The 71,529-nt window shown below is 44.2% G+C and overlaps 2 protein-coding genes, 1 long non-coding RNA gene and 1 other non-coding gene across 4 annotated transcripts; 3 read left to right on the forward strand and 1 right to left on the reverse strand.

Annotated features, from left to right (window-relative positions):
• The first annotated feature begins 3,456 nt into the window (after positions 1-3,456).
• On the forward strand, positions 3,457-34,247 carry LOC100630443 (stimulated by retinoic acid gene 6 protein-like). Its single transcript, XM_023629545.2, has 11 exons — positions 3,457-3,528; positions 4,931-5,043; positions 13,748-13,901; positions 24,855-24,930; positions 27,485-27,566; positions 27,899-27,947; positions 28,416-28,533; positions 29,625-29,744; positions 30,995-31,158; positions 31,878-32,024; positions 32,715-34,247. The coding sequence occupies exons 2-11, from the start codon at positions 5,002-5,004 to the stop codon at positions 32,861-32,863; spliced, it is 1,101 nt and encodes a 366-aa protein (XP_023485313.2). The 5' UTR covers positions 3,457-3,528; positions 4,931-5,001; the 3' UTR covers positions 32,864-34,247.
• LOC138920756 (uncharacterized) lies at positions 26,887-30,995 on the reverse strand. The gene is made up of 2 exons (XR_011432509.1): positions 29,631-30,995; positions 26,887-28,067 (listed from the first exon to the last, which is right to left on the reverse strand). It is a non-coding gene; the product is annotated as an uncharacterized lncRNA (long non-coding RNA).
• Positions 34,248-41,693: 7,446 nt separating the features above from the next.
• Positions 41,694-41,838, forward strand: MIR9031 (microRNA mir-9031). The gene has a single exon (NR_128045.1). It is a non-coding gene; the product is annotated as a microRNA mir-9031 (primary transcript).
• Positions 41,839-43,486: 1,648 nt separating this feature from the next.
• On the forward strand, positions 43,487-55,037 carry LOC111770646 (calicin-like). Its single transcript, XM_023629544.2, has one exon. It carries the CDS (start codon positions 53,245-53,247, stop codon positions 55,015-55,017), a length of 1,773 nt encoding a protein of 590 aa, XP_023485312.1. The 5' UTR covers positions 43,487-53,244; the 3' UTR covers positions 55,018-55,037.
• Positions 55,038-71,529: the final 16,492 nt, after the last annotated feature.

Raw genomic sequence — 71,529 nt, forward strand, 5'->3', positions numbered from 1 at the left:
TTTTTGTTTAGAGAAGATTGTTGCTGAGCTAACATCCGTGGCCATCTTCCTCTATTTTGTATGTGGGATGCCCACCACAGCATGGCATAATGAGTGGTGCAGAGGTCCACGCTCGGGATCCGAACCTACAAACAAAGTGAAGCGCACAAACTTAACCACTAGGATACTGGGCCGGCCCTTGATTTGCTGCTTTAAGTGTGATTCTTTTTTCTTTTCTTTTTCTTTTTTTGTAAGGATGATTAGCCCTGAACTAACATCCATTGCCAGTCCTCCTCTTTTTTGGCTTGAGGAAGATTGTTGCTGAGCTAACATCTGTGCCAATCTTCCTCTATTTAATGTGGGACACCACCTCACAGTGGCTTGACAAGTGGTGCTAGGTCCGTGCTGGGATTCAAACCTGCGAACCCTGGGCCACCAAAGTGTGCAGGAACTTAACAACTATGCCATGGGGCCGGCCCCTAAGTGTGATTCTTAATGAGTTGAAATCATTTTTTCCATAAGAACATATCTCCGGAGGCTGGCCCTGTGGCCGAGTGTTTAAGTTCGCATACTCTGCTTCAGTGGCCCAGGGTTTCGCCAGTTCAAATCCCAGGCACAGACATGGCGCCGCTCATCAAGCCATGCTGAGGTGGTGTCCCACATGCCACAACTAGAAGGACCTACAACTGAAAATACACAACTATGTACCAGGGGCTTTGGGAGAAAAATGAAAAATAAAATCTTTAAAAAGAACATATCTTTGGTATTTCTTATGGAACTAATTGAACAGTGTGATTTTTGTTTATATCAATTACTTTTACCTATGCAGTTTCGGAAACATGACTTCTCGGTAAAGTTGTGTGCCCTTTAGGGGTCATAGATCCTTTTAAATTAGAATAAGCTTTTCCGCACAACCAAGAGGACTTGTTTCAGGAGGGTTGCCATTCCCCTGGCAGCTGAGATGCACACACTTACGCACCACCTCTCCTACACAACCTCTCCTAACTGCTGGCAGCCTAGATGACTTCCTTTATTTGTTTAACAAAAGGTACAGAAGCTTAGGTGACTCCAGTGGCCCCACAGAGCAGGTACACTTGCCAGGACTATGCAAGGTCAACAGCTGACACTCTCTCTTTAAGGGAAGGTCTGGCCAGTTCTGAGAAACTCGTCTTTTCCTTCTTCCTACCCTTGTATATCATTATTTGGGAAGAACTTAAATAAATTAGCCATGCCTTTAATAGGAAACATATATGAACATCCTGGACCCTTCTGTTCTCTGAGCCAAACTAAGCCTTGGCAAGGCCAGGTCTCATTCCCCGTGGCAGGTGAAGCAGAGTCAGCATCCAGCCATCCTCAAGGAAGCTCACCCTTTGGCTTCCTGGCATCCTGAGGGGCCAGCATCCCCACATCAGCCTGTGTGTCTCTACCAGCCAGCTTAAAATCAAAGAAAAATCGTTGAATCCCAGTGAAAATACTATTTGATTAAAATATACACATATGTTTTAATATACTCTGATCTGTATCCCATTGAGATTTAGAAAAAGTTTGGAATGAATTTCATAGTTTTTAAAATACCAGAACTGTCAGTTATAGTAGACGCTCAAATTTCTTTATTGTCTTAGGGTGTTAACTCAGGCATTCTGAGATTTAAATACAAAATAGAAGTGAGTAAGAGAGCTATCCAAAACTTTATAAATATTCACTTATGAAAGATAAATGATTTGGGGGCTGGCCCCGTGGCCGAGTGGTTAAGTTCGCATGCTCCACTTTGGCAGCCCAGTGTTCACCAGTTTGGATCCTGGGCAGGGACCTACACACTGCTCATCAAGCCATGCTGTGGCAGCATCTCACATAGAAGAGCTGGAAGGACTTACAACTAGGATATACAACTATGTACAAGGGCTTTGGGGAGGAAAAAATAAGAAGATTGGCAACAGATGTTAGCTCAGGGCCAGTCTTCTTCACCAAAAAAAAGAAAAAGAAATAAAGAAAGAAAGATAAATGATTTGGATTGGGGAAATAAAAACAAATCATTAATCTGTGGGCACCAAACATTTTATTTATGTTTATAAACTGAGGCTAGGATGATTATTGTAGGTGGATCAGTTTTTGAACTTCCGTGTATTGCTAAACTATTTTTTCTCATTAATAAAGGGGAAAATTGATTATATCTTAAAACCTGGAAAAATTTTAATTTTCCACAAAATGTTCTTCAATCTTGCTGTTAAGGCATTATCCTCATGCTCTGTGGAATGTAGCTTCAAATTCAGCGTTACATATATACCGTTATTGTCTAAAATTTAACCTTTCTTTGTTGCAGTTAGAAAATGATTGATTAAACAATGTTTCTTTGTTATTTATGAAGCAAGATCATCGTGATGTTTAAATTAAACTAGAGATCTTTTGGATCTCCCCAACCACAAAATGTGGACTGAGAGTTAGGAAAGCTAAAGAGAATATAAAGTCATATTAATGACGATGAACTGTTCATAGTGTTCCTAGGCAACTTGTGAGGGAAATGGAAATTGTACAGAAGCTGTTTGGAAAGGCAAAGAGCCCGTGATGGTAAGCCTGTAGACCAAGGATACTGGAATCTAAGAATGCCCATTGGGCCCAGTATTTATAAAATGCTTCCCTGAGCCAGCCACTCACCTGGGTGCTAGGGGCAACAGTAAACAAGACAGACTCACAGCCCTGTGAGGTAGGCACTATTATTACGTCTTCCATTCTGCATTGGAAACTTTGGACCCAGAGAGGTGGGTTGCGTTGCCCAAGGTCACGCAGCTCATCTGTAGCAGAGCCAGAATGGGAACCCAGACAGCTTGGTTGTTGACACTCTCGCTGAACTCACTGTTCTTTTTCTAATTCTTTGAGGTATAAAGTAAGGTTGTTTATTTGAGATCTTCTCTTTTTCCTTAATGTAGGCATTTACTGCAGTAAACTTCCTTCTTACATATCTGCAATATATAAGATTTCATCTCATACAATTTACATATTCAATATATGTAGCAAAATAGATGACGGTTGTGGAAAGCTTATCACCCTTGGATAAAACGTTTCAAAACATACCAATGACGTTTATTTCTTTAATTACAGCAAAATAAGAAATGAGCAAAAGAAACTCCTATTCATAGGAAGTAAAAACAGTGGGATTTGGGGTGTTTAATTCCTGAAAGAATGTTTTGAACTATGATGGGAAATCACCAAATCTCAAAGGGAAAAAGACTTCACAGAACAATGGCTGGTGCGGTCAGTAAGCAGAAGAGTCATGGAAGGCCAGACCCCTGGCGTTTCATGAAAGCAAGTGCTTGCTAAACAGGAGGCTGGGCCCTGCCCCTCTCTTGAAGAAATGACAGATGTCTGGGAATGGCTCAGTGTTACCCAATTTCCCGCCCTCTGTGGTAAAAGCCCCTCAAAGAGACCAAAACCCTAACAAGAATTTGTGAGCCAAAGCATAAACCTCTCTCATTTCTTCGAGGAAGAAAAGCCTTTCCTGGAAGTTCACCAGGCAAAGCATGTCAAGAAGCTCCTGAGAAAGTCCCCCAGGCAGTAAGCCACGGATGGTCCATTCGCCCCTCAGTGTGTGCGGCAATACTGATGGGCCCTGACGGCGGGAGAGACCCTGGATGACGGGAAGGGCACTTGTTTGCTCATAAGAGAAACTCAGCTCAAACTGGATGAAAGAGGAAAAGGAAATTTAGGGCCTTACAGAACCTGAAAGTGTAGACGTAGTCAGTTTCGGACACAGGTGGATCCAGGGGCTTAATTGCCATCATCAGAACTAGATCTCTTGGCCTCACCTCTTCCCGGCTCTGCTTTTATCTGTGCTAGCCTCATAGTTAGAGGGGGCTTCCTTCCCGTGGTGGACCCCAGAATCTCAACTTATACCCTCCTGGTTTAAGCTGACAAGAAAGAGAAATTTTCCTTTCTAAGAATTCAAACAAAAGTCCCATGAGTGTGTTTCACTGGATCAAATTGGACCACATGCCATCCCAGAACCAATTCCTGTGGCTGGGTGATTGGAGAAAACTGATTGTTAAGCGTGGGTCACATGTTCACCACTGGAACCAGGAAGTGGTTCAGCCTCACTGAACCACAGGACTGCTGGTGGGGAGAAGTAGATTCCCAGAGAAAAACCCATATGTCATTACCAGTAAAAGAGGACATAGCTCATGGCCAGGCAAAGGCACCTGGTCTCCAGTGATCATACAGGTCACCCCACCCCTGCCACTGGCACTATGTGCAAGGGGATGTGCCCCAGAGAAGGGACGTGTCTAATCCAAGGTCACACAGTGCCAAAGCTACTGCTTTGGTTAGAACTACATTTGGCTGCGTATAGAAGAAAATGCAAAATAATAGTGGCACAAACAAAAGAGAGATTTATTTCTTTCTCATGTAAAAGAACTCCGGAGGTGGGCAGTGTGTACTGACCCTGGACTGCTCCCCATGGCAGTTTACCAATCATCTGTCTTTCTGCTCCAGTATCTTATTGGTCTCCATTTATGGAGGCAGTCCATGGTCACAGATGGATAGTTGCTGGGGCTCCAGCCTGGACCAGCCACCATGTCTGCATTTCAGAGGACAGGCAGGAGAAAAGGACCGGCAATGGTGTCCCTTGCAGCTGTGTCACTTCCATCTAAGCACCCTCCCCGAAGTCTCACACCACACCTCTGGTCACAGCTAATTGGCCTGTACTTCTTAGTCTTGGTCACTCTTAGCTGTAAGAGAGGTCAGGAACTACAGCCTTTTAGTTTGGTGAATTGCTGTACTGAATAAAACTGAGTCTCTGTCCTGAAGAATAAGGGGAGAAGGAAAACTGTGGAATCTCCCAGTGTTCTTTCTCTTCACTAAACTGTAAGATGAAGAGGAGGAGAAGAGGTTATTTTCAGAAAAATCAGGTGTTTGTTTACCATCCACAACCTGTTTTTTCTTGGCGTTTATTAATTCACAGAGAGAAAAAAAAAGTCTTGGTTCCAAACCAGGATATATGAGTGGGACCCCTGCTTTCATTTCCCAATCCAAATGATTGGAACCACTGTGTTGGCTTTTATCTGCCTGTACCTTGTAAGTAGATCTGAGTAAATCCTTTTCTGTTTTACAAATGGGGTGGGGCTAGGGCAGGCATTGTCCTTAAAAAGCTGGGTCAAAATTGCATCCGTGTAAATCAAGGAAGTACAATTCTTTGACCCCACTATTTTGACTTCAAGGACACTTTAACCCATGTGGCAAATGTAACTAATACATATAATTGAATTATTTATGGAGACTTCCAGTTGCCAATTACACACATAAAGAGCTTTCAAGACACCACTCCATCCTAACAACAGGTAAAACTCTGAGCTGATGGACAAATTCCTAGACGCCTACAATCTCCCCAAACTGAATCAGGAAGAAATGGAGAATCTGAATAGGCCAATCACAAGTAAGGAAATAGAAACGGTAATCAAAAACCTCCCCAAAAATAAGAGTCCAGGATCAGACGGCTTCTCTGGAGAATTCTACCAAACATTCAAATAAGACTTAATACCTATTCTTCTCAAACTGTTCCAGAAAATTGAGAAAGATGGAGAACTCCCTAACACATTCTATGAAGCCAACATCACTCTGATCCCCAAACCTGACAAGGACAACACAAAGAAGGAGAACTACAGGCCGATATCACTGATGAACATAGATGCAAAAATCCTCAACAAAATTTTGGCAAACCGAATACAGCAATACATCAAAAAGATTATACACCATGATCTAGTGGGATTTATACCAGGGACACAGGGATGGTTCAACATCCGCAAGTCAATCAACGTGATACACTACATCAACAAAATGAAAAACAAAAACCACATGATCATCTCAATAGATGCAGAGAAAGCATTCGACAAGATCCAACACCCATTTATGATAAAAACCCTCAATAAAATGGGTATAGAAGGAAAGTACCTCAACATAATAAAGGCCATATACGACAAACCCACAGCCAACATCATACTCAATGGACAAAAACTGAAAGCCATCCCTCTGAGGACAGGAGCAAGACAAGGGTGCACACTTTCACCACTCCTATTCAACATAGTACTGGAGGTGTTGGCCAGAGCAATTCGGCAGGAAAAAGAAATAAAAGGAATCCAAATAGGTAACGAAGAAGTAAAACTCTCGCTGTTTGCAGACGACATGATCTTATATATAGAAAACCCCAAAGAATCCATAGAAAAACTATTAGAAATAATCAACAACTACAGCAAAGTAGCAGGGTATAAAATTAGCGTGCATAAATCAGTAGCATTTCTATACACTAACAATGAACTAACAGAAAAAGAACTCAAGAACTCAATCCCTTTCACAATCGCAACGAAAAGAATAAAATACCTTGGGATAAACTTAACCAAGGAAGTGAAGGATCTATACAATGAAAACTACAAGACTTTCTTGAAAGAAATTGACGCTGACATAAAGAGATGGAAAGAAATTCCATGCACATGGATTGGAAGAATAAACATAGTTAAAATGTCCATACTACCTAAAGCAATCTACAGATTCAATGCTATCCCAATCAGAATCCCAAGAACATTCTTCACAGAAATTGAACAAACAATCCTAAAATTCATATGGGGCAACAAAGACCGCAAATTGCTAAAGCAATCCTGAGCAAGAAAAACAAAGCCGGTGGAATCACAATCCCCGATTTCAAAACATACTACAAAGCTACAGTGATCAAAACAGCATGGTACTGGTACAAAAACAGGTCCACAGATCAATGGAACAGAATTGAAAGCCCAGAGATAAAACCACACATCTATGGACAGCTAATCTTCGACAAAGGAGCAGAGGGCCTACAATGGAGAAAAGAAAGTCTCTTCAAACAAATGGTGCTGGGAAAACTGGACAGCCACATGCAAAAGATTGAAAATTGACCATTCTTTTTCACCACACACCAAAATAAACTCAAAATGGATCAAAGACCTAAAGATTAGGCCTGAGACAATAAGTCTTTTGGAAGAGAATATAGGCAGTACACTCTTTGACATCAGTTCCAAAAGAATCTTTTCGGACACTATAACTCCTCAGTTGAGGGAAACAACAGAAAGAATAAACAAATGGGACTTCATCAGACTAAAGAGCTTCTTCAAGGCAAGGGAAAACAGGATTGAAACAAAAAAACAGCTCACTAATTGGGAAAAAATATTTACAAGCCACTTATCTGACAAAGGGTTAATCTCCATAATATACAAAGAACTCACACTGCTTAACAACAAAAAAACAAACAACCCGATCAAAAAATGGGCAGAGGACATGAACAGACATTTCTCAAAAGAAGATATGAATATGGCCAATAGACACATGAAAAGATGTTCATCATCACTAATCATCAGGGAAATGCAAATCAAAACTACACTAAGATATCACCTTACCCCCGTTAGATTGGCAAAAACATCCAAAACCAAGAGCAACAAATGTTGGAGAGGTTGTGGAGAAAAAGGAACCCTCATACACTGTTGGTGGGAATGCAAACTGGTACAGCCACTATGGAAAACAGTATGGAGATTTCTCAAAAAGTTAAAAATAGAAATACCCTATGACCCAGCCATCCCATTACTGGGTATCTATCCTAAGAACCTGAAATCAGAAATCTCAAGAGTCCATTGCACCCCTATGTTCATCGCAGCATTATTTACAATAGCCAAGATGTGGAACCAACCTACATGCCCAGAAACTCATGATTGGATAAAGAAGATGTGGTATATATACACAATGGAATACTACTCAGCCATAAAAAAAGACAAAATTGGCCCATTCACAGCAACGTGGATGGACCTCGAGGGTATTATGTTAAGCGAAATAAGCCAGTCAGAGAAAGACGAACTCTATATGACTCCACTCATAGGTGGAAGTTAGTATATTGAGAAGGAGATCAGATCGGTGGTTACCAGGGAAAAGGGGGGGTGGGGGGAGGGCACAAAGGGGGAAGTGGTGTACCCACAACATGACTAACAAAAATGTACAACTGAAATCTCACAAGGTTGTAATCTATCATAACATTAATAAAAAAAAAAACAAAAAAACTCTGAGCTGAAAAATCAACAACTCTTCTTAGATCTGTAAGAGAAATGAGGTCATGGGACAAACCATTTCACCTAAAACTGGAGACACAGGTGGATATAGAGAGTCACAATAGAATGGAGCAGAAACCCCATGGAAACTAGTGCTGAGGTAGGAAAATCTGAACTGTAATTGATACCATCAATCAATTGGATATTTTGGACATCCATAGACTACTTTATCAACAACAGCAGAATACACATTCTTCTCAAGATTACAAGGAAAATTCACCAAGATAGACCACATCCTAGACCATAAAACACCCCTTAACAAGTTTAAAAGAATAGAAATCATCCATTGTCTCCTCTCAGACCACAATGGAATTAAACCAGAAATCATTAACAGAAAGATAATTGGAAAATCCAAAACTAGTGAAAATTAAACAACATGCTTTAAAGTAACATATGAGTCAAAGGGAAAATATCAAGAGAAATTAAAAATAAGTGAAAATGAAAGCACAACTTATCAAAATTTCTGGGACGCAGCAACATCAGTGGTTAGAGGGAAATTTATACCATTGAATGTGTCTATTAGAAATGAAGAAAGATGTGAAATCAATCATATAAGCTTCCACTGTAGGAAACTCAAAAAGAAGAGCAGTTTAAATACAAAGTAAGCATAAGAATAGATATAATCAAAATTAGAGCAGACACCTATGGAATCGAAAACAGGAAATCAGTAAAGAAAATCATTGAGCTCAAAGGCTGATTCTTTAAAACAGTCAATAAAATCAATAGGCTTCTAACCAGAATAACTGAGAAAAAAGGAGAGAGGACACAAAGTACTCATGTCAGAAAAGAAAGAGGGACCATCACCAGAGATTCCATGAGCATTAAAAGAATAATAAGGGAATAATATTAACAGCTTTATGCCCACAAATATGAGGACCTAGATGAAATGGACCAATTCCTTGAAAGACACAATCTGCCACAACTCACATAAGAAGAACTAGACAATCTGAATAGGCCTATATCTATTAAAGAAATTAGTAAGTAATGACCTTTAAAACAGGAAGCACCAGGCCCAGATGGGTTCACTGGTGAGTTCTATGAAACATTTATGGAAGAAATTGTACTAATTCTCTACAATCTCTTTCAGAAGATAAATGCAGAGAAAATACTTCCTAACTCATTCTATGAGGCCAGCATCATCCTAATACCAAAACCAGACAAAGACATTACAAGAAAAGGAAATTACAGCCCAATATCTCTCATGAGCATAGATGCAAAAACTTAAACAAAATATTAGCAAATTAAATCCAACAATGCATGACAACCAAGTGGGATTTATCCCACATATGCATAGCTGGCCCCATATTTTAAAAATCAGTTAATGTAATCAGTTACATCAACCGTCTAAGGAAGAAAAATCACATGATTATGTCAATCGAAACAGAAAAAAACATTTAACAAAATCCAACACCAATTTATGATAAAAATTTTCAGTAACCCAGGAATAGAGGGGAACTTTCTCAATCTGATAAAAATCTACAGCTAATGTCGTACTTTATAGTAAGAAATTAGAAGCTTTCCCACTGAGATCAGGAAGAAGGCAAGGATGTTTTCTCTAACCACTCTTTTTCAGCATTTACTGGAAAGCCTAACAAATGCAATAGGACAAAAAAAAAAGGAAATAAAAGGTATACTGATTGTGAAGGAAGAAGTAAAAATATCCTTGTTCACAGATGACGTGATTGTGTGTGTAGAAAATCCAAAAGAATCAACAAAAATATAATCTCCTGGAACTAATATAGCAAGTTTTTAGGGTACGAGGTTAGCATACAAAAGTCAATAGGTTTTCTGTATATCAGCAATGAACAAGTGGAATTTGAAATTAAAAACACAATACTATTTACGTTAGTACCCCACCAAAAGAAATACTTAGGTGTAAATCTAACAAAATATGTATGAGATCTATATGAGGAAAACTACAAAACTATGTTGAAAGAAATCAAGGAAGAACTAAATAAATTATGGAGAGATAGTCCATATTCATGGATAGGAAGACTCAATATTGTCAAGATATCAGTTCTTACTAACTTTATATATATATATATATATATATATATATATATATATATATATATAGGGATTGATCTGTATTGGGATTCAATGCAGTTCCAATTGAAATCCCAGGAAGTTATTTTGTGGATATTGACAAACTGGTTCTAAAGGTTGTATAGAGAGGCAAAAGACTCATAATAGCCAACACAATATTAAAGGGGAAGGAGAAAGTTGAAGGACCGACACTACTTGATTTTGAGATTTACTATAAAGCCACACTAATCAAGACAGTGTGGTGTTGACAAAAAAATAGACAAATGAATCAATGGAACAGAATAGAGCCAAGAATTAGACCACTATACATATAGTCAACTTATCTTTGACAAGGGAGCAAAGACAATACAGTGGAGCAAAGATTTTCTTTTTAACAAATGGTGCTGGGACAACTGTACGTCCACATGCAAAAAAAAAAAAATGAATATTGCACCCTTTATAAAAATTAACTGAAAATGGATCATAGACCTAAATGTCAAATGAAAAACTATAAAACTCCTAGAAGATAACATAAGAGAAAATGTAGATGACCTTGAGTTTGGTGATGACTTTTTAGATACGACACCAGAGACACAATCCATGAAAGAAAGAATTGGTAAGCTGGACTTCATTAAAATAAAAAATTTCTGCCTATGAAAGACACTGCCAAGGGAATGAAAAGACAAGCCACACATTGGGAGAAAATGTTTGCAGAAGACACATCTGATAAAGACTGTTACCCAAAATGTACAAAGAACTCTTAAAATTCAACAATGACAAAAACATCCTGATTGAAAAAGGACCAAAGACCTTAATAGACACTTCACAGAGAAGATGTACAGATGGAAAATAAGCATGTGAAAAGATGCTCCACAGCATATGTCATCAGGGAAATGCAAGCTAAAACGAGACTGAAAATTTATGTCCACACAAAAACCTGCACATGGATGTTTATAGCAGCTTTACAAGTAATTGCAAAAATGTGGAAGCATCCAAGAGTCCTTCAGCAGGTGAATGGATAAATCATCTGTGGTACCGTCCCGACAACATGAATACAATTCAGCACTAAAAAGAAATGAACTATCAAGCCATGAAAAGACATGGAGGAAACTTAAACTCGTATTAATAAGTGAAAGATGCCAATCTGAAAAGGCTCCATATGATATGATTCCAACTGTATGACATTTTGAAAAAGGCAAATTAGGGAAGCAGTAAAAGATCAGTGGTTGCCAGGGTTTCGGGGGAGGGAGGGATGAAGAGGCGGAGCACAGAGGATTTTTAGGGCAGTGGAAATACTTTGTATGATACTATTATGGTGAATACACATCCTTAGACATTTGTCCAAATCCATAGAATGTACAAGACCAAGACTGAACTATGATGGTGAACTATGGACGTTGGATGATACTGATGTTTCAATATAGCTGCATTAATTGTAACATATGTACCTCTCTAGTGGGGGATGTTGATAATGCAGGATGCTATACAAGTGTGGGGGCAGTTAGGACTACGGAATGTCTCTGTACCTTCCTCTCAGTTTTACTGTGAATCTAAAACTGCTCTAAAAAAATAAAATCTTTAATAATAATCTTTAATAATCTTAAATTTAAAAAAGTAATCCACACAAAATCAAACTGATAATGGTTAAATCTGCACATGGTAAAATTTATCACTGACTAAAATTCGATGGGAGAGAAATATATTTGAAAACATTTTGATATGCAAAATTCAACCCAAGAATGTTGACTTGGTAGAAATAATGATACCTAATGGAAACTTACAATAGCAGAATCTATAGTCACCAAATTATGCCGTGAACAAAAATCATGTCATTTAAACATAAAGTTATTGATACTAATAATTTCATTGAATTGAAAATAAACGTGGATAAACTAGAATTGGTTTACTGTTCTATATTTCAAAAAATTGATCAAAAATTAAAATGTCTTATTTCATTTTACCCTTATTTGAGTGAGCTTTCTCAAAAAGAAATTTTAAATGTCGGCATAATTCTGACTTCAATATTGTATTAAGCACAGAATCAAAACATTTCATGTGGTCAAAGTTATCTGAGCTAAAATGTCTGAGTCAAAAGGGAGAGATAAAAATAGAAAGGCCGGGGGTTGGCCTGGTGGTGTAGTGGTTGGGTTCCCACGTTCCACTTTGGCAGCCCAGGGTTCGCAGGTTCAGATCTTGAGCCCAGACCTACACACAGCTCATCAAGCCATGCTGTGGCAACATCCCACATGCAAAATAGAGGAAGATTGGCACAGATGATAGCTTAGCACCAAACTTTGTCAAGCAAAAAGAGAAAGACTGGCAACAGATGCTACCTCAGGGCCAATCTTCCTCACCAAAAAAAAAAAAAAAGCAAGGCCAAATTATCTTCTGCTCATTTTAAATGTACTAGGAAGATGATGCCTATATAAATTAATCCTGTGATTAAGTTATAAGTGACTGTATTAGTTAGGTTATGCTGGAGTTCCACATAAATGCCCAAATTTCAATGACTTAACACTATACATATTTGTTCCCACATAGCAATGTTGAGTGGTGTTCAGGTTTGGGAAGCAGCAGTTCTCCGTGTTATTCCATAACCCAGATTCTTCCATCATGGGCCTTCATCATGCCCGAGAACCCTCACCATCTGCAACCAGTCAGCAGAAGGGGAAAGTGCGTGGAGAAATGCATGTGGGAGGTTTTCAAAGGCCATGTGGAAGCAGCACACATTCCTCCCACTCACTCCTCGTCCATTGGCAAGAACCAGTCAGGTGGCCACATCTAACTCAAGGGAGGCTGGGAAATGTGGTCCAGCTTTGTGCCCAAGGAAGGGAGAATGGATTTTAATGGACAACCAGAGTTCTTTGCAACAATAAATAACTCACTTGGAGTTATTGTGTTTCTTGAATTTTTATTGGTTCTCTACTCTGTGGCAAGCACTATGCCAAGACCTGGAAGAGAGTCCTGGCCTGGGAGAAGCCCATGGTCTAAGAGAAGGAGCTACGATATGGTATAAAGTACCTGCCACCTAAAGAGAGAAAAAGGAAAGGTGAAAGTGCTCTGGAAGTTTAGTGATTATTCCAGATTGAGAAGCTGCCTGAAGATGATAGCATTTGAGCTCCACACTCAGAGACAAACAAGATTCAGTTGGTGAAGTAAAATGGCAGCAGGAACTCTAGAAGCAGTGGCATGATGATAGGAGGCATGATGGCATGGTGACAGGATGGTGGGAGTGAGCAAGCATGATATGTGTACAGGAAGCAGTACCTTCTCCAACTTGGTTACCACCAAGATGCAAGAAGGGGAGCCGTGAGAGAGATGGCTGGAACTGTCCCCAAGGTCACCCCTTATTCAAAGTGAGCCATTCATTTCACTCTGATTTCATTAATGTTTGAAAAGTCCTTGGGCCCTTGTGGGGCCTAACCTTGTATGCTAGAGGGTGAAGAACAGAGCGTGGGGTAACTCCTGTCTCCAAAGAAGTCACAATCCCGTTCATCTCGGTATAGCCAATCTGAAGTCTCTTTCAGATGACTTTTGAACTTCAGTGAGCTTTGGCCTTAAAACCAGAGAGACCCATGTTATTCACGTACTGAGCTGGACTCAGGTGAGACCTTGAAACATTCACTCTGTGTCCCCAGTTCACTGCCATTGAGTTCTGCGTGTTCGTGTATGTGAGAGATGAGCTAGACCTGTTTGAGGGAGAGTTGGAGAGTTACATCGCCTCCGTGAACCAGACGGGGACCCTGACCCCAGTCATCCTGCAGGTGAAAGAGCTGATGAACGTCACCAAAGGTAAAACCATCCCGCCACCTTTGTTCCTGCCACCTGTGTGGGAAACAGAGGGACTTGTAACTGCTGGCAGGTGCACACCTGTATGATTATTGCTGCTAGTATTGATATTACCTGCATGAGGTGACTGGTCTGGGAGAAAAATGTGTTACGACTGACAAATGCCTGCCTGCGTTGACCAGAAGGTCAGTGGGGTCAGGACACAGGCCATGTTGTTAAAACCCATTTGGGGCTGAATTGAATAAGCCCTGAGAATTTTCTCACCTAAATAGCTTATTTTGTTTCAATGCCAGTGGGAACAACTAAAATCATCATATATCTTTCACTTTGGAAAAAAATAAAACATCAATTCTTGACTTTTCTTTAAGATTATATGAAAAGTTTATTTATGTCTTTCAAATTTTAAGTTCAGGCTGCTATGCAAATTACCATAGGCTGGGTGGTGTAAAGAATAAACATGTATTTCTCAGAGTTCAGGATCCAGGTGCCGGCAGATCTGGTGTGTGGAGAGGGCCTGCTTCCTGCTTTGACCATCTTCTCTTCGTATCCTCACATGCTGGAGAACAAGGAGAGGAAGCAAGCTCTCTCGTGTCTCTTCCTATAAGGCACTAATCCCCTCATGAGGGCTCCATCCTCATGACCTAATTACCTCCCGAAGGCCCCATCTCCAAGCACCACCACGTTGGGGATTAGGGTTTCAACATATGACAATCAGGGGGACACAAACATCCCATCCATAGCAGCCACTTCACCTTTCTTTGAAAATGACATATTCTAATTATATGTCCCTTGCCCATGGAGGAGGGAGAGTTCTTCACTATTCCCTGATGAAAAAGGACCCCGGACAAGATGTCAGGATAAACTCACTCTGTGTCATTGGACAAGTCAGGTCTCCTCTCTTGGCCTCAGTTTCCTCATATGTAAAACGGGGTTTGGATAGGGGTGCTAGATGGTTTCCAAAAGCCTTTGAGGTCTAATATTTGATGGCTGTGAATTACCAAATGTTCCTTAAGCCATGAAACGAGTGATGCAAATGGTATTTTTACTTAAGATTCATAAGCTAGTAGAACATCAAAACCAGAGGGGAATAGATCTTCTATGAATGATGTGAGGAAAATTCTCTTACATATATGTGACATGGAATACCTTTTACATGAACACAGGCAGGTACTGCTTCTCCTGTGTTACCATACTTTGTTGCCCTTAAGCATTTTTATTCATCTTTAATGTAGATTTATGTTCAGCCTGATGAGTCCTTGAGTGTAATACTCAGCTAGCACATTCTACGATTTCAGTACCACTATTCCAAGTCATACTTTTAAAATTCACATTTCCATCCCTGTTCTGGGCAAGTTTAACACAAACCTCAGTTTCTTGGTCTGGATTTCTCGGTCTTGAATTGTAGCAAATATATCACCATATTCACTCATGTTTTATTCCCTCTTTGATATATTTCTCACATGTTTAAGCCCTTTGAGGATCAAAACATAAAATTTTCACCCTATGTCGATCTCTTCCAGCTTTAAAAAGCTACCCTGTTGCCAAGAAAGACTTTTATGCTGAAGATGCTTCCCCTTGGGGAAGATGAAGGCATTAAATTAAAGGTGTGCAATCATGTTCTTGCTTCTTGCTGGAGCAAGTCCTCACTCACTCTTCTGTGGCCAGACTCCTCCCATCCTTCCCTTCTAAGGGTGTCTCCCCTGCATTCACAGGCAGGAGATCATGGCTATCTACCGGCATCCTTTGTGTTGGTTGAGGTTTTGGATAAAGCAATTATCCTGGTGATGCTGGGACAAAGACACATCTGAAACTCGGAAGGAATGGAAATCAGCTTCTTTTTTTGTGTGTGAAGAATATTTGCCCTGAGCTAAGATCCATTGCCAATCCTCCTCTTTTTTTTGGCTTGAAGAAGATTAGCCCTGAGCCAACATCTGTGCCCATCTTCCTCCATTTTGTATGTGGGATGCCTCCACAGCATGGTTGATGAGTGGAGTAGGTCCACACCCGGGATCTGAACCTGTGAACCCGGGCTGCTGAAGCAGAGTGCGTGGAACTTTAGCCACTTGGCCATGGGGCCAGCCCCCTTTTTCCTTCTTTTTAAAACACTTTTATGAAAACATAATTCACATACCATACGATTCACCCATTTAAAGTGTACAGTTCAATGGGTTTTAGTATTTTCTCAAGGCTGAGCAGCTATCACCACCATAAAATTTAGAACATTTTCATCACCCTAAAAAGAAATCATGACCATTTGCAATTATTCCCCTTTTCTCCTGAACTGTCGCAGCCCAGATAACCATTAATTTCTGGCTCTACGGATTTGCCTATTCTCCACATTTTATATAAATGGAATCATACAATATGTGGTCTTTTCTGCTTGGTTTCTTTCACATAGCAAAATGTTTGCAAGGTTCATCTATGTCATAGCATATGTCCGACGTTCATTCTTTTTTATTGCTGAATTTTATTCTGTTGTATGAATATACCACATTGTATTTATCCACTCATCAGTTGATGGATATTTGGGTTCTTTCAACTTTTTGGCTTTTATGAGCAATACTGCTGTGAAAATTCATCTACAAGTTTTTCATGTTTTCATATATCTTGGGTATATGCCTAGGAGTGGAATTCTGGATCATAAAGTAACTATGTTTAACCTTTCAGGGAATTGCCAGACTGTTTTCAAAAGCAGCTGCATCACTGTGTATTTCCACCAGCAATGTATGAGGGGTCCAATTTCTCCATATTTTCACCAACACTTGTCTGCATCTGCCTTTTTAAACATTATAGCCATCTAGTAAGTGTGACCTGGCATCTCATTGTGGTTTTGATTTGCATTTCCCTGATGGCTAATGATGTTGAGCATCTTCTCATGTACTTATTGGCCATTTGTACATCTTCCTTGAGTAATGTCTATGAAATTCTTTGCCCACTTAAAATTGGGTTATTTGTTGATTTATTATTGAGCTGTAAGAGTTCTTTATATATTCAATCCACAAATTCTTTTGAGAGATATAATTTGCAAATATTTTCTCCCATTCTGTGAGCTGCTTCTTCACTTTTTTGATGGTGTCCATTGAAACACAAATGTTTTTAATTTTGGTGAAGTCCAACATCTCTTTTTTTTCTTTGATCACTTGTGCATATCTAAGAAACTATTGCCTAGCCCAAGGTCACAAAGATTTACTCTCCCATTTTCTTCTGAGACTTTTATAATTTTAACTCTTACATTTAAGCCTACGATCCATTTTGAGTTAATTTTTGTATACGGTGTGAGGTAAGGGTCTAACTTCAGTGTTTTTCATGTGAATATCAGTTGTCTCAGTACCATTTGTTGAAAAGCATATTCTTTCCCCATTGAATTGTCCTGTCATCCTTGTTGAAAATACATCGACATTGAGGTCGTACTTCTGGATTCTCAATTGATTCCATTGACCTATTTGTCTGTCCTTATGGCAGTACCACACTGCCTTCCTTACTATAGCTTTGTGGTACGACCAAAATCAAGAAATGTGAATCCTGCAATTTTGTTCTTCCTTTTCAAGATTGTATTGCCTACTCTAGGACCATTCATTTCTATATGAATTTTAGGATTAGCTTGTTAATTTATGCAAAATGGCATTGGAATTTTATAGGGATTGGGTTGAATCTGTAGATCAATTTAGGGAGTATTGCCATGTTAACAAAGAACATCCAGCACATGAAAGTGGGATGTCTTTCCATTAATTTAGGTCTTCTTTAATTTCAGCAATCTTTGTAGTTTTCAGTGTATACGTTGTATACTTCTTTTGCTAAATTTATTCTGAAGTATTTTATTCTTTTTGATACTATTGCAAATGCAATGTTTTCTTACTTCATTTTCAGATCGTTCATTGCTAGTGTGCAGAAATACAAGTGATTTTTATATATTGGTCTTGTGTTCTGCAAACTTGCTGAACTCATTAATTAATTAATTTCAATTTTTTTCATTCATTCCCTAAGATTTTCTGTATTTGAGGATATGTCATTGGTATATAGAGAGAGTTGTATTTCTTCCTTGGCGGTCAGGATGCATTTTCTTGCCTAGATGCCTTGGCTAGACCCTCCAGTCCAGTGCTGGATAGAATTGACGAGAGCAGATATTGATTTTCTTATTCCTGAACTTAGGGGGAAAACAGTCAATCTTTCACGTTTGAGAATGATGTTAGCTGTGGGTGTTTTGCAGACATTTTTTATCAGGTTGAGGAAGTTGCCTTCCATTTCTAGTTTATAGAGTGCTTTTAATTATAAAGAGGTGTTGGGTTTTTTCAAAGCCTTCTTTGCACCTATTGAGAACCAGCTTGTATGGAAGCTTTTACAACCACAAATCATCGTCCTTCCTTGTTTCTCCATCACTCTCTCAGAAATACACAGAATCCGCCTGAAAGCAAATTAGATATGAAGTATTAAAAACTTGCTGGAAGAGAGGTGAATAGTCCAACCCTCTCGACTCCAGTTATCCTTGCACGTGGCTGATGGTTAACTGGGGGTGGGTTACCACCACCCGAAAAGTGGCAGTTACAAGTTCAACTACTAATGCTTTGACAAGGATGGAAGCGACCTGTGATGTGTATACTCCATAATTTTCTCTTCCCATTACTCACTGTAGATTGAAAATATTCATACCGAAGGAGAGGATTGTATAGGAAATAAAGTATATCAATGGTTTGTGTGGCTAAAATGAAACAGAAATATAAGCAAAACTTTATTTACACAAGGAACGTGTTAAAGGGAGCATAATGTATTTTGCCCAGACCTTTCTTTTTTTTTTTATTTATATATTTTTTTTATTAATGTTATGATAGATTACAAGCTTGTGAGATTTCAGTTGTACATTTTTGTTAGTCATGTTGTGGGTACACCACTTCCCCCTTCGTACCCTCCCCCCACCCCCCCTTTTCCCTGGTAACCACCGATCTGATCTCCTTCTCAATATACTAATTTCCACCTATGAGTGGAGTCATATAGAGATCGTCTTTCTCTGACTGACTTATTTCGCTTAACATAATGCCCTCGAGGTCCATCCACGTTGTTGTGAATGGGCCAATTTTGTCTTTTTTTATGGCTGAGTAGTATTCCATTGTGTATATATACCACATCTTCTTTATCCAGTCATCAGTTTCTGGGCATGTAGGCTGGTTCCACGTCTTGGCTATTGTAAATAATGCTGCGATGAACATAGGGGTGCAACGGACTCTTGAGATATCTGTTATCAGGTTCTTAGGATAGATACCCAGTAATGGGATGGCTGGGTCATAGGGTATTTCTATTTTTAACTTTTTGAGAAATCTCCATACTGTTTTCCATAGTGGCTGTACCAGTTTGCATTCCCACCAACAGTGTATGAGGGTTCCTCTTTCTCCACAACCTCTCCAACATTTGTCGTTCTTGGTTTTGGGTGTTTTTGCCAATCTAACGGGGGTAAGGTGATATCTTAGTGTAGTTTTGATTTGCATTTCCCTGATGATTAGCGATGATGAACATCTTTTCATGTGTCTATTGGCCATATTCATATCTTCTTTTGAGAAATGTCTGTTCATGTCCTCTGCCCATTTTTTGATCGGGTTGTTTGTTTTTTTGTTGTTAAGCAGTGTGAGTTCTTTGTATATTATGGAGATTAACCCTTTGTCGGATAAGTGGCTTGTAAATATTTTTTCCCAATTAGTGAGCTGTTTTTTTGTTTCAATCCTGTTTTCCCTTGCCTTGAAGAAGCTCTTTAGTCTGATGAAGTCCCATTTGTTTATTCTTTCTGTTGTTTCCCTCAACTGAGGAGTTACAGTGTCCGAAAAGATTCTTTTGAAACTGATGAGAAAGAGTGTACTGCCTATATTCTCTTCCAAAAGACTTATTGTCTCAGGCCTAATCTTTAGGTCTTTGATCCATTTTGAGTTTATTTTGGTGTGTGGTGAAAAAGAATGGTCAATTTTCAATCTTTTGCATGTGGCTGTCCAGTTTTCCCAGCACCATTTGTTGAAGAGACTTTCTTTTCTCCATTGTAGGCCCTCTGCTCCTTTGTCGAAGATTAGCTGTCCATAGATGTGTGGTTTTATCTCTGGGCTTTCAATTCTGTTCCATTGATCTGTGGACCTGTTTTTGTACCAGTACCATGCTGTTTTGATCACTGTAGCTTTGTAGTATGTTTTGAAATCGGGGATTGTGATTCCACCGGCTTTGTTTTTCTTGCTCAGGATTGCTTTAGCAATTTGCGGTCTTTGTTGCCCCATATGAATTTTAGGATTGTTTGTTCAATTTCTGTGAAGAATGTTCTTGGGATTCTGATTGGGATAGCATTGAATCTGTAGATTGCTTTAGGTAGTATGGACATTTTAACTATGTTTATTCTTCCAATCCATGTGCATGGAATTTCTTTCCATCTCTTTATGTCAGCGTCAATTTCTTTCAAGAAAGTCTTGTAGTTTTCATTGTATAGATCCTTCACTTCCTTGGTTAAGTTTATCCCAAGGTATTTTATTCTTTTCGTTGCGATTGTGAAAGGGATTGAGTTCTTGAGTTCTTTTTCTGTTAGTTCATTGTTAGTGTATAGAAATGCTACTGATTTATGCACGCTAATTTTATACCCTGCTACTTTGCTGTAGTTGTTGATTATTTCTAATAGTTTTTCTATGGATTCTTTGGGGTTTTCTATATATAAGATCATGTCGTCTGCAAACAGCGAGAGTTTTACTTCTTCGTTACCTATTTGGATTCCTTTTATTTCTTTTTCCTGCCGAATTGCTCTGGCCAACACCTCCAGTACTATGTTGAATAGGAGTGGTGAAAGTGTGCACCCTTGTCTTGCTCCTGTCCTCAGAGGGATGGCTTTCAGTTTTTGTCCATTGAGTATGATGTTGGCTGTGGGTTTGTCGTATATGGCCTTTATTATGTTGAGGTACTTTCCTTCTATACCCATTTTATCGAGGGTTTTTATCATAAATGGGTGTTGGATCTTGTCGAATGCTTTCTCTGCACCTATTGAGATGATCATGTGGTTTTTGTTTTTCATTTTGTTGATGTAGTGTATCACGTTGATTGACTTGCGGATGTTGAACCATCCCTGTGTCCCTGGTATAAATCCCACTTGATCATGGTGTATAATCTTTTTGATGTATTGCTGTAATCGGTTTGCCAAAATTTTGTTGAGGATTTTTGCATCTATGTTCATCAGTGATATCGGCCTGTAGTTCTCCTTCTTTGTGTTGTCCTTGTCAGGTTTGGGGATCAGAGTGATGTTGGCTTCATAGAATGTGTTAGGGAGTTCTCCATCTTTCTCAATTTTCTGGAACAGTTTGAGGAGAATAGGTATTAAGTCTTCTTTGAATGTTTGGTAGAATTCTCCAGAGAAGCCGTGTGGTCCTGGACTCTTGTTTTTGGGGAGGTTTTTGATTACCGTTTCTATTTCCTTACTTGTGATTGGTCTATTCAGATTCTCCATTTCTTCCTGATTCAGTTTGGGGAGATTGTAGGAGTCTAGGAATTTGTCCATTTCTTCCAGGTTGTTCAATTTGTTGGCATATAGTTTTTCATAGTATTCTCTTATGATCTCTTGTATTTCATTGGTATCTGTTGTGATTTCTCCTCTGTCATTCCTGATTTTATTAATTTGCGATTTCTCTCTTCTTTTCTTGGTGAGTCTGGCTAGGGGTTTGTCAATTTTTTTAATTCTTTCGAAGAACCAACTCTTTGTTTCATTGATCCTTTCTATTGTCTTTTTTGTTTCAATATCGTTTATTTCTGCTCTTATTTTTATTATTTCCCTCCTTCTACTGACTCTGGGCTTTGTTTGTTCTTCTTTTTCTAGTTCTGTTAGGTGTCGTTTGAGGTTGCTTACGTGAGCTTTTTCTTGTTTAGTGAGGTGAGCCTGTATTGCGATGAATTTCCCTCTTAGGACTGCTTTTGCTGCATCCCAAATGATTTGGTATGTCGTGTTCTCATTTTCATTTGTCTCCAGATAGTATTTGATTTCTTCTTTAATTTCTTCAATGATCCATTGTTTGTTGAGAAGCGTGTTGTTTAGTCTCCACATTTTTGCACCTTTCTCTGCTTTTTTCTTGTAGTTGATTTCTAGTTTAATAGTGTTATGATCAGAAAAGATGCTTGATATTATTTCAACTCTCTTGTATTTATTGATGTTTGCTTTGGTTCCCAAAATATGGTCAATCCTTGAGAATGTTCCATGTGCACTTGAGAAGAATGTGTAACCTGCTGTTTTTGGATGAAGTGTTCTATATATATCTATTAAGTCCATCTGGTCTAATTTTTCATTTAATTCTATTATTTCCTTGTTGATTTTCTGTCTGGATGTTCTGTCCATTGGTGTTAATGGTGTGTTGAGGTCCCCTACTATTATTGTATTGTTGTTGATGTCTTCTTTTAGTTCTATTAAGAGTTGCTTTACAAATTTTGGTGCTCCTGTGTTGGGTGCGTATATATTTATAAGTGTTATGTCTTCTTGGTGGAGAGTCCCTTTTATCATTATATACTGTCCCTCTTTATCTTTCTTTATCTGTTTTGTTTTGAAATCTACCTCGTCTGATATTAGTATAGCGACACCTGCTTTCTTTTGTTCATTATTAGCTTGGAGTATTGTTCTCCATCCCTTCACTCTGAGTCTGTGTTTGTCTTTGGGGCTGAGGGGTGTTTCCTGGAGGCAGCATATTGTTGGATCTTGTTCTTTGATCCATCCTGCCACTCTGTGTCTTTTGATTGGGGAGTTCAATCCATTTACATTTAGAGTGATTATTGAGACGTGGGGGCCTACCACTACCATTTTGTGTCTTGTTTTCCGGTTTTCTTCAGTTTCCTTTGTTTCTCGTCCCATGGTTTAATCTGTTCTGATGTAGAGCTGCTACTCTCTGTTGTTGTCCTTCTACTTATCTCCTCTGCTCTTGGTTTTGTAGCCCCTTTCCTTTTTTGGATTTTTCAGGAATGAGGGTTTTCCTGAGGATTTCCTGAAGAGGAGGTTTTGTGGCAATGAACTCCCTTAATTTTTGTTTATCTGGGAAAGTTTTTATTTCTCCATCGTATTTGAAGGATATTTTCGCTGGGTAGAGAATTCTCGGCTGTAGATTTTTGTCCTTCAGATTTTTGAATATATCATTCCACTCTCTTCTAGCCTGTAAAGTTTCTGCTGAGAAATCTGCTGATAGCCTGATGGGGGTTCCTTTGTAGGTTAGTTTCTTTTGCCTGGCTGTCCTTAATATTTTCTCCTTGTCGTTGACTTTTGCTAGCTTCACTACTATATGCCGTGGAGTTGGTCTTCTTGCATTGATAAAGTTTGGAGATCTATTGGCTTCTGTCACCTGAAGATCCATCTCCCTCACCAGATTTGGGAAGTTCTCAGCCATTATTTCTTTGAATAGGTTTTCTGCCCCTTTCTCCTTCTCTTCTCCCTCTGGTATACCTACAATCCTTACGTTGCATCTCCTAATTGTGTCTGATAATTCTCGGAGAGTTTCTTCATTTCTTTTAAGTCTTGCTTCTCTCTCCTCCTCTGCCTGCAACAATTCTATATTGCCATCTTCCAAATTGCTAATTCTTTCCTCCATATTATCGGCCCTAGTGTTCAGAGCATCTAGATTTTTCTTAATCTCCTCTATTGTGTTCTTCATTTCCAATATTTCTGTTTGGTTCTTCTTTATCGTATCAAACTCTTTTGTGACATAGCTCCTGAACTCGTTGAGTTGTCGGTCAGAATTCTCTCTTAACTCATTGAGAATCCTAATGATGGCTGTTTTGAAGTCATCATCATTTAGGTTATATATCTCATTTTCTTTGGGATTGTTTTCTGTGTATTTGTTACTTTCTTTCTGTTCTGGAGATTTAATGTATTTTTTCATATTGCTTGATGATGTTGATTTGTGCCTCCGCATGGAGATAGAGTTTAGTTGCTCCTTTCACTTGTTTCAGCTGCTGCGGTGGGGGGAGCAGCTGTTTATACTTCACCAACCAGGAACCCTGTCCGTAGTTGCTAACTGGGCCTGGGCCCCTCTTCGTAGCCACAGTGGCCCTTTGGATTCCCTCCTCTGCCGTGGGGGCCGTCACAGGGGGGCTTCAGGCTGCAGGTGCCTACTGTTGTTGCCCACCTAGATGCGCTCTCTCCTTGGGGTCTGCAACGGTGTTATGGGCTTTTCCAGCGGCCAGGGGTGGGATCACTTATATTTGTCGCTCCGTTGCTGTTGGCACCCACCAAATCTCACTTGTCCTCTATGGGTCGCAGGAGAGCTATTGGCATCTTCTACAGTCTGTGGTTAGTACACCTAGCTATGCTGCTTTTCCCTGGGGTCTTCCAGCCTTGTGGCTGGCGGCTGGGTGCCTTCTACTGGTGCTGTGCAGAGGCTTTCCCTAAGGCTGCTGTGAGCCTGTAGGGTTTCCCCCTAGGCTACTAAGCTGGGTCTCTGGAACTCTCTCCAGCCCCAGTCCTCTCCGAGATCTCCGGCAATCCCTAGCCTCACGGGGTGGGCAACAGCAGCTGGGGGTCGCCCCGCCCTCTGGGCTTCTCTCCGGGCCTCTGCCGGGAGCCCTGAATGCTGGGCGTGGCCCCTCTGCTAATGGCAGACAGAGAGTTTTGTCTGATGCCCGGGCGGAGCTCCGGCGCTTCCCCTCCGGGTCGCCGAACCGGCCTTTGAAAGTTCCCCCGCCCCGGTCCTCTCCGAGATCTCTGGCAATTCCTAGCCTCACGGGGCGGGCAACGGCAGCTGGGGGTCGCCCCGCCCTCTGGGATTCTCTCCGGGCCTCTGCCGGGAGCCCTGAATGCTGGGCGTGGCCCCTCTGCTAATGGCAGACAGAGAGTTTTGTCTGCTGCCTGGCGGAGCTCCGGCGCTTCCCCTCCGGGTCGCCGAACCTTGCCCAGACCTTTCTGATGTCAGTTTCTGCATTTTGAGAATACTGTTTCTGGTTCATCTCCTGAGGCCTCTCATACCACTTTTTCTATTTCAGGAGTCTGGGTGGTGACCATTTTGCCTGCCTCCTTCACGTGTGTGAGCCAGCTGTTCCACATTTTGTCCTGTTACAGGTAAGAGGGCTCTGGGAGTCATTTGTGTCTTCTGCCAGGAAAGTATCTGACAGACTTTCCTAAGAATTCCCGAGCAGTGCAGCAGTGGCTGCACTGGAACCAGGAGCATATGCAAGATCCAGGGACAACCACATCTATTGGTAGTAAGAAAAAGAAAACTATTGATTTGAGCTTCTACTATTATCTAGACGTTGTGCTAGAATCTTATTTAGATTGTCGCCATAACCCTGAGGGGTACTTTCAACTCCCTTTTTACAGCTGAGATTCAACAAAATAACTTACCCAAGCAATTAGCAGCCAATCATGTCTTCTGACCCCAGAGACCGTCATTTCTTGTCCACTCTGGCATCTCTATTGGATGTCAGACCTACCCTGCTCTTCAGAACCAATCACACTGGGCTCCCGGCAGGTGAATCTGGCTCAAGGGGACCTCACAGGACACTGAGTCCAGGGGCCCACGTGTAGCAGGTTCAAGAACAGCAGCGCAGGAGGAGGCGATGGCCTTCAATCTGTAGCCAGCATTTGCATGCAGATAGCAGATGAATTTTAGGTATCTACTGCTCCCTTGTCTCTGTCTCTCTGCCTCTGCCTATGTCTCTGCCCCTTTATCTTTCTGGCTCAGTCTGTAACTCACACTCACTCACAGGAAGCCCAGGGCCACTTTCCACCACTCCAGAGCATCCTGCCTTCACATGCTCCCAACCTGGCTGCCCAAAGGGTGGGGTCTCTTGCAGATGGCATCCAAGAGAAGACTCTCCTGGCACGAAGAGGCCCCACCTCTCCATCCCCACCCTGGCTTGCTCCCTCTCTCTGCTTTCTTCTCCCTGCACCCAGTGGGTGGATGGCACTTGCTGCTCTCTCCGCCCCATCTGACGTAGGGATGTCTGCTCCTTCATTAGGCTGCAAGTGGCTGGGGGATTTTCACTGAGGCATTTGACCACAACCAGGGACAACTACTGTGCAGAGCTTGCTGCATGGACGTGGGTGGAGGCAGCACAGGGAAGAGAGGGCACCTGTGCTGGGGAGGCCTCTTTCCTGTCCAGGCTGGCCCCTTGCCCCCACACCTGTCACCCAGGAGTGATGATCCTTGCCCTGTCTCCTTTCCAGGACCATGGGGCAAAGGAAATATTGGATGGGAAAGCACCCTACAAAGTGGGAAGCACTGACACCTGCCCTCCAGGCAGCTTCTACAAAGCTAAAGACCAGCCCTCCCCAGATGCTTGGCCATCAGGGGCTGGCCACTTACCCATGTCTGCTCCCTCAGAGCCACTCTGCATGATGGTTCTGTCAATGTGGGCGATGAGCCACTGTGCCAGTATTTTTATTTTCCTTAGCATTATTCCAACCCACATACGGGCTCCTTTTTATTATTTTTTTTTTTTTGAGGAAAATTAGCCCTGAGCTAACTACTGTGAATCCTCCTCTTTTTGCTGAGGAAGACTGGCCCTGAGCTAATATCCATGCTCATCTTCCTCTACTTTATACGTGGGACACCTACCACAGCATGGCTTTTGCCAAGCTGTGTCATGTCCGCACCTGGGATCTGAACCCGTGAACCCCGGGCTGCCGAGAAGTGGAACGTGCGATCTTTGCTGCACCACCGGGCCGGCCCCCGGGCTCTTGTTTTTAATGTTACAAAAAAATATGTAGCGTGAACTAAGTCTTCCTGCTATTCAGACCCCAGTTTTTTGCCCCGGAGCTAAACATTGGCATTCATTTTCTGAGTTTCCTTCCAGGAATTTTCTAGTCAAATATATCTGTGTGTGTTCGTGTTCCTGGTAGCGCACTCTGCTCCAGTGCTGCCAAACAGAAACACAACGAAAGCCACAGATGCAATTTTAGTTTTCTAGTAGACACTATTAAAAAGGTAAAAGGGGAGGTGAAAATTATTTAATAATTTACCCAACATAAGCCAGACACCATCATTTCAACATGTAATAAAATACAAACTATTAATGAGATATTTACATCCTTTATTTCATACTAAGTCTTCCCAATTCAGTGGTCACGAAATTGCAAAACAACTTGGGAAACGCTGGAGACCAGAGGTTAAGAAAAAGCAGGACACAGCTGTGGATGTGGACTGTGATCATAACTATGCCGACCTAATCTTTATGCAAAGGGCCAGACCAGCGCACGGGATTTCTTGGGGTGTGGGGTTGTGAGGGGTTGTGGCCCTTTTCCTTTCCCTTTATGTTGTTATAAGGTGGGTCTATCGCTAAAAATGGCTTTCTGTTTTAATTATTATTACTTAAGTAACACATATTCATGGTAGAAAAAATAATAGAGTGAAATGAAGAAGATCAAAGACTCACACAGTGTCAACTATCACATTCAGTCTCCATTAAGACCAGGAAAGTGTATGGTATTTTTAGAAAATATATTAAAGGTTTTCAGGCTAATCAGAACCGTCCCATGAGCTATGGTCAATACAGGGAGGCTAAGCTGCCCGCCATCTCCCTCCACAGCAAGCCTTCTGGTTTATATCTATTGAGCTCTAGGTGCATAAAGAGCCGTAGTTATGGACATTACTGATTTCCCACTCTTTCTCTAGAAAGCGCATGAGGAGGTTGTGGGCAGGAGATAAACACTCTCTGCCTTTGAAGTTCCACCATCCTTCCTCGTCGGAGAGTGTGGTAAGCCTGCAGAGGCCTCTCTCTGCTGAGACTAAGCAATTTGCCAAAACCTGCTCTTCTGCCTCTCAGATGGGGGCAGGAGCTGGGGGAGGAAGAGCCCCTGACTGGAGTCCAGAGTCCTCAATTCTAGTATGCTCTCCTGCTGACTGCTGATGAGTCACTGTGCCCATCCAGCTTTCGCTTTCCTCATCTGTAAAACGAGGATGATCACAACACCTGCCTCAGTGGGTTGGCGGGGGAACCTCAAATGAGACAGGGATGCTGGATGCATGTGTCAGAGGCAATCAAGGTTTTCTCCCCTCTGAGAGACCACCCTTTCTTTTAAATCTCAGGTGGCCATTGCAAGGTACCCTGGCTGGCAAATAGCCTACATTCTGTGGGGTAAGTGCCATCACGTGACCCATTTGGTCAACCCACATTCCGCGGGCACCTGTAGACTCCTGGTGTGGGCAGGGAGGAGAGAGGTGAGGCAGCAGCAGCCCTAGCCCTTCCTCGAGGGACCTGCAGGAAGGAGGGAGAAGCAACACTCACATAGATCACCATCACCATCTGTCCTGAGCCCACAGGGTGTATACACTAAGGGTGGTGGTGACCCAGAGGGGGAAGTGACAGTTCACGCCCAGGGTAGGGCACAAATGCTTTCTAGTGGAGTTGACATTTGAACTGCACCTGGCAGGATGAGCAGGTGATGAGCAGGAAGAAAAGGGAAGTCATGCCAGGCAGGAGAAGCAGCATAAGCAAAAGTGCTAGGGCTTCGGTGAGAGGAGGATAGAGGGGGACTGCAAGGAGGGACATGCAGGACTGGATCATGAAGGGCCTTGAGTGACTGCGGGCTCCCTTGGCCCACAGGCTACTTCATCATCCACGTGGTGCAGAGCCTGTGTGGCCTGGCAATCATGTATGGCCTAGTGTTGCCCATCATCCACAACCAGGGCCTGGAGATGCTCCGAGGACTGGGCATCGGGACGTAAGTGTTGGGGATTTCTGTCAGTACTCAGGGCCTGGGGTCTGGTGGGCTGTCGTAGCCCCTCTCCAAAATGCCCCTTCCCTCTGGGCTCTCACCAACCTGTGACACCATGCTCTCAGCTCTGATGCAGGGATGAGCCATCATAGCAACTCACAGGATGGGAGCCTTAGAGCCTACAGGATGGTTCCACTCTCACTGTCCAGCAGGGTCCTCACAATTGTGTGTGAGAAGATATACGTATGTCCATTTTATAGCTGGGAAGATTGAGGTTCAGGGAGGCGAAGTGAGAGAGAGGACAGTATAGTGGAAGGAAAGAAGGAATCTGAGCTTCGGTTTTAGATCAGCTCTGAATTTGGGTAAGTTGCTTCTCTGAGCCTCAGGCTACCCATATGGAAGAGGAAGGTGAATGGTGCCATTATTGAGAATTTACTATGCATCTTTTCTCTTAAGAACCCTTTGAGGTTAGGGCTTACATTAGCCCCCTTTTGTCAGATGAGGAAACAGGCACCGAGAGGCTAAGCAGTTTGTCCAAGGAGGGGGAAGAGACAGGATTGGAGCTGGGCAATAGACATCAAAGCCTCACTTAAGCCCTACCCGACACTGGTGCTCAGAGGATGCACACACGGGATGTGGTACTGTCTGGGGACCTCCCTACTCTGAGCTCCTTGGTTCCCTCCTCCTTTAGAGCCCCCTGTGAGCCTGGAGCAGAGCCTGCCCTGTCCACTCTCTCATGGCCTCCGTGAGCTCTTCTCAAAGCCCCTTTCCTTTCATGGAGTCCCGTGCTGTTAAACCACTCATCCCAGCTGCCCGCACTCTGGACAAAAAGACATCAATTAAACCCTGGAGTTGTGCTCTGGAGCCAGAAGACCTGACTCTGCAGCTTCTGGAAAGTCATCTCCCCTTTGTGAGCCTCAATTTTCTCATCTGCGCAATGAGTGTGAGAATGCTCTGTAAGCAGAATGCACAAAGCTCGTGCTACTTTTAGTGTGGCGGGCCGTCGGCACCTGTCCCCTCTGTATCACTCGGCATTCGAGAACGGCTTGGGAAGAGCTGACAAGGCCACCTCAGGATGGTCTCGCCCTGTGTTTCAGCCTCACCATATCCACCGTCCTGGGTCTCATGATGCTTCAGGTATGGATCGCCACCAGGTTCTTCCTGCAACCAAAGATGGGCACAGCCGACACGCAGAAGCCCTTGGCTCTCAACAACAGGTGCGGGCAGAGAAGGGAACGGGCACTGTAGGGCTTTGGCTTCGGAGGTCTCTCGTTCCTTCCTCTCCACCCGTGGCAGGTTCCTGGGCAGACTCTGCACTCTCTGAGGGGGTGAGGGGCAGTGGTTCAGGGATGGGCTCTGGGGCCAAACTGCCTGGTTCAAATCCTGGCTCCACCCTTTATGAGCTGTGTGACCTCGGGTGACCTTACTAAACATCTGTGAACCTCAGCTGCCTCATTTTACATATAACTGTGCATACCCCAAGAGGTGTTCAGAGGATGAAATGTTAAGATATGAACTTAGAACAACAGTGCCTGGCCCATGGTAATCCTTTCCAGTTCATCACTCATGGAGCAAATACATGGGCACTGAGGATAAAGAGATATCCCCACGTGACCTGTCTGTGAGCTCCTCACAGTCCACTGGAGCTGACAGACACAGACACATAGGGACAGCAGACTCCAGAGGGTGTGGGAGGATACTAGAGAAACGCGAGTAATGGAGGAGAGGCAGGAGTATTAACTCAGCTGCTGGTGGACATGTGAGCTGAGCTGAGTAGGTTGGCAGGATTCCTACAGGTAGAGATGAGGAGAGGGCATGGCTGGCAGCCCCCACTGCATGGATACAGGCAGGAAGCCATGAAAGGCAGGACATGTTGGGAGCAGAGTAAGAATCCAATATGGTGGCTATGCAATGGCCTCAGGTGGTGAGCGTCAGGGTGGAAGCACAAAGTGACAATGCCAGAAAGCCCCTCTCAGAGAGGGCCCAGAAATTCAGTATGCTAAGTTTGGGCTTTATCCCATAGGCAACAGGAAACCATGGGATCAGGTTGTCATTTGGGAAGCTTCATCTGGAGGACCTGGAGCAGTCCCAGCTAGGGGCACGTCACTGTCACAACAGTGCTTTTCCACTGTTATAGCTTCTGCTATAGCCACAAAACCAGCTGTAGTAACATGAGATTTCCTATTGTACAGGAAACCCCAAAACCCAAGGATTCCATGCAACTTTACAGTCCCCGCTAACGTCTGTCCTGCACTGCGCTCAGTGCCCACTACACTGCTTCTGAGCTGGTCTTCTCCCCAGTGCTGTGAGGTGGGGACAGTCGGCTCCTGCTTACAGCACGGGGTCACGCAGCTAGTAGACAGGAGATGTAGGATTTGACCACAGGTCTGGGCACGCCCTGAGCCCACCTGCCTAGCCACCTTCCCATACTGAAAGCGTGCTGCCCTCTGCCTGCTTCCGTTTGCAGGAAAGCGTTCCACAACTTCAACTATTTTCTGTTCTTCTACAACGTGCTGCTGGGCCTGGGCGCCTGCCTCTCCAGGCTGCTCATCAGCTGCATCCTGGGCGCGTGGCTCATCGCCCGCATCGACAGGACCATCATGCAGAGTGGCTATGAGGGAGCAGACATGGGTGAGTGGCCAGCCCCTGATGGCCAAGCATCTGGGGAGGGCTGGTCTTCACCTTTGTAGAAGCTGCCTGGAGGGCAGGGGTCAGAGGCCCACAGTTCACACTCTTCACTTACATTCAGAGCTTATCTTCCCATGGAGGCTACAAAGCTGAGTAGGAAAAACACACTCATTCAGAAGGGAGGTCAGGCTATTAAACCCCTCACATGTGACAGACCTCTGAGGTACCATGGCGGGCAGTGAGAGGTAGTGGAATTCTGTCCAGTTAGCAGGTAATTTACGAATGCATGGCTCTCAAAATTTTGAGAAAGAACACATCTCAGAATTACTGGTATTAGTTGGAAATTTCTTTAGTTAAGAAAACGGTCTGTTCAGTTGAAATACTCCAAAATCAAAGGCATTTCTGTGGAGCAAAAATGGTTTTTGTTCTATTTCTAGGCCGTGTCCATTCACTCACTCACTCACCAGTCCTTATGTGACCAATGCCTTCTCCATATTAGCCAGAGGCTCCGAGCCCCGCTGAGCTTCAAGTTCCCGATAAAGGGATGGATTAGGATGTCATCTCTAAGAACTCTTCCAGCTCTTCCTACCTCATTTTTTAGATTCTCAGCAAAGACACAGGCACCATTTAGGAACAAAGTGATGCTGCAGTTACTCTATAAAAAGCACGATGGGGCCGGCCTGGGCAGTCCTGCCTGGCCTGACTCGTCTTCTGGATTTCAGGCTACAGTGCGTGGATCGGCATGCTCTATGTGGATCATTATCATACCAACGCTGTGCTCGTCAGCTTTTGCCACATCCTGATCACAGGCCACAGGGAGAGGAGGCTGCAGCAGGCCATCAAATACTGGTACCTAAACCAGTCAGCATGTAAGTCTCCTGTTTGAACCTACACTGGGGTTGGACACCAGGAAACGAGCACCCCGAGGCTTCTCTGGGATCCCTTAGATGTCCCAGGTTACCCTTCCCCGCCCCCCTTCCTCCTCACTCCCTGCCCGGGGAAACCTTCTACCTGGGAGACCAGGAGGCTTAGTCCCGTCAGCCTGGCTCTGGGCCCCTGAGGCCTTGTGTCCTTGTCCTTCTGACTGGGCTCTTCCCTTTTTCTGGGAAATGAGCTCTAGTTCTGCTGGCTGGGTCCTCCTTTCCTCAATTGTTTGAGACCCCACCCATATCCCAGGCTGCAGGCCGCATGCCCTCCAAGACGGCACTCAGTTTGCCCACCACAAGCTCTCCCTGCCCCCAACTCCTGCCCCCTCAAGGCTCTATACTGTCTACTGCCACCCCTGTTACTCTGCTCTGCCTTCTGCTGGGAAGCCCACGAGTTAGCCATGTCTTGTCAGCACCGATCTGGACTGTGTTCACCACTGCTGCCACCACTGCAGATACCCATCTCTGTGGGACAAACGCACATCCCTCCACCCGCCCTCATGTCCCCAGGAGTCCTGGTCCAGCTCCTTCTCCCACACCTCACATCTACCAGGCAGCTTTCCCTACAGCCTCACAGAAGGACAGAGACAAGCTGCCCCTCGTCCTAATCCATCGGCTCTGATTCTATCCTAGGTCCCCGCGTCTCAGCCAGGTCCAGGACGAGGTGGCTCCTGCTGCAGACCCTGATCAACAACCCCAGACTGGTCACGCTCAGAAAATCAACAGCAGGTTATGGTTCCCAGGAGTTTACCCAGATTCTGTTGACGTGCTCAGAACACTGACACTGACCTCCAACTTTGCTACAAGGCCATTCCAGGATCACTGCTCCTGAGAGAAGGCCCAGGCTACCCAGCAGCTGTCCCCTGCAATGTGATGCGATGCACAGCCCCTGTCCATGCACGTGGCACACAGCACTGACCAGGATGGCAGCTGGGCTAAAGAATGAAGTGTCAGGTCTAATTCACTCCCTTGGCAAAAAGATCAAGAACTAAAGAGAATTACTCTTATACAAACTTTGCCCAATAATGATTTCCACTATCCACTGTTAGGAGGCAGCCTCGGACACTTCCATGGTGAGAAGCACTTAGTTTGACCACAGGATGGAACTTTGTGTCACTGAAGAAGGTGGGAAAATTTCTCTATCAGGAGAGTTTAACTGTTTGATGCAGTTTTTCTCTGGAAGAAAGTATGGCCTTAATGCAACAGGGTCCTCGTCGCTTCCTCCTTTCCAGGCCTTCCTCATGGTGGTGGGAGAGAAGGAAATCCATGATACCAGCCTCCAATCTGGGAGGGAGAGCTGGCACACACTGAGCTCTCCCTGCCAGGGCCACTGGGATGAGGGACAGATCCGAACTGATCTGGGTCTTGGTCACAAAGAAGACGCACAGATTCTCTCTAGCAAGGGGGCATCACCTGGGAAAGCTGCCTATCTGAGGAGGCAGAGACAGGATGGGCAGGCATTCCGGATGGGGGACAAGAGCAAGGGTGTGGGAACCAGAAAGGCCCACGCATGTTTGAGGAGGGGGAGCCCCCTGGTGTATGCAGTGCAGGGTGCTGGGGGCTGCTTAGACCATTCCAAGGAGGCCCAGAGGCCAGGCTGGGAGGCCTGGACATTTCCTGTTGTGCAGAAGGCCCAGTACTTACCCAAATTCTTCACACCCAAGCCTAAGATCTCTGATAGCCTGGAACCTGTACAAAGTCTGACCATTCAAAGTCACTCACGAAGCCTGTGCAAGTGCCAGGAGGACCCACCAACAGGGTGAGGGAAGTCCCTGTCCACCTCCCAAGTCCCAGAGCCACTGAAATTCAATAATCATTACTGAGCACCTCCTGTAAACCCAGTCGTGTTGGTTGCTAAGTGTGTCTGCCATACTTCTCTTTTAACTTAATCGCTGCAACTAAGCTTTGTCATTCTGCTTTTAGAAACTGAGAAAATTGGGACTCAGCATTGGGATCCCTACACCACCGCCGTCTAGCTGTGTGACATCAGCTAAATTACTGTCTTTCTGTGCTTCCTTTCCCCCTTATATATAAATAGGGAGTAATACCTGTAACATCCAAAATTATTTTGAGGACAAAATGAGTTAATACATATAAATACTTCTAAGCTTGTACCTGACATATCCTAATCTCAATAAATATCAGTTATTGTCATTTGTAATGTTACACATTGTGGTGATCTGATTTATATGTGCACAGCTCTTGCTGTGCTCTCAGCTCCATGAAGAAAGGGGCCTGCAATGGTCTTCCCTGAGGTAGTTGCCTTGCAAATTACTGTGGATTCTCCTCAGGACCTACACTCACCAGCCCTATTTGCTTCTAGACCTATTAGTAGATTCAGCCCCAGAAGTCACCATGGCCACCAAAGCAGAGTGTGGGGGTTTTTCCACGGCCAAGTATATGGACCCATATTCTGACAAATCAAAACTCACCTGTGATCTATCAGGTCCCAGCCAGGGAGGAGTGGCCACGATGTACTGACAGAGAGGCTGGGGGCCTCTAGGGAATTTCTGTTCTAAAAGAATTGTATAAGGATGTGCAGGGATGCTGGAAGTCCTAGTTCATAGGTAGCATAAACGTTTACGAAAAGAGGCCCAGCTTCAGCCTTAAAAGGTACATCACAAATCTTTCCCCCGACATGAAACAAGCAGGAAAAGGAAATGGAAGGTCATGGACAAGGATCCCAGGAGGATTCAAATCTAGGTGAAGAGTGATCATGGAGCCCCTAGAGGGGACTGAGGACAGAAAGTCCTGCCAGCCCTTAGTCCATCTGCAAATTATCTTCCTCTGGCCTCGTCCTCTCCACATGGAATGTTTGCTCTCCTTAGATTTTTTCCCCACTCACTGCTGATGCAGTTCCAGAGACTGAACTAGAAAACCGTAAGTTTCTAATATTTTGCCAAAAGAAACCTCAACAGGAGAAGCAGAAAATGTTCCCTCTTCCTCCACAGTGTAGAAAGGTAGCCACTGTCCTGGGGCAGAAATGGGCCTGGCAAGTGTCATTTTTAAAGACACCCAAATGTCAGTAGTGGTTGCTCTGCCTGTGAAAGTACCTTCATCCTCTAAATCCCAGGAGTTCTGGGGAGCTGTCTCTGCTCCTGGCCCAGGTTAACGATACTGAAATGAACATGTCCTCTGAGGAACGGGGTTGTTGGGGGTCTCCTTCCATAGCCAGGGAGGAGAGCTGGCCCTTCTCCCTTCTCCCACATACAATAAGCTGATGACCCTGCAAGATTTCTTGGTTCAAGGAGGAATGTGAGAGTCTGTATCTCATTTAAATTAGCATAGGAAGGGAAAGAACAAAACCTCAACTCTCAGGCTGTAAAAGGAACAGGATGTTAATATACTACTACTCAAGTCTAGCATTTACTACTTACAGTAAATAAACACTGCTCTCCTCAAAAGATAAACAGGTGCTGGTGAAGAGCAGCAGCAAGGTGATGCAGGGTCATCCCCTCTTCTCCTGGCCTTCAGGAGACCCCAGGGAAGGGCTCACGATGTTCTCCTTCACCTTGGAGCAGGAGGAGCTGGCCCAGTGTACCCCGAGTGCCCCAGCTGTGCCCCTACTTCTGAGGGAGAGGTCGCACTTGAGCTGGTCTCAGAAGACTGACGTGCCACTGGTACTGGGCTCTGTGGTGGAGGCCTGGTGGCTAGACAGAAGACAGGGACGGCCCACCCTCCCCAGCCTGTCCCCACTGCACTCTGAGCTCCAGGCCTGGTGCTCAGTGCTCGGTCAGTCAACAGCACCCCATTTGTCCCTGCCAAGTGAGCGATGATTTAGCATCACTCATTTCACAGAGGAAGAAACTGAGTCCCAGAAAGCTGAAGTGACTCACCCCAGGCACAGGACTGGTCAATAGTGGAGCTGGGATCTGACTCCCCAAGACCACGCTTAGCCCAAAGCTTTACTGAGCCCTTAGGATTCAGCCACTGCCAGCCTGGACACTCACTTGCACCTGAGCTCAATGATGGCCAGTTCTTCTTGGCTTTCAGAGTTCTGCTGGCCAACTAGGACTCCAGGGCTAGCCAGGGCTCCAGCTGGCAGGACAGGCTGTAGCTACAGGACAGAGTGGCGCCTGTGAGCCTACCAGGAGCCACACCTCAGATGTCCCTCCCAGGGCCTGCCCAGCAGCTGGAGTCCAGGTGCACCAGATGTCGCCATGCAACAAGGTCTGGGACTGACCCGGGGCCATGGCTGCAGACTCTGTGGAGCCGGCCACCAGGGAGAGTTGGCCACAAGGGCAGGGTCTGTCCCTGTCCTCACCCAAGTTCCGCCTGGCTTCACCTCTCATTCTCGCTGAGCTGCTGCATGTCCTGGAACCAAGCCCCAAATCGCTCCTCAGGCTCTGTTGTAATGATCTGCAGCCACCTGGAGCAGCAGAATCTCTCATTACTTTGTATTCCTGGGGCCAGAGGGAAGGACAGAATGCAGACAGGGCCTGGGTGGGGCATGCTGCAGGGGCCTTGTTGGGGGTGAGGAGCGAGGAAGCGCTCCGTCCTGGGTCTTTGGTCACATGGGAACCCTCCTCCTCTCCAACTCAATCCTGGTCCAACCTGTTCTCAGACATGGGTGTAAACAGCCCGGCCTCCAGAAGTTGTCCTTGATGCCAGCCCCCTTCCCTCCCCACCAATTCAGTGGGTTTCCCACTTCTCTGTTACCAAACTCTCCCAATAAATGTGAGATGTAGGGGATGGGGCAGGGAGCATCCTGCCCAGAGGGTCTCTGATTTCCACTCCTCTCCCTTCCCCTGCAGTGAGTGCCACAGCTACTCACCTTATTCCTCTTCTAGAGGTGGATCTGATTCTGAGAGCCAGACAGCCAAAGTCCTTCAGAAAGAGCCCCCTAGCCCATACTAGCCCCCATCCTCACATTCTCATGTTGCACTACCACTAGCGCCCTCGAGGGGGCAGCACACACAGAAAACGGGCTTGGACCTAGGCCAGGCTCTGGGCTCCAGGTTGGTGGGACATGGATGCTGAGGCTCAGGGATCTTCTAGCCCAGCTCTCTCTGATGACAGACAGGGAGACAGGCCTCAGGCAGGAAGAGACTGCTCAGCCACTTATGTGCTGCCAGACTTGGAGGAAGCCAACGTCTGTCTCCTCTCCATGGGTACCATCTGGGGGAGAGGCTGACTCCAGCTCCCACAAAACCTTCTGCAGCTTTGCAGCCAGGTGGCTCTGCTGCTTTGCCAGCCTGGGGACTGGGACGGGTGTCTTATGCACAGCCTCGGTTCATGCACAGTGGTGGCTGAGAGGCTCTCAGGACAGGTTTGCCAAGTGCTGAGAGCTCAGGGTTCAGTGCGGGAGCTCTCCTCCTAAGCCTCAGGATCCTGCTCCCCCCTGCTCTGCCCTAGCTCACCCACCTCCAGATAATCCTGCATCACAGGGTCCAGCATCACTAGGTCAGTAAGGAATGTGCCAAGGAAAGGGACAACACCCTGTGCCATCGGGGTGGGAGCAGTAACGAGCTCCCACTCTCAGGTGCCCCCATGCACCCTGCCCTGAAAACTCCTCACCCTCGACCTCCCAGCCCACCCCAGGATTCCCAAGTGGAGCAGCCTTCCCTCACTTCCGGCTCCCCTCACCCTCTAAGAACACCAGATTCCTCCTAATCACCACCCAGGGTCTGCTTTTGGCAAATCACAGGGCATGTGGTCTCTGGCCTCTCCCCATTCCCAAATCCATCCTGCACCCAGCTCTTCCAGGCCCTCCTCCTGGTCACTTCTGATGGAAAATTTCAGGCACTGTGCAACCAGGAGGCAGGGCTGGAGGAGGAAGGGCCCTCCTCTCTTGGTTTGGAGATCTCCAGCACACATGGACGTGGTCCGTCCTTTCTTTTGCACCCCTTAACTGGCAAGATGAGGCGGCCCAGGGCCCGACCTGGCCCTCTCGCCTGTTTCTTCTTGGCCTCCAAGGCAGCCTTGGCGGGCTCCTTTGGTTACTGGATTAAACAGCTCGTCTGCTCCTTTTCTTCTAGGGCTGTTGGGCAAGGCATTTGACCAAATGGGAGTTGTAAGAGCCGCAACTGGGGTTTGGGCTTTGGGGTGAAAATAGGTCTGATTTGGCTCAAGGCTGCTGCGCTGTGTCAAAGGAGAGAAGAACGCCATAGTTTAGAGGCAGCGTTTCCGGGCATTCTACAGTGGGCGGGCATTGAGACTGAAGGCCTGGGTAGTAATGCCATGTTATCTGCCTTCTCTGTGACCAAAAAATCAAGAATGGAATTCAGGCAATACCAGGTCCCTTGCCAGTTAGAATCTTCACGTCTTCCCAGTCCAGTTTCCCACAACCTGCTCCACCTGGTACACTGCTGCTCATTCTTCAGTTCCTAACTTCCAAGAGCATATCTCACCATCCTCCGAGGAGGCTGTCGACCCGTCGAGGGCCTGGACTGTGTCTTCATCACTGTGTCCCCAGTGCCTAACATGGCTGATGACCATGTGCGTGAAAGATCACGCCCCTAGTAAGCGTCAGGGTGGAATCCGAAATCTCTGTTGCCAGATTCCTTCACACTTCTCTCTCATGGGACCAGCCCGCCACCGGAGCACTGGGCCTTGTCAACTGGTCGCCGTCTCTGCTCGGTCCCCAGTCGGGGGCTGCATGGGCGGAAAGGCTGAGGATAACCCTTTACCGAAACGATCGAGTCAGCAGCTCAGCGGCGCCCTCGCCCACGTGGCTGCACTTGGCGGCAACCCCAGCACACGGCTGAACAATTTTGCTCCTCCACGGCTTTGGTACGGGCGTCAGAGAAACAGAGAAAATGGGTTCGGCGACCAGCATCACATCCAAGAGGGGAGGGCGGCCAGGGGGGCCGCGAACCCGCAGACTACTCTCGGGAAAACTGAGCCCAGCTCAGAAGCCGCTCCTCACCTCGCAGCCTCTCCCTCTTCTGAGACGGGCCCGGCGCGGGGCCGGCTTCCTGCCAGTCCTCCAAGGCCAGGGCGTTTAAGCAGGACGGGAAGAGAGTCAGAGAAGGGGGCGCGGGGCCAGGGCTGAGCCGGCGGGCCGCGGCTCCTGACCCAGCTCGGGCGGCGCCTCTCCGTCCGCCCGTCTCGGCCTCAGCCGTCCTCTCCGGGCCGGGGCTGACCCATCGCGGAGACGCAGCCTGAGGACGCAGACAGCTTCCTCCTGAGCGTCGGAACGGAGACCGGGAGGCGGCGGCTGCAGCGCGGGCCAGCGGGGGAGCGAGGCCGAGGCGGCGCAGCCGGGCAGCGGGAGGCAGCTCCCGGGCCGAGCCCCGGCGACCCTGCGGGCGCGAACACCGGCGCCCCGGCAGCCGCGAGCGGAGCCCCAGGCGCAGGCGGGCTTGGGTCGCGGGAGGCCTGGCCCCGGAGGCGGACCCGGGCCGGGGGCGCCCCCGAGCAGGCCGCTCCCTGCCGGCGGCCCTCAGCCTCCTGGCCCGGGCGAGAGGCCGGGCAGAAGCCGCCCCCCGCCGCCACCGCCCCGGAGCCCAGGAGCCCGGGAGCCCGGCGCCCATTGGCGGCGGCGGCGCGGAGGCCCCGCCCCCGCCCCCTCCGGGAGCCGCCTCCGCCGCCGCCACAGCCGCCGCCGCCTCCGGCCCGGGCCCAGCCAGCGCCCGCCGCGCCGGAGTCGAGGCGCCACCGGGGCCGCTGCCCGCGGGCCCGCCATGAGCGGAAGCCTGCCGCCGCGGTCGCCGCCGCCTCATCAGCCGCGGCCGCCGCGCACTTCCATCCCCCGTCGTGGTCTCCCAGGCCGGGCCCGCCGAGCTCGGGCCCCCGCGCCGCCCGCGCCCCCCGTCGCCGCACCGGCCCGAGCCCGCCGCCGCCGGCCGCCTCAGCCCTCCGGGCCCCGGGCCTCTCCGGGCGGGCGCGCAGGGTGGCGGCGCCTGCGGCCGAGCGCCGGGAGCAGGTACGGGGGCGGGAGCGGGCCGGGCGGGAGGGCCGTGGGGGGCTCTCGCGGGCGGCGGCCAAGGGCGTGCGGTCCAGCAGCGCGGCCCCGCCGAGGAGCGGAGCGCGGGCGGGGGAGCCTCGTCCGGCCCGGAGCCCTGGGAGCCGGGCGTCCCCGCCGCGCCGAGCGGCTCACAGAGCGTTTCCCCCGGGGCAGCCCCTCCCCTCGGGCGGGCAGCGCGGGAGCTCTCCCGGTCCCCGCTGGGCAGAGGGGGAAACTGAGGCTGCCGCGGGGCAGTGACTTGCCCAAGGTCACAGAGCCGGTGAGAGTCGTAGCCTGACTGGGACCCGGGCCCCCTGGGCCGGCGCGGGCCCGCGCAGGGCGCCGGGGCGAGGAGGAGCTCCCAGCCCCCGAGAGCCGGGAGGATCGCTCAGGGAGCAGGGGCGCCGGTCCCGGTCCGGGCACGCCCACCCAGCGCCGTTCGGGCTGGCTTAGGAGGAAGGCTCTCCTGCGGGGCGGGACGGAGGAGCAGGGCCCGCTTTGGGGGTCGGTGGTGCTCTGGGGAGCCGATCCGGGGAGCCGCAGGGGGGAGACTCGTGTAAGGGGTGTGCTCTGGGGGCGAGGGCCTCCTTGGGCGAGTGGGGCAGAGCCGCGGAAACTTCTTACTGCGGGGACCGTTCGGTCTCTGCCAGGCCCCCTTCCCTACCGCTCCGAGGGCTAAAGCATCCCCGCTGGGCGCCAGGAGGGAGGCCTGCCTGCCTTTGTGGAGGTCCCCGGGAGGTGTCTTTTCCACGAAAGGGCCCGAGGTCCGTTCATGCCCCAGACAGGAGTGCGCCTGTGGCCCTGGTAAAGACGCTTCTGCCACCGAAGACCGAATGAGTTTTTTCCGGGTGGTCTGGACCTGGCACACTTGGAGAACCCCCCGAGACAGGACAGCTGTCCCAAGCGAAGGGGGACAAGTCGCCCGCCTGCCTGGCATGTAACGCAGGGCCGCGTACTGCAGGGGATTCCTGTATTTGGGGTGGGTGATGGGAGGGCTGTTTTTACTGTGGATGCATCTTGGAAAGGGAAGGAAGCGAGGACGTGGAGTTGGAGAGGAGAGGGACAGGGTCCTGTGGAGCTAGGAACCAGAAGCTGGAGACTGGGGAAAAGGGAGAGGCTATTTCGTCATTGAGGGGGAAGGGAGATGAAAGGGTTGCGGAAGGGAGGGGGGACAGCGTCTGGTCTAGAGAAAAAGATGGGAACGTTTCAGAGGGAGCCCGACTTGATGAGCTTGAGAGGAGTCTGTTAGCATGGAGAGTGTTTAGAAGGTGGAGTAATGGGTATTGCTCTGCAGTCACTTTATTTTCTTTGCGTAAAGACTGTTGTGGTACTTTTATGTCAGTGTTTTAGTTTTCCCACTCCCCATCCCTGTTCTCTCCCCTGTTCTAAGGCCACAGGCCCATAGTATTGTCTTGGAAGTAAGACTTGCCAAAAGAGGAAAAGGAAAGACTAATTAGCAAATGCGTTAATTAGGGCCCTCTGTCCAAGATGATTCCTTATTTAACTCAGCTGTTTTCTTGGTGCCCTCCTGCACCTCAGCTTTCCAGCTGTGGTGGCTGTTGGCAGGGTCCTTGGGGAAGAAGTGCCCAGAATCAGACAAGATGGGTTAGATTTTCCTAAACTGAGAAACACCTATTTGACACGTGCATATAAAAGCAGCAGAATTTCCTTGTAGAAGACTTATAATCAGGGAAGTGCAAATTGAAACAGCAATGAGATGCCATTTCACGCCCATGAGATTGGCAAAAATTAAATGCTGCGATAACCAAGTGTTGGTAAGGTTGTGGTTACATACTGCTAGTGGGAATGTAACTGGACCCAGCCACCTTGGAGAGCAGTATAGTGATGTCCAGTTGAAGGAGGGCAAACATACCTATTTACCCCAAATGTCCATTTCCAGGTATCCACTCTAAGAAACTGCTGCACGCTTGTCGGAGAGAATGAGTACAGGAATGCTCATTGCAGCTTAAATGTCCACCCACCTGGAATACACAGAATGTTAGATAGTCCCGCACAGTTGATGGTCTAGCATTGTGAAAAATAAACTGTAGCCACATGCATTAAAGTGGTTGACTCTTACAAATCTACTGTGGGGTGGGGCAGCAAGGAACAGAAGAATTCTTACAGACTGTTTCCACTTGCGTAAAATCTGCAAACATGCAAAATTATGTTGTTTGTGGCTGTGTACATACGAAGTAATAGTATAGCAACGTGCAGGGGAACGACTAACTCCAAATTCAGAGTAGTGATTATCTCTGGGAAGAGGAGATGAGGAATGGGGTTGGACAGGGGTACAGAGGGCTGTAGTTGTATCTGTAATATTCTAGTACTGAAAACCTCTGAATCAGATCATTGCAATTTAAGATTTGCTTATCTTGGGTGTAGGGTACAGAGATAGTCATTATATTATTTTAAATATTTTTCAGATGTTAGAAGTATTTCTCACATGCAAAAAATTTTTTTGCTTACAGGGCACAGGGCTTTTTTGCCCAGTAACAGGGAACCTCTAGCTACAGGCTCCCGCCCAGCACAGCCTGTTAGGCTGCAGCTGGCGGTCCTCTTCTCATCCTCTGACCTGCACAGCCTCGGTTGGTGATGGCTGCCTTTTATTTTGGAATTGCTGATAGGCGTGGAGGATTTCCCAGTTTCTCTGACCATTCTAGTGGACCTAGGTCAGCAGTTTGAGCTTTGTCAAAATATAAGTGCCCCAGGACGTTCTCACTTATCAGATGTATGGAGGGCCCCAGAAATCTGAGTCTGGAAAAGTTCCCCAGTAGATTCGATGCCCACTAAAGTTCGAGAACCGCCGCCTTAGCCTTCTGACGCTGGGCTGTACTCCATTTCAGCTTTGCCCCAGCTAGCCCGCAGGCTGCCTTCTGTTGCCCCTCCTGCATGACTGGGACTAATGTGGACGCATGTGACACTTAGCTCTTCTGTAGGGCATAAAAGAATGATAGGGTTGGAAGCCATGGAACGTTAAGCCTTTTGTAATCCAGGCTATCTACTTCTCTTATTTCCGTGCAGGAAAGGGGCCCACCACCCACGGGGGGAATTGATCAGGTGTTACAAATTTAACCACGTGTCACTCTATGTGGTTTTATATAACTGTAGAATAGAACCGAAAGAAGGTCTGAGAAAGAAGGAGGGGCCGGCCCCGTGGCCCAGTGGTTAAGTTTGGGGGCTCTGCTTGGGTGGCCCGGGATTTCGCAGGTTCGGATCCTGGACGCGGACCTAGCAATGCTCATGAAGCCATGCTGAAGTGGCATCCCACATGCCACAAGTAGAAGCACCTACAACTGGAATTTACAACTATGTACTGCGGGGCTTTGGGGAGAAGAAGAGGAAAAAATAAATAAAAATTGAGAAAAGAACTGTCAGATTTGGAGAAAGTGAACCTGCAGAGGTGAGTGTCCATGCCTTCTTGTGCAGATGGTGGTGATTGTTTTAGTGTTTCAGCTTATGACGTGCATTCGACATTCAGCTGTTTAGGCCTGTTGTCTAAGATTATGGTCCTTAGGAAGCAACCGATTATCCCTCAAGATGTAGGAGTTGTCTTTTTCCCAAATTTGCTAGTTTTCCTTCTCTGCTAGACTGTTTTTGCTCTAGTCTTAATATGTGTAGGGATGAATTTGTATTAGCAAATGCGGGGATTTCCGGTAAGGAAATTTGTACAGTGCCTGTTTATTTGTCTTTGGTGAGGTGGTTCTTTCTGGAAACCTACTCTGGAGGTGCAGTGTTGCCCCAGGTACATTTTTGCAGGGCAGCTGTGGAGGGTTGTTATGCATTGGGCCCAGCAGAAGGACACTTGTTTTGGGTGGCAAGTGGGAGTGGAAATCCATTCTGTGCTCCCCTTACCAAGAGGAGCACCTCGTGTGGAACTGTGTCCCCTCAGAGAGGGCATCCCTTTCTCCTTCTCACGGAGGTGCTTTATGGACCAGCGTGGCCCTGCAGCTCCGGAAGTGTTGGTCCAGCTGTAACTAACTGCGGTCCACCCTCATCAGGGGCTCTGCAAAGAGGGCTGCTCAGGCTTGGGCCTGGGGCTGCAGGTGAGCTTTGCATGCGAAGGGACCTGCCCCTGGCTTTTCATCACCCTGCTCACGTGAACCAAAGAGGTCAGCTGAAAATTGTAAAATTTGTTATGGGGCTGGAGAAATAGGTACAGAAGAAACGATTTAGAAAATAACATTCTGTATGGAAAGACAGAAGGAGAGAGAAACCATTAAAAAGACGAAAGCACTGGGGAGAGACAGTGGCTTTGAACCACGTTTGTCTTTGCATTCTTACAGTGCTCACTTTCAGGGAAACACGATGTTATTTTTCTCTTCCTATTTCCCCCTACTAGCATTCTTGAATTTCTTAAGACCTGAGGCTTTTTAGCCAATTTTGAAATATTTACCCATTTGTGTTTTCCATTAAGTGGTTGTTTACGCTTCCTGCTGTTTCATTTTTTCTTGGAGAGAGAGGGGGTGGGGGCTGAACCAAGGACGAGACTGGACTTCCTACTGCTGTCGCACAGATTGGCAGCGTGGTTTTCAGGACAGTTGTCACGGCCGAGAGCTGTCCTGTGGGCTCATTTGAAGTGGTTCCTGTTGTCTTTTTAATTATTTTTAAACACGATTGAGAGTGATGGATAGAGAGTTTCCTGGTGCTTTTGCTGCTGTCTTGAAGGATTTTTTTTGAAGGAAATGTGTGTAAATAAAACTGAAAATGTTTAACGCAAGTGGTGTTATGCCCACACAAGGAGGAGAAACAGTCCTCATCCGCAGGCCTTACCCACAGGAGGCAGTTTGGTTTTTCCTGTTCGGCTTTAGTGGATCTTAGTGCTGTGCTAGGGCTGCTCAGAACACTCGCTGGAGTGATGCTGGGCAGGTGGAGGAGGAGAAGGATGGGACTGTCCCAGGGTTTATCCGCAGTTCCCTCCAGTCGCCATGTGGAAAGCTGTTACTGCATTGTCTGCTTTTGTGATAAAGCGTGTGTAGAAATAAGGGAGAGATTGTCACTTTTGAGGTATACGGTCATCTGACCCTGTTGAAGGAAAAAATGGAGGGAAGAAGTGGTAAAAGAGGAAAACTGCATCCTTGGAAGAGAGTAGCCGGCATTCAAGTGGTAGGACATTTTGTAGCGCTTTTGGGATGTCCCCTGAGTTGAAAGTTCCCTGTCCGCGTCCCTTCTGCTCCAGCACGGCTGATTTCAGTGTGTGCAGATGGGGCTCACTGATCTTCGGTTGAAACCTGTTTGATGGTCACAGAGCTAGAAAGTAGCAGTTTTGAAGAGGAGACTGAGGTAGTTAGGTAGGCTGAAAGTAAAACACGTATTCATTTCATAATGGCTTTTGCAAATAGGAGTTGGGACTCTCATAATGAACAAAAATTATTTTCATTTGGCTTTTAGGCTGTTTTATTTTTAGAATTTTTAATAGACTTGTCTTCCTGTGTAGATTTTTGTTGCTGCCTCAGTGCATATTTGAGCACCTACCGGGGGCGGGTAATCCCAGTAGAAGGCAGATTTCCTGTGGTGATGGCCTTGACTGTCAGAGACTTCGTTCCCTGAGGCCCTGACAGCAGCGCAGAGGGTGTGCTTCAGCCACTGCCTTCTTCTCTCCCTTTCTTCATGCTTCCTTCTGCTTTCTGGCCCTCTGGGCTTGGTGGTGATCTGGCCATCTGTTAGGAGAGGCCCAGTTCCCTCCTTCCCCCATGGGAAGGGTGCAGAGGCTTCACAGAGCCTTTTGACTGGGCACCCACCAGTAAACCCCTCCAACAGTATTGAGCAGGGCCGAGGGCCACCACAGGGCTCCAGCTCCTCTTCCTTCGTTGCTGCCTTTGTTGCCACTGCCCACTCTTTGCTCTGGAGCCTGGAAGGCACCCCTGTCACCCCCAGTCATACAAAGAGGCTTTGTGCTCTGAGGATGTTCTAAAGGCAGGATCGCTGTAATTATAATTCCCGAAGCACAAGCAAGCAATGGGGGCAGGCAGGGTAAAGATGGTATCCCAGGACTTGCTGGTAGGGAGAAGCCAGCGGGATGAGAAATCAGTACCGGAATGGATAGTGGAGTGTTGCTGCTCATGCTGATGGGAATGTGTTTAAGTGAATACATTTCAGGGTTTCAGATTCGAATACTTGCAAGATATTTGAAGCTTTAAAAAGCACAAGCCTGCTAGAACTTTTTTTTCCATTTTTTTGGTCTACAATTGTAACTAAAAAGTAGTTTAGAAGAAGGTATGTAGAAATCTGGGCCTACTTTACTATGTTTGTGTTGCCAGAATGATTGATTGCCCAAGAAACTCAAATACCCAGCTTGCTTACTATCCAAGGGATGCTCTTACTAATTGTGTATATATATTTTTTCAGTTTCTAAAAGTAAGCACTGACTGACACGTTTGGGAATCTGATTTTACACCTACCCCCACCAGAAAGGAGACAATAATCTGGGGATACGTGCTTAAGAAACTCTTATCTCCACCCTCCTATGTCATGATCTGTGGGCAATCTTTCAGTGAACACTTTTTTTCTTACTATGTTAACTATTAGTATATTACTCTTACTGGTGTCACAAACACACGTGTTTTGTTTTTTTTTTAAGAAATGCAGCAAACAGTTGACTGCAAGGGTTATCTGTAGGCTAGTGGACTCTAGTCGTCCTTACTCAAGGTGAGGGGAAGGGGTCCTTTTTGTTGTGATTAGCGCTGACGCCTGTGGTGAGTGAAGCAGCCAGGTGGATAGTGTGTAGGTTTCCATGGAAACCCACAGCTCCTGTGAGCTGCCCCTTCCTCTAATTACTTGTTGGAGGCGGGTCAGGAGTTGAACCTGTATTTTTACTGTCTAGCATGATTTTGTCTTGTTTGAGGAAATCTACCTTTTTTATTGACAGTTAAAATTGTGTATATTTAAAGTGTGCAACATGATGATTTGATACATGTATACATTGTGAAATGATTACCACATCTGGTTAGTTAATACTTCCATCACCTAACATACTTACGTTCTTTTTGGTGAGAATGCTTAAGATCTACTTGCTTTGCAAATTTCAAGTATATGATACAGTATTATTAAGTGTAGTCACCATGCTGTACATTAGATCCTCAGAACTTTATTTGTCATTCATCTTATAACTGAAGGCTGATGCCCTTTGACCAGCATCTCCCCATTTCCCCTACTTTCTAGCTCCTGATATCCACCATTCTCCTCTTTGTTTCTATGAGTTTGACTTTTTAAATTAAAAAAAATTGCGTTTTTAGATTCCACATACAAGTGAGGTCCTGTGGTATTTGTCTTTCTCTGTTTGGCTTACTTCGCTTAGCATCATGTCCTCCACTTTCATCCATGTGGTCCCAAATGGCAGGGTTTCCTTCTTGCTCATGGCTGAGTAATATTCCATCGTCTGTATATACCACATCTTCATCCGTCACACACTCAGCTATTGTGATTAATGCTGCAGGGAACAGGGGAGTCCAAGTATCCTGAGGAAATCTTCCTTAAATTGTTTCTCCACAAGACTGCTGAGTAGTCTATTACAGCGATATTGCTCAAATAATCCTTTGAAGAGACCATACCAATTTGACAGCTAAATTTTATGAGATTTAATAATACACGAGGATCCATTTTATCTGGTTTTAATGAAAAGTAAGATTAATCCCTACCTCCCACCCCCACTGTTTTGGGCAAGTATATTGATCAGCAGTGACTTATGTTTTAGCTTAATTGTAAACTCTCATTAGGCTCCTTCATTTGCTTCATTTATAATATATATTTCCTTCAGGGATTAACCTCTTTCTCTGCTTACTTCACTGCTGTCTGGTGGCCACTAAAAGTAATGATACGACATTTATAGAATGCCTACTGTGTGCCAGGCACAGTGAGGATGTCAGATGATTCAGATATGCCACAGTTCAGCGACAGATTCTGACAGTGAGTTAGCAGAACAATTGCGTCTTTGGGTCTGCTAACCCTCATAAGAGGCAGAGAACATCAGAATTGCATTGATAGTGATATGATATAGCCTTGTAATTAATGTTGCTAAAGCACAGATCTAATCAGATCGAAAATTTAAGTGGCTGCCTTCTAAGTAAAAGAACTGTTTTTTGGTCTGGCATTCAAGGCCAGCATAATTGGGTTTGGGTCTTCATTATTCCCAATTTCTACGATTCTTCCTCATGAACATTATTCTCTGGGGAAATAGAATGCCCTTTAGTCCATATGTATGTCTCTTTCTCACCTCGGTGCTTCGATTGTTACTTCAGCTCTTGGAATGCCTATCCTCCTTCAGCTTTTCCAAATCGTACTTATTTCTTAATATCTAGAGAATATGGTCACTTACTGTATGCTTATTACATGCAAGGCTCTATTCTTTGTGCTTTACCTGGATTAATTCATTTAATTTTCACTACAGTCCTCTGTGGTTGACGCTGTTGTTGTCCTTATTGTGCGAATGAAGAAACTGGAGCACAGAGAGGTTAAATAACTTGCTAGAGATGCTGCAGCTCTTAGGAGTGATCTGGGATGTGAACCCAAGCCGTCTTGTTCCAGCGTCTGTGTTTTCAGCCATCATGCTTTACTGCGTGTCACTGTATAGATAGCCTAAGCAAATTTAGCAGCTAGTTTTGGGAACAGAAGATTGAATATAAGCAAAGGCGATCACTGTTTTAGCTGCTAGAGAGAATTTGTACCTTGGTCCTCTTGAGAAATATACTTCTTTTTTTTTTGTAATTCTGAATTATTTTGTTAGGATTATTTAATTCATTTTTCTCAGTCATTCACGAATTTTTCACGTAAGGAGTAGGAGTACCTGCATTGGAGAGGGTTCACTTTAGATTGGACGTATTTAAATTGCTTCTTAGAAAATCTCCCGTGTTCTATGATTCTAACCTTAGGGTCTTAACTGAGGGCTTATTTGGGCACTTAAGCAGATACAAAACTTCTCAAGGAAAAATTTGGCCCTACTCAGAGGAACTTCTGAATCCCACCTTTTTGTGGCTATGCGTACCCCTCCCCCGGAAAGCAGTGCAAGAATGGATGTTAAACTTCTTTTCAGCCTCTTTAATTTTCAGGATAAACTCTGGCTTGTCACAAGCTAAAGCATAAACATGTCCCTTTATTCAGTAGCGTGGAAGATGAGCATTTCAGGCGCCGGTTGGAGAGCCTGCTGTAGGGCTGATGCCTGAGACAGTGGATTGTTTGAGGATAATGTAGCACAGCGCTTCCCAAATGAGCTACTTCAGAGTTGGTTGGAATGCGTGTTAAAAATTCTCTGTCTTTATGTGGCCTAAAGTTGGAATCTGAGATTGAGTAAATTTTCTCATAAGCTGTTATAGATGGTGTTTCTAAGATTATTTCATCTATATTATGGGCTTAATAGGCATTGATGGGCCATCTATTTCGGAAATGTTCTATAGGAAAATGGAATTCAGAGGTCAAAAGTAGGTACAGTACTTAGAAACGTTTGGAACGTGGCCTGTTTTTGAGTCAAACTCTGCCAAGTCAATCTTTTCCTCCTACTTTGCTTACAGATACCTAGAAAGGAAAAATTAATTTTCCACCTTTCACGTTGCTAAGCGATATATGGAATTAATTCATAGGAGGAAGATATTCTTCCTATTCAGGCAGAATAAAAACTGAGTAATCCAGATAATTGAGGAATTTCCACCCATTTACTGGTTTGAGTTTCTTTAAGAACGTTAGACTCAGAACACATCTAGAGTTACAGTATGTTTGCGGGCTTTAGTGGAAGAAATTATTCTTGACTTTCTTTGCTGTATATCAATATGAGTAATAAACTCTTGTGATCTAATTATCCAATATATCTATTAAAAGCTGTGTGTATATTGCTGAAAACAGGCATATTCCATGCTATTTTTGAGCTTCAACTTTAAATAAAAGCTACCATTGTGTGCTTAAAAGAACAAGAAATAAACCCAAAAAAACAACAAGGGCAGCAAGGCAACCATTTGCCTTCTTAAAATGAATTTGTGTGCAGTTCATGAATTTGTTAATTTCTATGTTGACATCAAAACTAAAATCAGAATTTGACTCGAGAATGTTTAGGTAATACTGTATATATTTTGAGTCTAACTTTTGGTAGAAGGAATTCTTTGAAAAAATGAACTCTGTCTCAATTGACATGAGTGATTTTAACGTAAGCAATTCTGTGGGATGGGAAGGGGGTAGAAATCAAACTAGTTTTACCATACCCAAATCTTTTTATAGCACATTCGAGTTGTCAACACGTTTCCTTTACAAATAAAATTGTTTGATAGAATAATTGTATTATTTTTCCCAGTACGATGTGATTAAAAACTCAAGGCCCAAATTTATTTTAGGGCTTGATTAAAAGTATTTGCTGGGGCCGGCCCTGTGGTGTAGTTTTGAGTTTGGCATGCTCCACTTTGGCAGCCCAGGTTTGCAGGTTTGGATACTGGGCATGGATGTACACCACTGGCCAGACATGCTATGGTGGCAACCCACATAGAAAATAGAGGAAGACTGGCACAGATGTTAGCTCAGGACAAATCTTCCTCAGCAAAAACAAAAACAAAACTCAAAAAAAGTCTTTGCTTCTATGGAAGAAAAGTTATCAAATTGAATTGGGGCTTTAGAATTTTTGACTCCGAGATTGCTTTAAGAAGGGAGAGAGGCAAGTCACATTGGGTCTGGGCCCCACAGAATTGACCCTCGTACTTCCTGGGTTAGGAAAGCTCACAGAGGGGGCTGTGTTGCCCTGGTGGGGCCACAGCCTAGGAGGAGCTAGAAGTGAAACTGGAAGTGCGTTAAAGAAGCAGATGGCGGTATCAGGCTGCATCGTCCGGCCAGGTTGAGCAGGGAGAGACTGATTCTCAGCACAAACGTTACATGGTCCACCTGGCAGACTTCTGGGAAGGTCAACATGTTCGTAGTCAACTCGGGACAGACCTGAGACTCAGTGGAGGAAAATGAGAGAAGAGCAAAGCGAGAGGTTGAGGCAGCGGCCTTGGGGTGCAGGATTTCAAAGAAAATTTCTGAGCCCTTAAGGGAGGCTGCAGGAAGTTAAAGGCGGAATTCTGGGGACGTTTCCCCCCACCCCCAAAAGCTGTGGAAGTTGAGGGCAGATGCACTTAAGGTGAAGATACCCTTATTAGAGCAGAAAAGGTGTATCCCCTTGCTTTGTTTTAGCACGATAGGTTCCCACTACTGTACTGGTGATACAAAAAAGGTTAGCTGGTCTTAGGTAATTTTTTTATGCTTGGAGTTAAAATTGAAATTCACTTATTTGAAAAGAAAACTGAAAACTTATGAAATAACACTGACACCTAAGAGCAACACATTTCCAGGGTGGTTTAATGGTAGTTATGTTACTACACAAAGGGCCCGATCTGCTGCCTGCAAGACAATGCCAGTCATAAAGAGGCAAGATCGGGGCAGAGAAAGGGCATTTTATTACAGCTTGCTACCAAGGGGAAACATGGCCAACTAATGTCTGAAAGAACCATCTTAAGGGGGACACAGAATCTTGAAGCAGTTACATGGGCCAGTGGGTTATAGGGAGGGGGTGAGGAATGTCGACTCTCTGGTGTTACAGGCTGGGAGTCGCCACACCAGATAGTCTGTCTGTTGAGGGGTCACCTCGTTCCTAAGGAACTCAAAAGAACAAAGCTGTCATCTTCTTGCAGCTGAGATTTGCATGCACAAGTGGGGGTCATAAAATCTACAGAACAGTTAGATCTCCTGGAGGGTGCATATCCAGCTGGGTTAGTCAGAGGTCATTCAAAGTTACAATATGGTTTCTTTTCTACAATATGGCTTCCCTTATGTCAACCTTGGGTTGAGCCAGTATCAGTTATGTGCTGTCTGTCACAAAGAAAGGATGACATTGCTAACATGCTCTGCGTAACTAGGGCATGCCGTGCTGATGTTTTCCCCCCGGGAGTGATAGATTCAAATTCAGAGAGATTAAAAGCCACTGCTCTTTCTGCTGGCCTCCTCCTTCCCATCCCCAGAAGCCACTCATAGATCCTCTGTGTGCAGGTGGTGGGGGTTATATGGACTGGGGTTGGGTTTATGGCTCTGAGGTGGACCAGCGCTTCTCACACTTTGCTTATACTTACTTATACTTTACTTATACATCACTTGGTTCTTGTTAAAATGCAGATTTCCAGCAAGGGCACAGGGGGGGATGGTGAAGTAGTTCTGAGTAGCCAGTGGAGCAGTGGCTCTCCAACTCTAGCCTGCAGAATCTTCATGCGGAGGGCTGGCCAAAAGGGAGTTTACTGGGCCCACCTCCTGAGCTTCTGATTCACCTCACTAGGGTGGGCCTGATACTCTGCATTTTAAACAAATTCCTGGGAGATGCTACCACCCTGTGGGGAGGGGCATATTTTGAGAGCCACTGAGCTAGAGTATAAATAACCCTGAGGAGAATCATGGCTTTTTGAGCATTCTTTTATAACTGAACTGAAAATGGTGGAAGAAGGGTTGCAGAAAGTAATAGAGGAATCAGTACTGCCATGTTAACCTAATAACGCCTCATAAAACAATCCTGCCGGCCCTGGTGGTCCAGTAGTTAAGTCGGTGCTCTCAACACCTGTCGCCCTGGGTTCGTTTCCCACACGGAACCACACTACCCATCTGCTTGTCATACCACTGTGGCTGCACGTTGCCATGATGCTGAAAGCTATGCCACTGGGGTTTCAAATACCAGCAAGGTCTCCCGTGGTGGACAGGATTCAGCTTCCTGGAAGGGTGGAAAGAGTACTAAGTTCCAGAACGCTTGGGTTCCAGGCCCTGCTCTACTTCCAACTGGCTGTGTGATCTTCAGCAAGTCCCTTCTCTTGTCTGGGCCCCACTTTCCCTCCTGTACAATGAGAGGATTCTTCTGGATGATCTAATAATCTCTTTCCTTGCCCCAGCCTGCCCTTATCCCTCGTTACACCACCCCCTGTCCAACTGGCCCTGACGTTCCAGAAGCAGTCTTGAACTGAGCTTTGAAGGACCCAGGTGGCACTCACAACCCATCTCTGAGTTTCCTCCTTAGCTCTGGGCCCTGGGCCCAAGTCCTGATAGGGTACCTGGCTTTGGCAGGTCGGAGCCTTCAGAGGGCAGAAAGACCCTGAGCCTCTGAGGAAGGCCTCAGGGGGACCTGCATTGTGATGACCTCATCGACTCTATGACATCATCCCCTCTCCCATCCTCTACTCCTCCCCCGTCAGCTGCTCTGCACACAACCATCAGTCTGAATCCCAACGGCCTGAGAAAGTCTTCTCTCCAGTACCTGCTGCTGATCTTCTGCCTCAGCTAGCAAGAAGCACCATGAAATGGGAATTCACTGAGAAAAACTACGACAGCTTCCTGCTGCAGAAACTGAATGAACAGAGGAAATGCAAAGAGTACTGGGATGTGGCCCTGACTGTGGACCACCATGTTTTTTATGCACATCGCAATGTACTGGCTGCTGTTTCTCCAGTAGTCAAGAGCCTCATCTCTAGTGATGAAGTGAAGACCACTGATGAGCTCTTTATCACCCTTGACCCCAACTACCTGAGTCCGGCCACGGTGGACCAGCTCCTGGACTACTTCTACAGCGGCAAGGTGGTGATCTCAGAGCAGAACGTGGAGGAGCTCCTTCGTGGGGCCCAGTATTTCAACACACCACGCCTTCGAAACCACTGCAAGGACTTCCTGATTAAGTCCATTAGCCCTGTCAACTGTTTGCACTACCTCATCTTGGCCGAGATGTTTGGGCTCAAAGAGGTATCGGACTTGGCGTACTCAGGCATCCGTGACAACTTCCACTACTGGGCCAGTCCTGAGGGCTCCATGCCTGAGGACTTCATGTGCTGTCCGCCTGTCATCTTTGGCCGCCTGCTTCAAGATGAAAACTTGCATGTGCTCAATGAGGACCAGGCTCTCAGTGCACTCATAAATTGGGTGTACTTCTGGAAGGATGAGCGGGAGAAGTATTTCAAGAAGTTCTTCAGTTACATCAATCTCAATGCCGTCTCCGATAAGACACTGATGTTTGCCAGCAACAAGTTGATGGACATGGAGAACAGCTCAGCCCCTGTGACCCTGATTGAGAGTGTCCTTGTGGAACGACAGCAGGACAGGCCATCCAGCCTGCTGAGCTACCAGCGGAAAGGGGCCCTGCTTGATTCGGTGGTCATCCTAGGTGGCCAAAAGGCCCAGGGCAAGTTCAATGATGAAGTGTTTGCCTATGTCATCCAGGAGAACCTGTGGTTGAAGCTCTCAGAGATGCCCTATCAGGCAGCAGCACTCAGTGCCACCTCTGCTGGTCGCTACATCTACATGTCTGGTGGCACCACAGACCAGATTTCAGGTCTAAAGACAGCTTGGCGGTATGACATGGAGGGCAACTCCTGGACCAAGTTGCCTGAGCTGCCGCTTGGTCTTGTCTTCCACACCATGGTGACCTGTGGGGGGACAGTGTACTCAGTGGGTGGGAGCATTGCCCCAAGGCACTATGTCTCTGACATCTATCGTTATGATGAGCACAAGGAGGCCTGGTGCCTGGCAGGGAAGATGAGCATCCCTATGGATGCCACAGCTGTGATCACCCACAGTGACCGGAACCTGTACATTGTCACTGGACGGTGCTTGGTGAAGTGCTCCATTTCCCGAGTTGGAGTGGTGGACTGCTTTGACACCAACACTGGGGAGGTTGTCCAGAGTATCACCTTCCCCATCGAGTTCAGCCACCGGCCCCTGCTCTCTTTCAATCAGGACAACATCCTCTGCGTGCACAGCCACTGGCAGAGCATGGAAATCAACCTACAGAAAATCAAGGCCAACAGGACGAGCATCTCACTGCCTCTCTTGCCCAACAACTGCCCCCTGGATGAGTCCCATGCTATATGCTCCATCGGAGACGGCAGGGTGTTTGTATGTGGGGGTGTCACCACAGCCACTGATGTTCAGAAAAAGGACTGCACCATCAATCCAAACGCCTACTTGCTGGACCCGAAGACAGGCAACTGGAAGACCCTGGCCCCCCCACCAGAGGCACTGGACTGTCCCGCCTGCTGTCTAGTCAAGCTACCTTGCAAGATTCTTCAAAGGAATTAAACCACTTTTAGTTGGGAGAATAATTAGATGCATTATTATCCACAATTTAGTGAGAGGGAGAAGGAGAGGAAGATGGCCTGTGGGTTCCTTATTAGTGTTCCTGTCTGTGTTTGGCCCTGAAGGGGAGATCCTGGGCTAGGGCTGCTGTCACTGGAGGGATCCAAGCTGAGGTGGAATGGAGTTCCTGGTGGGGGGGACTGAGGCTTCTCTTGGGCACTGGCCAAGGGGGTATTTGGAAACCCCCTGATGTGTCCCCTGTAGCCGCCTGGAAGGCATGTGCTAGACTAACAGGTGAAGCAGTTGCTTAGAGCTGTGAGGCCTTAGGCTCCTCCAACACTCACTTCCCTCGAGTCTGCCCGGGAAGGCAGGTGGGCCAAGGCCAGGACTGGGAGAGGAACCTCCTGGCTGGGAAGGAAGAAGGCGGTGTGGGCCAGGCTCAGGGATGAGGCAGAGGGAACGGGGGAGGCAGGGTGACTTGGCTGTTGTATTTGACCACGCAGCTGTGGTGTATTTGTGAGGCACTTGGGGGGTTACTTAACAGTTGTTTCCAGAGAGCAAGGTTCATGGAGAACTTTCTCCAGGCATGTGAGTCTGAGAGACTGGAGGTGACAGAGAGGTCATCAAGGGAGAGAAAAGAAACCTGTGTCTCTCTTGGAGAGCAGCTTGGGGATGAGGCGAGATGATGGGATAAGAGAGACAGGGCAGTGTAGTAGTTAAGGGTTGGATGCTGGGGACAGATGGCCTGGTCGAATACCAGTTCCACCACTTACTAGGTCATCCTGGGTGAGTTACTTACCATCTCTGTGCCCTAGTTTCCTTATCTGTAAAAGGTGGACAATAAGAGTCCCCATCATCATAGGGTCATGGGAAGTGTAAGTGAGTTAATACGTGCATAATGCTGACGACAGTCCCTGGCATATATTAAAGGGCTACAAGAGTACTTTTTTTAGAAGGAAAAAAAAGAGAGGTTGAGGCAAGTGTCCAGGTTTTTGGGCCCTTAGATTAAGTGAGGTCCCATCAAATGCTCTTTGAGACCTCCTCCCTCAAAGCCTCAGTGAGCTTTCCTCAGTTCTAACTCCCTCTGTTTCCCTTTCCGTCATGTGTGTACTCAGACATAATCCTCAGCAATTTAGAAGGAACTGACCGTGTCCTGCAACAGCTGTAGAATCCTCGGTCATCCCGTCTCTCATTCATCCATGAATTTACTTTCTCCTCCACTGCTCACTTCACACACACACTATCATTGAGGCCTCTCTGTGCAAGTCCCTGTTCCAGGTGCTGGGGCCACAGGCATGACAGAGACAATCCATGTCCCTGGGAGGGAGTATCTGTGCCAGTGCTCTGCAAAGAGAATATTATGCAAACCACGTGAGTAATTTAAATATATCTAGTAGTCATGTTAAAAAGGTGTAAGGAAGCAGGTAAAATTAATTTTAATAATATATTGTATTTAATCCAATATTTTCTAAATATTATCATTTAAATGAGTATTGAATGTAAACATTTATTAATGCTATATTTAACATTCTTTTTTGCATGCTAAGTCTTCAGAATCCAGTGTGTATTATACACTTAGAGCACAGCTCAGTTTGGACTAGCCACAGGCACAAGGCCCCAGGAGGCTAGTGGCTCTTATCAGACAATGCTGAATACTTTATGTATCCTGATGGTTCAGATCTGCTCCATCTCCTTCCTTTTCCCACTCCGCCCTCCTCCACCTGCTCAGAATCGTCTTCTTGACCTCTCTCTTGGCTGGCCTCTCTCTTCAAAGCCTACCCTCTGCCCAGGCCTGCCTTTCCTCCTTCCAGGCCAGGACCTTGGACTTCACAGCTGACCCTCTCTACCCTGGAACTTTCCCACATTTCTCACTTCTCCAACCCTGGGCAGCCCCCTCCTCTGCTCACCTCTCTGCCATCTGCCAGCTGGAAGAGCAGGGTCTTACAGATCCATGCAGCTAAGCCCAGCTGCCCCTTCCGCACCCCACCAGGCTTAGCTGACCGCTGAGTCCCCTCTCACTGACTCCAGAGGCCCACTCCCCACAGCTGATTCTCCAGCCATCTCTGGGGTCCTGGGGCCCCGCTCTTCCCCTGTCTTCTTTCTCGGCCACCTACCTCTCATTCTGGCACCAGAGCTCGAGAGAAATAGAGTCAGATGATCTGAGCTCCACAAACAGTCCCGTGTCCACCAAAACTCTCCCCAGAGCTCCTGCTGTTGAGCACCTCGGAGGAAGAGGCGTCCTTCCACGATTCAAAGCTCGTGCCTCCCCTGTATCTTCACTCTGTCCCCTCACAACTTCTCAGCCTCCTCTGTTCCCTCTCTCTCCACATCCCCTTCCCGATTCTTCTCTTCATCCCACACATATTCTCAAGTTTGCTCTATCCCCAAGCAAACCCTCCTCAGCTCTGAGGTCTGTCTCTTGCTGTCTGCCCATCTCTTTCCTCAGTTGAGCTTCCTGAATGTTGTCTGTGCTCTCTGGTTCCAGATCAGTCTGTAACCCACTCAGCCTGGCTTCTGTTCCCAGCATGCCCCCCAAGTGTCTCCTGACGACACTGTCCTCTTTGTCCTTTGCTCCACATTCTTCTTTTCCTTGCAGTACTGGGCAGTATTGACAACTCCCCCCTCAGCAGAATCACTCGGGCGCTTGGTAGAAGGAGATCGTTAGCACAGAGGGATTATAATCTGATATATTAACCAACTTGGGCCTCCCTTCTTCCTTCCTGAGCCCTTCCCACATGAAAATTAGACCGTGAGGCGGAAGCATTCAGGGCTCATCTCTGGAGGAGACCGGCACAGCTCAGTGTAGGAATCAGAGTCAAATTCTTGGCATTTGCTGCTAGGGAAGCTTTGTCAATTCATAGCAGAGATTATGGTCTTGAAAGACGAGGCTTTTGAACTACAGCTCAGATCTGCAAACTGGGTGCCTGAAGGCCTTCCACAGGAAGTTCAGACGTGCATGGCTTTAAGGGAATCAGTTTCCAGATCCTCACGTTTTTTTCCTAGAACTGATCCACCTGAGAATATGCCTAGAGATTTCATTCTAGTTCTCTTTCCCCACCTTCCCTTTCAAAATTATGTTTCAAACACTTTACACACACAAACAGTAACATTTACCCATCCCACATCTTCCCGGATGCACTGCCCCAGGATGCCGCATCAGTGTAACTGTGTCAGGCGTCAGTGAAGCCTCCTTTCATCAACACACCAACATCCAAAGAAGAGTTTCTTATATTTTTCTGTCTTATCTATACATGTTTTCTGTTGAGGTGTGAAGTTGTGTGTTAAAAAACTAGGGTGTTTTGTCCAAGTTGGGTTGTTAATGGACTGTCATCAAAGATGACCAGCAAGATGGACTGATGACATTTATATAAGCTTTATTGAGATATAATTCACATACGTTATAATTCACCCATTTAAAGTGTACAGTTCAATAACTCTTAGAATAGAGTTGTGCAATCATTATCAAATCAACTTTAGAACATTTTCTTTACACCAAAAAGAAACCTTGTACCCCTTAGCTGTCACCCTCTAACCCCCTCATCTTCCCAGCCCTACACAGCCACTCATCTACTCTCCATCTCTCTGGATCGGCCTATTCTAGACATTTCATATAAATGTAATCATATTATATGTGTCCTTTTGTCTGGCTTCCTTCACTTAGTGTAATACTTCAAGGTTCATCCATCTCACAGGATGTGTCAGTACTCCATTCTTGTTTTATGTCCGAATAATATTCCATTGTGTGGATATACCACATTTTATTTATCCATTTATCAGTTAGCTTGTGGACATTTGAGTTATTTCCATTTCTTGGTGCTTATGAATAGTGCTCTATGAACATTTGTTTACAAGTTTTTGTGTTCACATATGTTTTCGTTTCTCTTGGGTATATACCTAGGACTAGAATTGTTGGATCAAATGGTAACTCTGTTTAACCATTTGAGGAACTGCCAGACTGTTTTCCAAAGCAGCAGCGTCCTTTTACATTCCCACCTGCAGTGTATGAGGGTTCCAGTTTCTCCGCATCCTCACCAACACTTCTTATTGTCTTTCCAAATATAGTCATCCTAGTGGGAGCAAGTAGCATTTCATTGTGGTTTTGACTTGCATTTCTCTGTTGGCTAATGATGGTGAGCGTCTTTTCATGAGCTTATCTTTGATGACAGTTGTTTAATAACCTAGCCTCTTCCATGCTCAATGGTTATCAGAGAAAGCATTGCTCCTGAGGGAGAGCTCTGTGAGGACAAAACCAAGACAGTATGACTCAGAAACATTGACGGTCATAGTGCATTATTTCATTCAGGCCACAGAATCATGACAAGTCTCTGTGTCTTCCTATATCTCCATCTGTCTTAGAATGTTTGAGCTTTGTTGCAAGTATGTTATAAATATTCCCTACCAAGTCTGTCCTCTCCATTTTACCACTCTCTGTGATGAGAAAGAGCTCCCCTTCTCCCATGTACAGTTGCTTATTTTGTACCATTTAAAAGATGACATAAAATGTTCCACATTTACTTCCAAAAGGGCAGTGTTACATGTTTGAACAAAAGTAAATATATCACATGTAGGTTAGAATGCTCATTCAGCCTTCTAAGAAACATTTTAAACCTTTTTTATTATGAATATAACACACATAAAAAGTGACCATACAGAACTGTATAGCTTAATGAATGATTGTAAATATCCGGAATATTGCCAACACCTCCAAAGTCTCCTCTGTGGCCCCTTCCTGAGTATAATCCCATGCCCGCCCTGGCTTTTTAATATAGTTTTACCATCTAAGTAGGCATTTCTAATACAGGGATTAGATTGGCCTATTTTTGAATTTTACATAAGAGAACTGTACAGTATGAATTATTTTGTGCCTGGCTTCTTTCACACAAAATTTTGCTTTTACAATTTATCCATGTTGTTGTATGTAGTTGTAGTTCTTTCCATTCCTCTTCTGTATAGTGTTGTGTCACAGGAATCCATCATTTTATTTATCTAGTCTCCTGTTGATGGACATCTGGGTTGTTTCCAGTTTGGGCAGTGTCAAACAATGCTGCTCTTGTGAATGTATCTTGGTGCACGTGTACTCAAGTTTATCCAGGGCACATACCTAGGAGTGGAATTGCTGTCTTCATTGCTAGATAAGTGATTGTGCCAATTCCCATTGCCATCAGCAGTGTACAGGAAGTCCTGTTGCTCTACATGCTTGCCAATACTTGGCATTTTCTAGCTTCTTAATCATAGCCAATTGGATGTGAAGTAGTATCTCAGTGTGGTTTTAATTTGCATTCTCTTGATTGATAATTAGTTAAGCACCTTTTCATGTTATTGATGATTTGAATTTCCTCTTTTGTGAAATCTTTGCTGCTTTTTTCTTGGGTTGACTGTCCTCTCCTGTTGACTTGTTGGAATTCTAATGTATATTGAATGTGAGCCCTTCATCAGTTACACATGTGGAAAATATCTTCTCCCACTCTGTGGCTTGCCTTTTCATTCTTAGTGATGTATGTTAATTTTAATTAGTCAGATTTGTCTTTTCCTTTTTGGTTACTGCCCATTGATACGTGAAGAAATCTTTCTCTAATCTGAGGTCACGAATTTCCCATATGGATATATAATCATCCCAGCCCAATTTTCCCGCTTCTCTGCAGTGCCACCTTTGTTGTAAATCACACGTCCATACACCAGTGGGTGTGTTCATGGGCTCTCTTATTCCACTGTCTATTTGTCTGAGCTGTGCCAATACCACAGTCTGTGTTACTATAGCTTTATCATCTCCTGTGCAGTTTAGAATTAGTTTGTCTAGATTCACAAAAAATCTGTTAGGATTTTGGTTGTGATTGCACTGAATTTATACACCAATTTCAGGAATTTCATTGATTTAAAATATCAATTTTTAAAATTAATGGACATGGTTTATCTCTCCATTTGGAGGAGTCTTCTTTAATTTCTCTTAAAGTTCTATACTTTACTCTGTAGCAGTCTCACACAATTTTTGTTAGATGTATTCCTAGGTACTTGACATTTTAGAATTATGTGTGTGTATATAGTAGTTTTTGAAAAACTCATTTCCTCTTCTTATGCTTAGTCTATAGAAATTTAATTCATCTCTATATATTGAATTTGTATTTTAACAAATTGTAACAGATCTTTAGATATTATGGATGTTGAGCCCATTATCACTTGTACATGTGGCAAATATCTTCACTCAATATGAATCATAGCTCTAAATGTAAAATGTAAAACTACAAAACTTTAGAAGAAAACATGGAGAAAATCTTTGTAATCTGGGGTTAAGCAAAGATTTCTTTGATATGACGCTAAAAGCATGATCCATGAAACATAGCTAAATTGGACCTCATCAAAATGAAATCCTTTTCCTCTGGGAAAGACAGTGTTAAGAGGATGAAAAGACAAACCACAAGTTGGAAAAAGTACTTGTGAATCACCTATTTAGCAAAGGACTTATATCCAGAATATAAATAAAACTTTCTAATAACTTACTTATAGATATTTCCATACTTTCCATACACAATTATATCATGTGTAGACAATGATTGTTTTTTAATTTAGAGGTTTCCTCTTTTCCAAGTTTGCCGAGAGTTTTTATCATGATAGATATTGAATGTTCTGCATCTACTGAAATGAGCATGTTTTCTCCTTTAATCTATTAATAGGACAAGTCATCATTATTCATTTCTCAATGTAAAACCCTCCGTCTGTTCCTGGCATAAACCTAATTTGGCTATGACATATTATATATTTTTATATAAAGTACTATATATTTTTATATAGTTATTAAACTCAGTAATTACATAATTCCTTTAAAACATGATTGGATTCCATTTGCTGTATATTGACTCAGGTTTTTATTTGTAAAATATGGAGGTATTGTAAACAGTAGTTTTTATTTGTAAAATATGGAGGTATTGTAAACAGTAGTTTTAGAATTTTAGTTTCTAGTCATACAATGCTAGTACTCGAAATAGAAATATGATTGATTTTTGTGTGTTAATCATGTACCTTGCAATTTTGCTAAGCTCACTTATTAATTTTAGGAGTCTTTTGGGTAGATTTCTTGAAATCTTATATGTAGACAATCCTGTCATCTGCAAATAGGGACAGTTTTATTTCTTCCTCTATCACTCTTCTTTTTTAAGTTTCTTAAGGTGGAAACTTGGATTATTTACTTGAGATCTTTCTTCTTCTATAAGTATTTAATACTTTAAATTTTACTCTAGAAATGACTTTAACTATATCACACAAAATCTCTATTTGTGGTTTCATTCATTCAGTTCAAAGTATTTTCTCATATCCCTTGAGATTTCCTCTTTGATTCGTGGATTTCTTAGAAGTGTTTAGTTTGCAAAGGTTTAGAATTTTCCTCATATCTTTCTGTCAGTGATATCTCCTTTAACTCCATTATGGGCAGAGAGCATACACTGTCTTTTTTTGAACTCTTTTATATTTGTTAAGGTTTGTTTTATGACCCAGGACATGGTCTATCTTCATAAACGGTCCATGTGCACTGGAAAAAACTGTATACTTGGTTACTGTTGGATAGAGTGTGCTCTAAATGCTGGTTCGATCCAGTTGGTTGATGGTGCTCTTCATTCCTTCTATATCCTTGTTGATTTTCTTTCTGTGAGTTCTACAGAGGTTTATGAGAAGAGTGTTGAAGTCCCCCACTATGATTGTGGACTTGTGTGTTTCTCCTTTCAGTTCTGTCAGTTTTTGCTTCCTGTATTTTGAGGTCATTGTTGTTACATAATACACATTTAGGACTGTAATGTTTTCTTGGTGAATTGGCCCTTTTATCATTGTGTAATATACGCCTTTATCCCCTGTAATGTTCCTTGCTTTGAGTGTAGTCTGTCTGATATGAATGTTTGCACAGTGTCTTTTTCCATCCTTTTACTTTGAACCTGTCTATATCACTATATTTGAAGTGAGTTTCTCACAGACAGAATATAATTGGCCCATGTCTTTTTAATCATTCTGACAACCTCTGATCTTTTTATTGGTGTGTTTTAAACAGTTGCATTTAATGCAATTACTGATAATGTTTGGATTTAGGTCTACCATTTTATTTTCTATTTTTCCCCCCTTTTTCATTCTTCTGTCTTCTTTCCCATCTTCTTTTTGATTATTTGAAGATTGTTTACTGTTTCATTTAATTACTGTGTTTTGACTATATCTCTTTGTATAAAGTTTTTAGTGGTTGTCCTCAGGATTACAATATACACAATGAACTTTGTAGTCTATTTGAAATTAACAGTTTACTACTTTGATGGACTATAAAAACCTTACTGCCATCTCAGTCCCTATACCCTCCCCCTTTATTTGATAGTTGGCTTATATGTTACACCTACACAGAAAATCCTAGCAGACACTGTTAAGGTTTTTTTTGTTTGTTTTTGTTTTTTGCCTTCAAACATCAAGCATATCTTAAGAGAAAAAAAAATAGGCTATTATATTTACCGAGATGTTTGTCATTTCTGTTGCTCTTCTTTCATTCCTGATGTTCCAGGTGTGCTTTTGGTGTAATTTCCCTCCCCTCTGAAAAACTTCCTTTAGCAATTCTCTTAGAGCACGTTGGCTGGCCCTGAATTCTCTTACTTTTCCTTCTTCTGAGAATGTCTCTATTTCATCTTCATTACTGGAGGTTATTTCATGGGATATAAAATTCTGGCTCAATAGTTCTTTTTTTTCAGCAACCTTAAAAATGTTGTGCCACCACCCCCTTCTGACCTTCATGGTTTCTGAGGTAATTCAGCAATCATTCAGATCATTGTTTCTCTGTCAGTAATACGTTATTTTTGTCTGGCAGTTTTGCAGATCTTTTAATATCCTTTAGTTTTCAACAGTTTTATTATGATGCATGTGGGTATAAATTTCTTTGCCTTTATTTTGTTTGGGGTTCACTCAGGTTTTTGAATCTGTAGATTTATGTCTTTTGGCAAATTTGGGAAGTTTTTAGCTGTTATTACTTCACATGTTTTTCCAGCTCTGCAGTCTTTCTCCTCTCTTTCTGGAAGTCCGACGGAACAAATGTTGGACTTTTTTTATTGTTCCACATTTCCCTGGGGCTCTTTTCATTTTATTTTCCTCACTTTTGTTGATACTAATTTCTACTAATCAATCTTTATGTTCACTGACTCTTACCTCTGTCATCTCCATTCTGCTTTGGGGTCTATCCAGTGAGTTTTTAATTTCTGTTTTTTTTTTTAATTTTCCAGTTCTAACATTTCCATTTTGTTATTCTTTATATTTTCTATTTAATTACTGAAACTTTCTAGTTTTCCATTTGTTCCAAGGGTGTTTACAGTTATTTGTTAGAGCATTTTTATAATAGCTGCTTTAAACTCTCTGTCAGATAATTCCAAAATTTTAGTTATCATTGTATTGATATGTGTTGATTGTCTTTTTATTTGTGAGTTGAGATTTTCCTAGTTCTTCATATGCCAAGTAATTCTAGATTGAGTCTTAGACATTTTGAATATTATGCTATGAGACTCTGGCTCTTGTTGAAATCCTATGAAGAATGTTGATGTTTTTGTATTAGTATGCAATTGACCTAATTAGGTTCACGCCATAAGTTCCAGCCAACCTTTTGTGGGCTGTGGTTAGGATTTCATTTCAGTACAACCAGAGGCACTCACAACTTGAATATATAACTATGTACTGGGAGACTTTGGGGAGGAGGAGGAGGAGAAGAAGAAGAAAGAAGAAAAGAAGGAAGAGGGGGAGGGGGGAGGAGGAGGAGGAGAGGAAGAAGAAGAAAGAAGAAGAAGAAAAGAATTTCATTTCAATTTTCAGGCTTTGCAGTGGTATTTGGATCTGCCCATGTGTGTGCCACCCAGTGGCCAGTCTGGGACCTGGATGATGGTAAACCCAGTTCTTCAAGTCTTTTATATGCTGATTAAGACCAGATCAACCTAAGTGCAGCTCAGGGCTGAGCCCAGGAGAGTGTAAACAATTTCAAGGGGTCACTTTCCTCCCTCTGTGATCTTCCTTGTACTATTCAGTTCTCTGGGGATTCTCTTTTTGGTTCCCCGGCCAGAAAGCTAGAGCTTTACTTAGCCCACTCTTCCATGTGTTTCATAGCTGTACCCATGTCTGAGGCCGAGTGTCAGGAGGACCAGAGGATAAAAAGTGGTGAACTCATTGCCAGTTCAGCACTTCATATTTTGGTCTTCCTCCCCAATTCTCCTGCCACTGTCTACTGTTCAGAGTCCTCCATAGCTTCTGCTCCCTGCTTCCTGGCTAGGTGTAATAGCTGCATTCAGTGGGAAAGACCAGGAGGAATGTGCTTACTCCATCTTACTCCCAATCAGAGTTTTTTCAACTATATTCATGACGACTTTGCCTGTAATTTTCCTTATTCTTACAGTCTTTGTTGGGTTTTGTATCAAGGCTATGCTTCCCATGAGTTAAGGAATGTATTCTCCTTTTAAAAATTCTCTGGAAGAATTCCTGGAGACTGGAATTTTCACTAATGAAGCCAAATGGAGTTTTTTTGGTGGGAAGATTTTTAATTTATTAAATCACTTTTACTAGTTATAGGAATATTCAATTCTATTTCTCCTTGTATTATTTTTAAGTTGTATTTTTCTAAGAATTTCTGTATTTCATTTAAATTTTCAAAGTTAACATATAAATGCTTATATATCCTCTTATGACTTTCATATTTTCTTTAGAATCTTCAGTGATCCCATTTTTATTTCTGATTTTGAATTTTTAAAAACTTTTATCAGTCTTACATAGGTATAAGTCTTTATGACTTTGGATATGCAATGGTTTCTTAGATATTACTCCAGAAACGTAAATGACCATCATCAAAATTCAAAACTTTTGTGCCTTAGAGGACACATCAAGAAAGTGAAAAGACACAAATTGAGAAAATATTTGGAAAGCACATTTCTAACAAGGAACTCAGAATATATAAATAACTCCTACAATTCAACAATAAAAGGCAAAATACTCAGCTAAAAGGTGGGCAAAGGATCTGAATAGACATTTCTTAAAGAAGATACACACATGGCCAATGAGTAAATGAAAAGATGCTCGGTATCAGTAGCCATGAGTGAAATGCAAATCAAAACCACAATGAGATGCTACTTTACACCCACTAGGATGGCTCTAATAAAAAAGAGATAATAAGTGTTGGTGAGGATGTGGGAAAATTGGAGCCCTCAATGTTGGTGGGAATGTAAAATGGTGCAACTACTTTGGAAAACAGTCTGGCACTTTCTCAAATGATTAAACATAGAGTTACCCTGTGACCCAGTAATATATATACTGGGAATATATACAATGAAATACATTAATTTCATTCCTAGGTGTATATACTCGAGAAATGAAAACATAAGTGCACACAAAAATGTGTACATGAATGTTTATAGAGATATTATACATAATAGTCAAAAAGTGTGAGGCCACCCCCCTGGCCAAGTGGTTAAGTTCACACACTCTGCTTTGGTGGCCCAGGGTTTTGCTAGTTCGGATCCTGGGCGCAGACATGGCACTGCTCATCAAGCCATGCTGAGGCCACGTCCCATATAGCACAACCAGAGGCATTCACAACTAGAATATACAACTGTGTACCAGGTGACTTTGGGGAGAAGAAAAAAAAAGGAGATTGGCAACAGTTGTTAGCTCAGGTACTAATTGTTAAAAAAAAAAAAGTGAAAACAACCAAATGTCCATCAACTGGTAAATGGATAAATAAAAGTGGTATATCCATACAGCGGAATATTATTCAGACATAGAAAGCAATAAAGTACTGATACATGGTATAATATGGATGAACCTTGAAAATACGCTAAATGAAAGAAGCCAGTCCCAAAGGACCACATATTGTATAATTCTATTTTTATGAAATGATTTCCCAATAGGCAAATCTATAAAGTACAAAATTAGTGGCTGCCTGGAGGTGGGAGAATTGAGAAGCCTGAGTGTTGACTAAATGAGCAAAATTTCTTTTTGGGAGTAATGATGAAAATGTTCTAAAACTGATAGTGGTGATAGATGCACAACTCTGTGAATATACTAAAACCCATTGAACTGTATACTTTAAATGGGTAAATTGCATCGTATGTGAATTATGTCTCAATAAAGTTATTAAAAAGATACCATGCCAGTGTCTTGGTCATCCTTTCTTTCTTGGATTACTCACTCCGGAGGATGATGACTTCTATGTCTTGAGCAACCTTTTGGAGAGGCCCATGTGGCAAGGAACTGAGGCCTCCTGCCAGCAGCCACGTGAGCGACCTTGACAGTGGATTACGCTGCCCCATCAAGCTTTCAGTGGCTTGAGAAAGCTGTTGCCCCCTGTCAATAGCATGACTGCAGCCTCATGGGAGATCCTGGGTCAGAACCAGCCAGTGAAGCCCTCCCAGATTCCTGACCCTCAGAAACTGTGTGAAATAATCAATGTTTATGTTAAGGTGCTATGTTCTATAATAATTTATTACACAGCAATAGATAACACAAGCTCATCTACCTCTTTAAGGCAGGAATTTCTAATAAAATTATACTTTTTATATTGAATAACTATGAAATTTTCCGGTATATTTTGTTGCTTTAATTAAATGTATACTACTAGTACTTACTATAATGTCAGTCTGAAACAAAATTTTAACATTCAGAGGGGCCGGCTCCGTGGCCGAGTGGTTAAGTTCTTGCGCTCCGCTGCAGGTGGCCCAGTGTTTTGTTGGTTCGAATCCTGGGCGCAGACATGGCACCACTCATTCAGCCACACTGAGGCAGCGTCCCACATGCCACAACTAGAAGGACCCACAACTAAGAATATACAACTATGTATTGGGGGGATTTGGGGAGAAAAAGGAAAAAAATAAAATCTTTAAAAAAAAATTTTTAACATTCAGAGCCTATGGTCTTGGGATTTTTTTTAAAAGTCAGTGATATTTATATTACATAGAAGATTATGTACAAAGATTATGTTACAAAGAAGTCTGTTAAGTTGATGAATAAAAGTCAACACAAAAAATTCTAATATGATAGAACTTAGAAACAAGTGCCGGAATGGTAGTATTTGTTCATGGAGCAAAAGTAAGAATCTGAAATTTCTTTTTTTTTTTTATAGTTTTTTTTTTATTGAGTTATTGATAGGTTACAATCTTGTGAAATTTCAATTGTACATTAATGTTTGTCAGTCATGTTGTAGGTGCACCACTTCACCCTTTGTGCCCACCCCCCACCCCACCTTTCCCCTGGTATCCACTAAACTGTTCCTGGTCCATAGTTTTAAATTCCTCATATGAGTGGAGTCATACACAGATTATCTTTCTCTTGCTGGCTTATTTCACTTAACATAATTCTCTCAAGGTCCATCCATGTTATTGCAAATAGAATGATTTTGTTCTGTTTTGCAGCTGAGTAGTATTCCATTGTATATATGTACCACATCTTCTTTATCCATTCATCTGTTGATGGGCACTTAGGTTGCTTCCACGTCTTGGCTATTGTAAACAGTGCTACAATAAACATTGGGGTGCACAGGACTTTTGGGATTGCTGACTTCAGGCTCTTTGGATAAATACCCAGTAGTGGGATGGCTGGATCGTATGTTAGTTCTATTTTTAGTTTTTTGAGGAATCTCCATACTGTTTTCCATAGTGGCTGCACCAGTTTGCATTCCCACCAGCAGTGTATGAGGGTTCCCTTTTCTCCGCAACCTCTCCAACATTTGTTGCTATTAGTTTTAGATATTTTTGTCATTCTAACGGGTGTAAGGTGATATCTTAGTGTAGTTTTGATTTGCATTTCCCTGATGATCAGCGATGATGGGCATCTTTTCATGTGCCTATTGGCCATCATTATATCTTCTTTGGAGAAACGTCTGTTCATGTCTCCAGCCCATTTTTTGATTGGGTTGTTTGATGTTTTGTGATTGAGTTGTGAGAGTTCTTTATATATTAAGGATATTAAGCCTTTGTCAGATATATGACTTGCAAATATTTTTTCCCAGTTAGTGGGTTGTTTTTTTGTTTCAATCCTGTTTTCATTTGCCTTGAAAAAGCTCTTTAATCTGATGAAGTCCCGTTTGTTTATTCTTTCTATTGTTTCCCTTCTCTGAGAAGGCATGGTGTCCGAAAAGATCCTTTTAATACTGATGTCAAAGAGTGTACTGCCTGCGTTTTCTTCCAGAAGCCTTATGGTTTCAGGTCTCACCTTTAGGTCTTTAATCCATTTTGAGTTTATTTTGGTGAATGGTGAAAAAGAATGGTCAATTTTCATTCTTTTACATGTGGCTTTCCAGTTTTCCCAGCACCATTTGTTGAAAAGACTTTCTTTTCTCCATTGTATGCCCTCAGCTCCTTTGTCAAAGATAAGCTGTCCATAGATGTGTGGTTTTATTTCTGGGCTTTCAATTTTGTTCCATTGATCTGTGCACCTGTTTTTGTACCAGTACCATGCTGTTTTGATTACTGTAGCTTTGTAGTATGTTTTGAAGTCAGGGATTGTGATGCCTCCCGTTTTGTTCTTTTTTCTCAGGATTGCTTTAGCAATTCGGGGTCTTTTGTTGCTCCATATGAATTTTAGGATTCTTTGTTCTAATTCTGTAAAGAATGTCATTGGGATTCTGATTGGGATGGCGTCGAATCTGTAGATTGCTTTAGGTAGAATAGACATTTTAACTATGTTTATTCTTCCAATCCATGTACATGGAATGTCTTTCCATCTCCTTATGTCGTCATCCAATTCTCTCAGAAAGGCCTTGTAATTTTCATTATGTAAGTCCTTCACTTCCTTAGTTAAATTTACCCCAAGGTATTTTATTCTTTTTGTTGCGATTGTGAATGGTATTGTATTCTTGAGTTCTTTTTCTGTTGGTTCATTACTGGAGTATGGAAATGCTACTGATTTATGCAGATTGATTTTATGCCCTGCAACTTTGCTGTAGTTGTTGATTACTTCTAACAGTTTTCCAATGGATTCTTTGGGGTGTTCTATATATAAGATCATGTCGTCTGCAAACAGCGAGAGTTTCACTTCTTCCTTCCCTATTTGGATTCATTTTATTCCTTTTTCTTGCCTGATTGCTCTGGCCAGGACCTCCAGTACTATGTTAAATAAGAGTGGTGATAGAGGGCATCCTTGTCTTGTTCCTGTTTTCAGGGGGATGGGGTTCAGTTTTTGCCCATTGAGTATGATGTTGGCTATAGGTTTGTCATATAGGGCCTTTATTATGTTGAGGTAGTTTCCTTCTATGCCCATTTTGTTAAGAGTTTTTATCATAAATGGCTGTTGGATCTTGTCAAATGCCTTCTCTGCATCTATTGAGATGATCATGTGGTTTTTATTCCTCAGTTTGTTGATGTGGTGTATCACGTTGATTGATTTGCGGATGTTGAACCATCCCTGTGTCCCTGGTATGAATCCCACCTGATCCTGATGTATGATTCTTTTGATGAATTGCTGAATTCTGGTTGCCAAAATTTTGTTTAGAATTTTTGCATCTATGTTCATCAGTGATATTGGCCTGTAGTTGTCTTTTTTCGTGGTGTCCTTGTCAGGTTTTGGTATCAGCATGATGTTGGCCTCATAGAATGTGTTAGGAAGTGTTCCATCTTCCCTAATTTTTTGGAATAGCTTGAAAAGGATAGGTATTAAATCCTCTCTGAAAGTTTGGTAGAATTCCCCAGGAAAGCCATCTGGTCCTGGGGTTTTATTCTTTGGGATGCTTTTGATTGCTGTTTCAATCTCTTTCCTTGTCATTGGTCTGTTCAAATTGTCTGCCTCTTCTTGAGTGAGCTTTGGGAGATTGTAGGAGTCCAGGAATTTATCCATTTCCTCTAGGTTATCCATTCTGTTGGCATATAGTTTTTTGTAGTATTCTCTTATAATCTGTTGTATTTCTGCAGAGTCTGTTGTTATTTCTCCTCTTTCATTTCTGATTTTGTTTATTTGAGTTTTCTCCCTTTTTTTCTTTGTAAGTCTGGCTAGTGGTTTGTCAATTTTATTTATCTTCTCAAAAAACCAGCTCTTTGTCTCATTGATCCTTTCTACTGCCTTTTTCATTTCAATAGTATTTATTTCTGCTCTGATTTTTATTATTTCTCTCCTTCTGCTTACTTTGGGCTTCATTTGTTCTTTTTTCTCTAGTTCAGTTAGGTGTGCTTTAAGGTTGCTTATTTGGGATTTTTCTTGTTTGTTAAGATGTGCCTGTATTGCGATGAATTTTCCTCTTAATCAGCTTTTGCTGTATCCCATATGAGTTGGTATGGCATGCTATCATTTTCATTTGTTTCCAGGTATTTTTATTTCTTCTTTAATTTCTTCAATGATCCATTTGCTTGTTCAGTAGTGTGTTGTTTAGTCTCCACATCTTTGTGCCTTTCTCAGCTTCTTTCTTGTAATTAATTTCTAGCCTTATAGCACTATGATCTGAGAAGATGCTTGTTATTATTTCAATTTTTTTAAATTTGTAGAGGCTTGCCTTGTTTCCCAACATATGGTCTATCCTAGAGAATGTTCCATGTGCACTTGAGAAGAATG

The sequence above is a fragment of the Equus caballus genome, chromosome 25 (genome assembly GCF_041296265.1).
Source record: "Equus caballus isolate H_3958 breed thoroughbred chromosome 25, TB-T2T, whole genome shotgun sequence".
NCBI classification, from domain to species: domain Eukaryota; kingdom Metazoa; phylum Chordata; class Mammalia; order Perissodactyla; family Equidae; genus Equus; species Equus caballus.

Coding starts and splice junctions, on each gene's coding strand:
- LOC100630443 (XM_023629545.2), top strand. CDS start 5,002: ATGATTGGAACCACTGTGTTGGCTTTTATCTGCCTGTACCTT. Junction 13,902..24,854: donor GCTGATGAACGTCACCAAAG/GTAAAACCATCC, acceptor TTTCTATTTCAG/GAGTCTGGGTGGTGACCATT. Junction 27,567..27,898: donor CTTCCTCGTCGGAGAGTGTG/GTAAGCCTGCAG, acceptor TTTAAATCTCAG/GTGGCCATTGCAAGGTACCC.
- LOC111770646 (XM_023629544.2), top strand. CDS start 53,245: ATGAAATGGGAATTCACTGAGAAAAACTACGACAGCTTCCTGCTGCAG.